Source organism: Lactuca sativa, chromosome 8 (assembly GCF_002870075.4).
Source record: "Lactuca sativa cultivar Salinas chromosome 8, Lsat_Salinas_v11, whole genome shotgun sequence".
Lineage (NCBI taxonomy): Eukaryota > Viridiplantae > Streptophyta > Magnoliopsida > Asterales > Asteraceae > Lactuca > Lactuca sativa.
The window spans coordinates 130,031,312-130,103,400 of NC_056630.2; the positions used below are offsets into that span (position 1 = coordinate 130,031,312).

At 39.6% G+C, this 72,089-nt stretch overlaps 5 protein-coding genes across 6 annotated transcripts; 1 reads left to right on the top strand and 4 right to left on the bottom strand.

Moving 5' to 3' along the window:
* Positions 1-14,563: 14,563 nt before the first annotated feature.
* On the top strand, positions 14,564-15,690 carry LOC111917065 (uncharacterized). The gene is made up of 3 exons (XM_023912723.3): positions 14,564-15,072; positions 15,146-15,293; positions 15,392-15,690. Exons 1-3 carry the CDS (start codon positions 14,659-14,661, stop codon positions 15,610-15,612), a joined length of 783 nt encoding a protein of 260 aa, XP_023768491.1. The 5' UTR covers positions 14,564-14,658; the 3' UTR covers positions 15,613-15,690.
* LOC111917064 (phosphatidylinositol 4-kinase gamma 7) lies at positions 15,666-18,598 on the bottom strand. 2 transcript variants are annotated; one of them, XM_023912722.3, is made up of 4 exons: positions 18,421-18,598; positions 18,139-18,184; positions 17,988-18,053; positions 15,666-17,677 (listed from the first exon to the last, which is right to left on the bottom strand). In XM_023912722.3, the coding sequence occupies exon 4, from the start codon at positions 17,540-17,542 to the stop codon at positions 15,962-15,964; it is 1,581 nt and encodes a 526-aa protein (XP_023768490.1). In that variant the 5' UTR covers positions 17,543-17,677; positions 17,988-18,053; positions 18,139-18,184; positions 18,421-18,598; the 3' UTR covers positions 15,666-15,961. The 2 variants fall into 2 exon arrangements, with proteins under 2 accessions (XP_023768490.1, XP_023768489.1); XM_023912721.3 differs by having other exon boundaries at positions 18,139-18,598.
* Positions 18,599-29,107: 10,509 nt separating this feature from the next.
* LOC111917066 (4-alpha-glucanotransferase DPE2) lies at positions 29,108-35,030 on the bottom strand. The gene is given in 22 exon segments (XM_052766067.1): positions 29,108-29,520; positions 29,609-29,702; positions 29,768-29,965; positions 30,049-30,147; positions 30,222-30,381; positions 30,475-30,572; positions 30,650-30,769; positions 30,843-30,914; positions 30,991-31,065; positions 31,145-31,270; positions 31,362-31,604; positions 31,696-31,779; positions 31,860-31,961; positions 32,054-32,173; positions 32,256-32,294; positions 32,451-32,529; positions 32,737-32,933; positions 33,031-33,381; positions 33,469-33,524; positions 33,653-33,770; positions 33,873-34,237; positions 34,677-35,030. Coding segments are annotated over 21 exon segments (3,003 nt in total). The 5' UTR covers positions 34,227-34,237; positions 34,677-35,030; the 3' UTR covers positions 29,108-29,302.
* Positions 35,031-40,126: 5,096 nt separating this feature from the next.
* On the bottom strand, positions 40,127-44,578 carry LOC111917067 (actin-binding protein wsp1). The gene is made up of 5 exons (XM_023912725.3): positions 44,136-44,578; positions 42,999-43,111; positions 42,553-42,921; positions 40,765-41,437; positions 40,127-40,677 (listed from the first exon to the last, which is right to left on the bottom strand). Exons 1-5 carry the CDS (start codon positions 44,365-44,367, stop codon positions 40,598-40,600), a joined length of 1,467 nt encoding a protein of 488 aa, XP_023768493.2. The 5' UTR covers positions 44,368-44,578; the 3' UTR covers positions 40,127-40,597.
* A 12,819-nt stretch (positions 44,579-57,397) lies between these two features.
* On the bottom strand, positions 57,398-63,941 carry LOC111917069 (transcription elongation factor SPT6 homolog). Its single transcript, XM_023912726.3, has 15 exons — positions 63,730-63,941; positions 63,532-63,618; positions 63,113-63,245; positions 62,946-63,033; positions 62,702-62,855; positions 62,215-62,618; positions 61,941-62,144; positions 61,353-61,859; positions 61,153-61,263; positions 60,282-61,064; positions 60,060-60,198; positions 58,803-59,980; positions 58,514-58,723; positions 57,960-58,437; positions 57,398-57,883 (listed from the first exon to the last, which is right to left on the bottom strand). Exons 1-15 carry the CDS (start codon positions 63,761-63,763, stop codon positions 57,579-57,581), a joined length of 4,815 nt encoding a protein of 1,604 aa, XP_023768494.2. The 5' UTR covers positions 63,764-63,941; the 3' UTR covers positions 57,398-57,578.
* Between the last annotated feature and the right edge of the window lie 8,148 nt (positions 63,942-72,089).

Here is a 72,089-nt window from a genome sequence, read left to right on the forward strand (position 1 = left end):
GCAAGATTGGAAATGAGAACGAGGATTCATCAGCCAGAGTGAAGATTAAGGTCTTCAGTGGTCAGTCTGGGAGATGAATTGAGGTGTCAGAATGGAACAGATTTCAAGAGTACTCTTCAAGATTTCAGAGGATGGGTGATCTTAAGGTTTAATCGGTGATTAAACGCTAGCATTGGTAAGCACATTTTGTCATCGGTGGGATATTAGAAAGCGAGACGGGTTGGGAATCCTTCAATTCTTGCATGCCGCGAAGACTTAGTCAAATCTAAGTAGGGAAGAGACTTTTTATAAGGTTCTCCAAATGTGAGTTCTGGTTGCGCGGGGTGCAATCTCTTGTCCACCTTGTCAACCAGAAGGGTATTCTAGTTCATCCGGCCAAAATAGAGGTTGTGATGCAGTGGGAGATTCTGAGGTCTCCATCTGAGATTCAGAGTCCACTGGGTCTAGCGAGTTATTATCGGAGATTTATATGGGATTTCTACGAGGTTGAGGTTCCTTTGACCCGACTGACCAAGAATTCGGTGACCTTTCGTTGGGGGCCTGAGCAGCAGGCAGCATCGAGACTCTCAGACATCGGTTGTGCGAGACACCGATTCTCACCCTGCCAAAGGGTGTAGATAATTTCGTGGTTTACTGTGACGCTTTGATCACGGGCATGGGTTCAGTACTGATACAGTGGGGTCACGGGATTGCAGGTTTCAGGAACCAGGTTAGAGTTCTGGTTAGGACTCGAGTTCAGTTGAGGGTTAGGTCGAGTGCGTGTTCGACCTGGTTGGGAAAGTGTTGTAAGACTATAGGGGTAGCTGTAGCATTCACTAGCAGCAAATAGTGTGAGGGGTGTTGTAAGTCTGCGGGTGTAGCCGTAGCATTCACCAGGCAGTCAGATAGTGTTAGAGTGTTGTAAGTCTACGGGTATAGCCGTAGCATTCACTAGCAGCTAGATAGTGATAGAGTGTTGTAAGTTTGTGGGTGTAGTCGTAGCATTCACTAGGTTGATAGATGGCATGAGCGTGTTGTTAGAATGCGGAAGGAACAATAGTACCCCCCCCCCCCCCAGTTCGGATGTAGGAGTGAGGATATGGAAATCCACTGATTGGATTTCGGATTTACCCAAATGGATTAGATCTGGTTAAGCCAGTAATGAGACTGTAGGGACGTCACTACAGTTATGAGATCAGAGAAGCAATGGACTGCTTCAGGACGTGTGAGATAAGGCTACCATTGGTCAGGTAGCAATCACTTTTAGTCTTGGATTTGATGATGACAGGATTCGACGCATGGACCTGATCGGTTAGATCAGAAATTAGTAGAGTCACACCAGCATGATAACTAGTGGCAACTAGTTCCAGAGAATGATTTCGTTCAGAAGTCGTGCGAGGCGACTAAGTAGGGAGTCCTTTGGCTCCGCAACCGGGTGGAAACCCAGTATTTCAGAGGATTGGCAAGTGAATTGAGACCCAGGAGGTCTCGATAGCTTTTGGTAAGCAGCTATGTAACAACGTATACTGCTTCAGACAGTTCAGTGTTCGGGCAATTTCAACATTTGGGCAGTGATAGTATGTGTGTTTTTAGTTGCATATGCGCATGGAATAGCTGGTTTATTGGGGAGTGACAAGTCACCCACAGTGGGATTAGCTGAGCCTTAGCCGAGAATAAGTGATCTGCAGAGGTAATTGGGTTTGTGACTTAGGTTAATGAAGAGAACCACATGCTATCAGAAGTTAAGTAGTCAGTTGAGGGATGAACAGACTAGATTCATCAATAATGATTTATTATGAGTGGTTTGTCAGGGATTCAGACCATCTCGAGATAGCAGATTTCGGATAGATTACATGTGGTCTTGTTGCAAGGAATTCGTTCACCTACATATTGTAGGGCTTTGCGAAGATTGGTCACGGATACCCTGGGAAGGCTAGGGTGTGCCCAGGAAGATGACTATGTTACTAGAGTGGCTTGGTATGTAAGTATTGGTAAGGAATGATTTCGAGGACGGAATCTAATTTAAGTGGGGGAGAGTTGTAAAGCCCCGTTTATTTATTAAATAAATAAATGAATTAATGAACGAATTGAATCCCAAAAATAAATAATTATATAGCAAGGTGATGGTCTCGAAGAGCTAACTGTCACAATTTTAGAAGTTGGGGGTTAAAATTGTATGATTCAAAATGGTTTGTAAATATTCATGATGACAGGGACTAATTGGTAATTATTAGGACTTAATATGGAAGGAATTATGGAAGCAAGGGCTGAAAGGTAAAATTCGGACTGCAATTGTAAAGGATTCAGGAATCAGGGTTCAAATGGTAAAATTTGGATCATATTTGAAAAGAATTATATAATGAGGGGTTGTTTCTGCCATTATGGAAATAAGGCTTTATGGCATCAGGTATATAAGCTTAGCATTCCCGATTCTAACCCTAAACCTACTCACGCATGATGCAGTCGCCACTCCCACCTACTCCACCTACGGCGCCGCTCCTACCTCCGACCACCCAACACTGTCAAGCGATCCATGTCGCCGATTCGTGGCCTCCAGCCGCCGCCTTTGCCGGGAACGAGAACCGATATGCGAACCACCGAGATTTGTTGCCTTATTGCACTGAGACAGTGAAGTTATAGCCGCCGCTGTCCGCCATCTCATGCCACCTTTCTTCTCTATTTCTTGTTGTCAGCGCTGCTTCGTTCATGGTGGTCTCCGTTTCGTAGTCGCGACCACTGTCGCTGCATGGCTCGATTCATTTACTCGTGTCGCTGCTTCAGCTATTGCAGACTGCCGTCGTGGAGCCGCTGTCGTCGCAAATCACCACCATCAGCCACCGTCGTTGTGTTTGCTGCCGATGAAGCGAGAGTTCGAGCCCCCGCTGTGGTTGCTAGGGCTGTTACTGCCGTTGTCGTACGCCACCGTGAGGTGGGTGTTCGTTTCCATTTCCGAGAAAAAGGATGTGTATTATGTGCGTGTTTTGGTGTGTGTTCCAGTGTACAAGTTGTGCCTTACATCCATGGGTTGTATGAGTGACTTTGGCCGGAAAACCCACTGCCACCACCGTGAGGTGGTGGCTGCCACCATACACCGCCATGTATGTGTGTTTAAGATAGTTAGGGTGTGTGTGTGAGCTTTTGTATTTCATTGTAAATTTTAAAAGAAAATGGAATAATGAGAAAGAAACCATAACAACCACCGTGAGGTGGTGGCTGCCGCCACCGGCCGCCGTGTCGGGTGGCGGTGCGTTTTGCCTCTTGTGATTGATTCGTTTGGGGTGCTAGAAACCCTAATGGGCTCAAAGGAGCTCTAATGGGCCCAATGAAGCTTAATGGACTCTAATAGACCCAATAAAACCCTAATGGGCTCAATGATATTCTAGTGGGCTTGGTAGGCCCAATAAAGCCCTAAATAACCTAAAAGTCCAACAAATTAATAATGGGCTAGTATTTGTGTTGGAAAAACCCTAATGCCAATAAATCTTAATTTGGGGAATTAAGCGTGTCACACGAGAATTATTTAGTAACTTGGAATATTAATTAATAATCATTGGCGGAAATTAATCTAAGTAATATTGGACTTAATGGATTAAGTCCTTAATAGGTTAAGTGGGAAACTTAACCCTAATCATCATTTTATGTGAAACCCTAATTTCACTTGGGTTTATTGTTGGGCCTTTCTATTGGGCCTTGATGATTTGGGTTATTAAATGGACTATCCAAGATCAAGCAAATGGTCTAGAGTAATTTAATGGGCCTAGCATAAGGCCCATGTAAGGGGCTTGCGCCCAGTTTGGAAAATTCGGCCATAGATGGGCCATGGCTTGGGCCTTAATGAGTATATGATGTTGGGCCTTAGAATGAGACCATGTATAGGCCTGGGCCTAATTTGGAAAATTGGGCCATGTGTTGGGCTTTGATTCCTAGTTGACTTTGGGCCTACGGATTGGGCCTTGGGCTTAAATAAGCCAAGCGAGGGGTAATGTAGTAATTACACAAAGAATGTACGTATGGTTATGTATTGGGACCCAATTATTAATTGGGTGTTATTTTGGTGTTGACAGTTCGGGAATCTGTCCGCCAGCAGCTAGGGGTCGAGTCTGCGGGACTTCAGCAAGTGTAGGATTGTGTCTTCGGGACTTCAGCAGTGTGAGGTGAGTTACCTTCCAATAGCGGTGGGTCTACGGCCACAATGTCGGCCCACCAGTAGGAGTTGTATGATAGATGATTGTCTCTGTGATATTCATCTAGGGTTGCTACTACTTGTGTTATGTTTATGTGCTAGTATGATATGATGCTATGTGATATGTGTTATGTGGTAGCAGTAGGGGTGAAATAGTCCCCAGTATCCGCTCGTGAGGACCAAAAGGGAGGCCAGCACCCAGATATGCTAGGCAGTATCCGTTCGTAAGGACCGAAGGGGAGACCAGCACCCAGATATGCTAGTCAGTATCCGGTCGTGAGGACCGAAGGGGAGGCCAGCACCCAGATATGCTAGGTAGTATCCGACCGTAAGGACCGAAGGGGAGACCAGCACCCAGATATGCTAGTCAGTATCCGGTCGTGAGGACCGAAAGGGAGGTCAGCACCCAGATATGCTAGGCAGTATCCGGTCGAGAGGACCGAAGGGGTAGGTCGGGCACCCAGATATGCCCGGCAATATATGTATGATATGAGACTGTATGGTATGTTGTATGATGGGGGAACTCACTAAGCTTCGTGCTTACGGTTTTCAGTTTTGGTTTCAGGTACTTCGTGCTTAAAGGAAAGGAGCCGGCTTGATCGCAGCGCATCACACTATGGGTTTCCGCACATGAGATCTTTGGGATTACACTCTGATATTGTTTTATGATAACATATTTGATTATTTCAACTTTGGTTTTGACATGACATGATATTACAGATGTTTTATGACACTGTCGGTTTTATAATGATGTATTTAAAAATGAAATTTTTGGCCTGTATTTTTGGGATGTTACATCTATCCCAGGGGAGTCTGTTCCTTTTTTTCTCCCTCTTTATTTTTATGTCTTGCATAGCATGTAATGAGGGCATTACATCAAATTAGTGTGGGGTAAGTGGTATATTGCATTAGGAAAAAAGCATTGGATTTTTCAAAATTGGCATTGCTAGTTTTCACAAATATGCATTCTTATAAACTTGAAATAATAGTTTAATTAGGAAAACCTAGCTAATTAATTTTTTTGCAAATATTGTATGGGATGATTCAATGAGAGCCCAAATGTTTACCCGAGCCAACACATTTTATAGTGTATTTATGGCTTCCCATTATTAGTGAAAAGCCATGAGATATGAAAGATAATATGACAGTTTATATGGAATAATACGTTTTGCAGCGTATACTTGAAATCTATCCAAGACAGCTTATGTAGTCATTGCACTTAGACTAATGACTTTAACCAATAAAGGTTGAAGTAAAGTTCCTTGCTTAAGCATGTAGGACTTGAGTTAAAAATGTGATATATATATATATATATATATATATATATATATATATATATATATATATATATATATAGAGAGAGAGAGAGAGAGAGAGTTAGGTTCAAATGTTTCTACTATCAGACTTTGTCCTCGAAGTCCGTTGCCCCGATCAACTCTGGATAGTGTTCCCTCATCTCCTCCCCAGGCTCCCAAGTGCATTTTGATCCCTTGTGGTGTTGCCATTGCACCTTCACCAGCTCGACTACCTTGTTCCTCAAGGTCATCTTCTTTGGATCCAAAATCACTAAAGATCTCTCAATATAATTCAGGCGGTCATCCACCTGAATATCCTCCAATGGTACCACTGCGGAATCATCCACTAAACACCTCCGCAATTGGGAAACGTGGAATGTACTATGAATCTGACCAAGCTCATCTAGAAGATCCAAGCGATAAGCAACCCGGCCCACCCGAGCCAAAACACCGAATGAACCAATATACATGGGGCCCAGCTTGCCCCGATTCCTGAACCGGATGACACATTTCCAAGGTCACACCTTCAGGAGAACCATATCTCCCACCTGGAACTCCAAGTCTTACCGGCGTCTATTGGCATAACTCTTTTGCCGACTCTGACTTGTCTGAAGCCTGCTCCAAACCTGCTGTATTAGCTCAGTGGTCTTGAGTACCACCTCAGTACTCCCCGTAACTTATTGACCGACCTTGCCCCAAAAAATTGGGGTCCTGAATTTCCTCCCATAGAGCATCTCAAAAGGAGGTCGATCAATGCTAGCGTGATAATTATTGTTATACAAAAATTCTGCTAACGGAAGATGCGTATCCCAACTCCCACTGAAGTTCAACACACAAGCACGCAGCATATCCTCAAGAGTCTGGATAGTCCGCTTACTTTGACCATCGGTATGAGGATGACATGTTGTACTAAAATGGAGAAAAGTGTCCAACTCGTCATGAAACCGCTTCCAACACCTGGAAGTAAAGCGAACATCCCTGTCTGAAACTACTGATACCGGGACCCCATGATGTGCCACTACCTCCCTGATATAAATCTCGGCCAACTTCTCTACAGATATACTCTCCTGGATCGGAATGAAATGCACGCTCTTGGTCAAATGATCCATGGTAACCCAGATAGAATCCACTCCGCACACAGTTCTAGGAAGTTTCGTGATAAAGTCCATAGTGATGTCTTCCAATTTCCATACGAGAATCTCCAACGACTACATCTTGTCGTGAGGTCGCTAATGCTCGGCCTTGACTTGCCTGCAAGTTAACCACCATTCCACGTACCATGCCAGATCCCACTTCATGCATGGCCACCAATAATCAGGACAAAGATCAATATACATCTTCGTCGCCCCAGGATGAATGGAGAACCTCGACTTGTGAGCCTCCTCCATCAGAACTTGGCACACACCGCCCCAATACGGAACCCAGACTCTCCGATGCAGAGTTAACAATCTACATCTATCATAATCGAAGGAAGCCACCTGACCCACAATACACTCGCTCTTCTGGTGCTCTTTCTTCATAGCCTCAACATGTACCTCACGAATCCACTCCAACAACGGAGTCATCACGGTCATCCTCAAACATAGGTCTCTGATCAGAGCCACGACCGCCTTACGGCTAAGAGCATCGGCCACCACATTAGCCTTCCTCGGGTGGTAAAGGATCTCACAATCATAATCCTTCACCACATCCATCCATCAATGTAGCCTCATATTCAGATTCGGCTGGTCCATCAAATACCTCAGGCTCTTTTGATCCGTGTAGATGGTATACCGGACCCCATAAAGGTAATGCCGCCAAATCTTGAGGGCAAACACCACGTCCCCCAATTCCAAATCATGTTTCAGATAGTTCGCCTCATGAGGCTTCAGCTGTCTCGAAACGTAAGAGATCATGCGACCCTATTGCATTAACACTACCCCCAAACCTACAATCAAAGCATCATAGTATACCACAAAATCATCAACACCCACTGGCAGTTGCTTAGGCCCCCAGCAAAATGTCACCGACTTCTTGGTTAGTCGGGTCAAGGGAAAAACGATCTTGGAGAAATCCTAAATGAATCTCCGATAATAACTAGCCAAACTAAGAAAGCTCTGAATCTCAGATGGTGACCTCGGAACCTCCCACTACGTCACGGCCTCGACCTTGGTCGGATCGGCCAGAATACCCTTCTGGTTGACAAGGTGCCCCATAAACTCCACCTCGCGCAACTAGAACTCGCACTTTGAGAACTTTTCGAAAAGTATCTCCCTTCTCAATGTCTCCAGCACTTCCCTCAAGAAGTGCCTTGACTCAACCAAGTTACTTTATACCCAAACAATTCCCCTCGCAAATAAGGCTCCCAGCCCTAGATCTTTTCCTAAGTTTTCCTAGGGTAACCTCCACATCACTCTCTTCCATTAGCTGCAGAAGGAATTCCCATTAACTTCCTCTAACTAGCTCACGAATACAATTACATATTACAAAAACTAGATAATTCTTTGAATGAGAGGTCTCACACTACACCGGTTAGACTCAAACAAGAGTTGTGCAATAGGGTTAAAACCTAACCTTCTAAAATTATCTAGTTCCCATAATATGTAACTTAGCATATTCGCTTACTAGTTAGCTAAAGTTAGTAAGAGCTCCTAAAAGCACAAAGCTAGCAGCATTCGAGCATCAAGTAATCAAAACCAAGCATAACCTAATCAGGCCATCCTATCAATGATTGATCAACACTAGCATGCAAGTCTATAAGCTCATACAGCAGGCATACAAAGGCATATCACCTAGATCCTTAGCCCTAATCAAGCATGTGATTCACAGATTCACAATTCAAAGCATCCATAAAACATGTATGGGCATTTTGGGATAACTTACTTGAGCTCGGCTGATTGCATGCATCACACCTTTTCATATTTTAGAAAACTCTTTCTAAGAATTTATTTTTCTTTTTGAAAACTCTTACCAAATCCTCAGTTTGATTTTAGACACACCCAAGAGTGTGTATGTGTAACATCCTGTTTCAGATTGTCCGTGATTAGTGTTGGTGGGCCACGAGTCGGGCGCGAGAGGGTTTCGGGTTGAGGCGAGTTGCTAGAAATGTAAGGGATCTCATTACCTTTCGATATGTATGAGGATTGTGGAATCAAAGTTTTATCTTTGAAGCTATGAAAGTTTGGAGGGTTGACAAGTTAAGTCCTTAAAGTCAAGAAGTTGGTAGCGAAGTACGCTGGGCGTACGTATGCGTACGCTTAGCGTATAGATGCGCGTGTTTCTTAAGCAAGAGCCACCTAGTACGCTGGGCGTACTAGGCACAGAAGAAAACCCTAATTAAGTGAAGTGTCCCTATAAAAAGAAAGAGATTGTCTCATTTCTGGCCACCTTCCTCAGTTACTAAACCCTCTCAAACCCTAATATCCGTTCTTGAAGCTTGTGGTGGCCATGATGAGCTTGTTTGTGTTCTTGTGGACTTTTGAGAGTTAAGAAGGAGCATGGAAGGGAGTGAAGTCAAAGAGCAAGTTGTGGATCTGAGCTTCCTTGGGGCTAGAGCACCATTTGAAGGTATAAAGCTCCAAGCTTTCCCTCTCTTTTTGTTTTGTGCATTTTAGGGTCCATTTTAGGGTTTTTGGTCCCAAGCTTGAGACTTTATGAGTTGATGCACTCCAAAGCTTAATAACTTGTCCTTTTAAGTGTATCTAGTGATGAAGAACCATAAAAATGAGATCTTGATCGTGTGAATCTACCCATGCATGAGTTATGAGCATTTTGGGTTAAGAAAGTAAGAGTTTTTATGTGTTGTGACCTCATCAGCCATGCAAAGGCTTAAAGTCGATAACTTTATGGAGTAAGAGATGTTAGGAAGTCTAGATCCAAGAGATAAGTTAAGGTCTTAACGGGTTAAGAACCAGAAATTGATTTAAGCAAAACTGAGAGTACGCCCAGCGTAATCATAGTACGCCCCGCGTACTGGGCTGAGGTCCCCGATCAGATTTGTGCATGCTTGAGTACGCTGAGCGTACCAAGAGAGCTACGCCCCGCGTAACCCCTCTGTGGGCTTTTGGGCTAGGTGATCTTTTGGGCCTTAAGTGTTGGGCTGGAATCCTTGGGCCTGCTTAGTGGAGCCTGTGAACAGAGAATTAAATTGATGTCTTGGGCCTCATGCTGGGCTTGTCTTGTAGGGTGAGGAAGGGCCTTAGGGAAAGCCCATTTATTATTGGGCCTTGGTGGGCCCAATAGGTTAGGACCGTAATGAACTGGTAGATGGTCTATCTTTAGACCTGGTAATTGAGAAATTGGACTTGGTTCCTGATTGGGTTAATTGTGGGATTTGACACAGAGTTAGAGGTCGGTGTTTGGCAAGCAGCATGATTGGAGGTTGATTCTTCGTGCTAGGTGAGTCTTCTCACTATACAATACCTTGAGTGGTATTATGAGTTGACCAGAGGGTCTTATGTGCTATGTATGATATTACGTGCTATGTATGAGATTACGTGCTATGTGTTATATGTATCCTGTATGATTGTGTAGACCGGACCAGAGGGTCCAACGATATAGACCAGACCGGAGGGTCCAACGATTCAGACCGGGCCAGAGGGCCCAATGAGCTATGACTGGATCGGAGGGTCCGGCGAGCTACGAGACTGGAAGGTCCCGCTGATACGTCTTGACCATAGGGTCGAGTTTAGCCTTGAGTGGCGTATTTGTGGTATGTGGTATTTTGGGGAACTCACTAAGCATTTATGCTTACAGTTGTTGTGTTGATGTCTCATGTACTAGCGAGGACCGTGGGAAGGCGACGGCGTGACACGTACACACACCGATGGAGTTTATTATGTGTAGAGATCTTGGGATTTGTTTTGAAAACACTATTGATTATGGATTTGAAATTGTGATGTGATACATTATGTGTTTTTGAAAATGAAAAATTATTTTGAAATTTTACGGTGTTACAAGTTGGTATCAGAGCCTTGGTTTGAGGATTCGGATGCACCTTCGGGCGTATTTGAACTCAAACCGAGGATTTGAGAAATTTTCAAATAAAACTAAAATTTTCTAAAAAGAAAAAGAGGTTTTGGAAGCAAACAGAGTGGAAGGTGTGTACGGTCAGCCAGCACCCGAACGGTGAATCCCCAAAATACTCTTACATTATGTGTTATGAGTTATGATATGATATAAAATGCATGTTAGAGTAGGCTAGGTAATCATATTAGGACTAGAGTGGCCTGATTTGTGATGCCTTAGCCTAGGAGATTTTTGCTGCTATGAGATGCTTGAGAGTGAGTGGGTAGCAGTGAGGAGCTTATGAGAGGCCTACGGGATATTAGACTATGCATAGCGAGATCAGAGTGCTTGTGATCTGGGATCCTAGGAGGAGGACTTGGGGTGAATACTGATGCGGTGTGAGCGGTAGTATAGGGCTCGTACTACCGAAGACACCGATCAGTGAGCAATCCAAGTAAGAATCCTTAGGGTACTGAGGAAACAAGTGGGGATGAGAGATCAAGGAGTAGTGTCATGGTTCGAGTACCATGTGTCGTAGCAGATGGAGGAGTGATGTTGTGGTTCGAGTACCATACATTGGAGCAGATTGAGGAGTGATGTCATGGTTCGGGTACCATGCATCGCAGCAGATTGAGGGGATGTCATGGTTCGAATACCATGCGTCGTAGCAGATTGAGAATAGACGTCATGGGCTGAGTACCATGGTTCGTAGTGAATGACGCTTGTGGTTCTCCGGTTATCCGGTCATGATTGAGTATGCGGAGATTGGGCGCGATGAGGTTTTAGGCCTGAGGGCCATGATTGAGTCAGAAGAGGCATCCCTTGAGAGGGAGGTCGAGAGCATTTCAAATATTTTTGGTAAAATGTCAGATGTAGTCGCAAGACTCAAGGATGAGTAGAGATGGTTTTTATGGAGGATTACGACTTGAGAGGAGCAATCAGTCGAGAAAAAGAGGACACTTTCTGTGACTTGAGTGGTGCTATTTCCGTTTCCTGTGGGAAACATAAGAGGTGTGAGACTTCGGTTTTGGGGTTAGGAGTAAACTCTGCGGTTTGACATTGATGGCGATGTTCCACCAGAGTTTTTGGCAGCGTGTCTGCCGCGAGAAATGATATACCATGAGCAGGTTGTTAGTTGGGACTGAGATGGTCAGGGACCAGGATGCACCCTACTTGAGTATAGTAGGACGTATGCTAACTGTAGCAATGGGTGATCCAGAAGAGTATATCGGGGCGGTGACCCTTATGTCTATGTTGGGTATTGAGTATGGGAGTGGAGTCCCTGTTCTTGTGATGATTCACACGTTGGTTGGGAGTACGAGGATGAGGAGTATGATGATTCAGAATTTCCAGTTTGATGGTCAGGATTATTACTGGACAATTGAGATGTTCGGTAGTGGATGGTATGAGATTTTGGAGGGACTAGAGACAGTCGTGACGAGAAGTTCTTGAGGACTTCATCGGAGATTCAGGGAATTTTGCGGTTGCTTGATCCCTATGTGGGGAGATCATGGGGCGTCGCGTAGCGCCTTCCAAGAGTAGGTGCGATGTTCTGGTAGAAACTGTCTGTGGGATAGTTGTTAGTGCGTCAATTGGTGATGGTTCGAACCCTAAGTGGGGGAGAACCGGACTTTATGGAGGGGATCAGAGATTTGCTCAAGGGCGGTTAGAAATCTGGATATAGAGACCTGCGGTTCGGAATCATGAGACCAGGGTTATTAGTGGTCAAGGCGAAGTGCAGAGCGACATTATGCATGAGGTACGTTATGAGAACGGACGTGTGTCTCCACGGCAGGTGGCCATTGGTCAGGAATCTGGTGGTGGTTAGGGATGTTAAAGGTGGTAAGCTCGTAGGGAGGGTATTGACAACTGAGGACTTATGGTTTGATGTATGGATTGTTATATGCCCTTTTAAGGTATTTAGGAGATAATCGGGCGGCCAACTCCCGGGTCGGTATGTGTATTCTTGTATGGGTTTTGAGCAGTAAAGGAAAGAACTTCGGATGGTCATCAACGCGTACAACAACGACATTCTTTGTTCTGCATGTGAGTGTGGCAAACAATCCAAATCAAGCCATTCTATAGTGATTGATTCTTCAATTTCTGAACCACTGGAACTTTTGCATTTTGATCTCTACAGTCCATCTACCGTAGTCAGTCTCCATCACAAGAAATACATACTAGTTGTAGTTGATGATTTCACTCGTTTCTCATGGGTCTTTTTCTTGAGACTTAAGTAGATGTTAGATCTACTGCTTCTCCCTTTACTCCAAATGGATGCCAAAACCAAGTCGATGTTAGATCTACTGCTTCTCCCTTTACTCCAACCTCTTCAAACTTCAAAACCATTCCAAAGGAGCACAAAAATGACCTTCTAACCTCACACACACAAGGAAGTAGTAAAGCACGGCTAGGGTTTCCTTCTCTGGGCAATGAGGTGATAAGGGAGGCCAAAGAATGCGGGTTAAGTCTTTTAAATAGGGTGAAAACCCTAAAAATTAGGGTTTTCCCATTAAGCTCCAACTCGCCGAGTTGGGGTCCTCCAACTTGTTGAGTAGGTTCCAAAATCCATGCGGCTTTATTAGTTTCTACACGACGAGTTGGGGCCTCCAACTCGTCGAGTAGGTCTTATGTAATGAGCAAAAATCCTTAAAATTTCATATGTGGGAGTCGGGATATTACAACGTTGCATGGCTTGTACGCTGCACATACGATCTTATACGCCCAGCGTACTCACCCATTAAGTCATTTCTCCATTAAGCTCTTAACTACTTAAGTCCAAGGGTCCTAATCACAGATCTGAGTCATATGCAACATCTTAAACCATAAAGTCATTCACTTGGTGGCTTTGCATGCCCCCAAATGAACCCAAACCCGAGATATAACACTCTACTTCCATTAAATGAACTCAAACTCATGCATGGATGGTTCTAAGCTTTAAAGATGACAACTTTATGACTCTAGGACCAAAAGAACACCAAGAGTAGCAACTCTAAGCTTCATAAATGATAATAATCCACAGGATCTCATCTATAGGACCAAAAGGGTCCAAAAACTCAAACAAAGGAGATCTAAGCTATAACACAACAAGTTCAGAGCTTTATACCTCAAATGAGTGCCAAATGATGATGATAATTCGGATCTTCAAGCTCAAGCTCCAACAACTCTTCTTTACCAACTTCTTCTTCCTTCCAAGGCCCCAAACTACCACAAATAGACTCCATAAGGTGAACACACCAAGATGCTATAGGGCTCGATATTAGGGTTTCTGGACAATAGGGGCTGATAGGGAGGCTAACACTTGGGACTTAATGACATTATATATGGCTTGAACCCTAGAAATTAGGGTTTTTAAGTCTGATCGTGTACGTTGCGCGTACCACCTTGTACGTAGCACGTACGTGCATGCCTTCGCACTCCTTATGATCCATCTACGCCCCGCGTACACCAGGCTTACACCCATCATATGGCCTTGACTAAGCCCACGGCCTAATCCACTAAGCCCAATACAACTTAACTGATTTAGACAATTAAATAAATAATTAAATAAATAGTACCTTAGAGCCATATGGTGTTACACTTTTATCAGGTATGGGGATACTCTAAGGATTTTATTATTTATGTATCAACGTTCCGATAAAAATACTTGTATGCATCAAAAACCTCAGGTTCAGCAGGTAAATGCATTAAAAACTGACAAGTTTTAACGTATGGTGTTGCTACTGTTGGTGGGGCATGCTCCTCTTGTTCGAACCGGGGTTACCAAACTTCTCCTCGGGAGCATAGATGGAACGATCGCTTTGGGGAAAAACAACTAATAACAGCAAATCTTCGGTGTAAATGAGATCGTCTAAGAATGCCATAACTATCTTTTTCAAAGATCCAAATTTGGGTACTATTAAAAGTGGATGTACACAATCAAAATTGACCGTTTATCTTTATTTTCAGAAACTGCGTAAATGCCACAAACACACAGAACGACTTAAATACTAGTTTTATGTATTAAAAATAGTTAATAGTTAATTGGCCGGTGTTTAACCCTTTACAAACTTCTGTACCAGGTTGCATAGAAGGATTTTTTTTCTTTTTAAGGCCAAATATTATGGTTGGAAAAAGTCGATGACTCGGACTCTGAAAACCCCACAACCACAAAACCGTAAATCCAAGCAAATAAGCTAAAACAGAAAAGAAATCGAAGCGAATAGAAAACAAATCATGGCTGTTTGCTCACTCCCACTCATCAAAATCCCCCTCCTATTACCTTCTCTTCTTCTAGGAGTAGGAACTCTACCATCAAATTCAATCTCCCGCCATTTCCCATCTTCCTATTACAAGAATCAATTATCATCATCATCATCATCATCCAACTACAATTACAAGCCATCAGCATCGTATCGTTTTCCTCCTGGTAGACGTTCCATCGAAGAAGACGAAGATGACGATGATGAAGACGATTTGGTCGGTGGCGGGGCTAAGTTCACAGAGGCGGTGGCGCTATTTAACAGCAGAGATTACCACGGATGCCATGACTTTCTAGAATCAATTTGGAACGATTCCGAAGATCCTATCAGATCCCTCGTTCACGGAATCCTACAGTGCGCAGTCGGCTTCCACCATCTCTTCAATCAGGTAGGTCACTTTCTCATCCAATTCCAACAATTAAGTAATTAACTTTCATCTCATATGTTTTTTATTTTAACAGAATCATAAAGGCGCGATGATGGAGATCGGAGAGGGAGTCTGCAAGCTACGAAAATTAAATTTCGACTCCGGACCTTTTCATCAATTCGAAAGAGACATGTCTGCAGTTCTGGATTTCATTTATCACACCCAGATAGAGTTCGCCGCCTGTAAGTTATTTTTTTTTTTATATTTTACACAAAAATTATCCAGTGAGTTTTGCATAAGATTAATTAATAGTCTTAGTTGTATATTATTAATTAATCAGGTAACGAAGACATGTGTGTTGCTATGGATCAATCGGAAACCTCATACAAACTTCTGGGTGGTTATGGCGCCGGAAAACATCTATACTGGTTAGAAATGGATGGATCTGCAAGCTTATATATAGTTTTTTGCCCTGATAGATCTAATACTTCTGATAACCAGCCAAGGGTTAGACTTCCAATTCTTTACGCTTCTCAAGAACATCTTATGGACTTGATATGATTTGATGGACGATTATTGTTTAAGATTTGTTAGATTTCAATCGCAAAGGGAAATCATGAAAAACTATATTTAGATAGACAGATATGTGCATACATTCCAGTAATTACAAATAAAAGTTGATAAAAATAAGACAACCTAAAGGGCAGATGGAAAGGATGGCAAGATTAGCCCTTCGCTTTTCCGACACATACAAATTATCTACAACCTACGACATGAGTGGTAGTTTTTTTTGGCTATGTTTATAATGTACAGTTACTTGTTGAAGAAGATGATGATGATGATGATCAATAACAAAGCGAAAATCAGTTTAGTACCTGTTTTTGTTCACGAAATCTCAATCGTTTCTCTTTCAGAATTCACAAGAACTTCCTAACCTCTGTTTAAACAAGCTCGTGCTCTTTTTCTCCTCAAAAGCCTCTGGCAAAAGCTCCTCAAAACACTCCAAGAACAATAACCATTCGTCTTCCTTAATTTCCTCAAACGAAACACACACCCCATTCTCATGATTGTTGTTGTGACCCGCAAAACTTACACTTCTTAGTATCATCGGATTCGGACCACACCCACCCTCTTTTATATCACATTCTTGTACTAATCTTGCCAAACGCGCATCAATCGCTGAATATTTCATTGTTTTTTGTGGTTTTACGGATGCCGGATGCATTGAAACGTCATCGTTTGTGTTCAAATTCTCATCAAACGCAAACATTTCATCATCTTTGACTTCATTACTTGTGTTTGTTGTTAATTCCGCCTCCAATTTAGCTTTCGCGTTCATGCAAATATTTTCCAAAATACTCCAATTCTCTTCACCTCCGATGAACTCTCTAGTCATCATTTGACCAATATCAGCAAGAGAAAGTCCAGCACACGTCGCCCTTTTCAAGAAAATTGTACAAAGTATGAAAACACGTACGGAACATTCTCGGATTAAAGGAAGTTCGGTTCTTAAAAGTTCAGCATCTTTAAACGGGTCAAGATTTGAGATATACTCGGCTTCTGTTTCTGAAAAGGGCATTGAACTTTGGGGCCAATGGAGCCATTCGAAATACGGGTCGTCTAATGATTCGGGTAAACAAAACCCGTGATCAATTGGGATAAGTTCAGCCATCCCAGCAGCATAACTTCCATGGAAATTCTTCACAAGCATGTTTCCCGCGTGTCTGTCCAGATTAAGAAGCCGAATGTCAAGGATCCCGATACGGTGAACTGAACTGATTGAGAATCCGGAAGGTCCCAAATCTCCTGCATCTGTTTCGTGTTCTACATATCGTTGTATTGATGTGATTTTGAAGGGTGGAGATGAAGTTGAAGTTGAAGTTGAATTGTTAATATTGAACGTGACATGACAGATTTTGACAAGTGCTGAAGGAGGGACACCTGCAAAACCATCATGGTCAAGCAAATAAGCAGCGAGTTCCCGGAGCCCTGTTTCGCCAACTCGGATGGAGCGTTTCATCCCGGGTTGACCCAGCATCCGACCCGCAAACCCTTTAGGATTGTTGAATGCTAGTGGTTCTTCATCGGCTGGCTTAACGACTGCAATAGTGTTGCCTTTTCTTGATTGTAGATAGTAGGCCCCACCAAGACCACTGGAGACGGGTTTGGGTTTGACCCCGGATGCTAATGCGATTGCAACCTCGGCTACAAGGGCGTGAACCATTGGAGCCTTACGACCACTGATGATTTCGATTCGTGGATTTGGGGATTCAAACTCTTCCTTTGCTTTTGTGGCTAAGGAAAGACATGGGGTGGAATAGCTTCTGTGAAAATTAGGGGTGAGATTGGAGGGATGTGTGATGTTATGGGTGAATTCAAGCATGGTAGGATCGAAGTGAGAGTAAGATTGGAGTCTGCATCTTGGGAGTCGAGCAAGTGGCCTAAATCCATGAGCATGATCAACAACTACAGCCATCCTGGTGTATATCATCAAGGTATGAATGGCTGCAACACATGCTAAAAGAGCAGGTTCTAAGAAAATATTTCAGAGGGTTCGTCTTTCCCTAGGAGATTAGCCATCACATGTCTGCCAAAAAAATCAAAATAACAAGTAGCTACAATTGACCTGCAGATACATTAACCATAATTAGCACAATCGATCATCTATACTATACTTCCCCTACTTTACCAAAAACATTACGGCTAACAATGTTCGTTATTAATCGCAGAATTCATGATCTATCCAAAATTTCAGGCGAAAATTACAATTTGCTGATTATGTTATTTATTTCAAATCAAATTTATGGTATGGATTTATCATTATTACGATTTACATTAGCAGTGGAGTGAATTGCTGCAACTTTTCATGACCTAATAATTATAGGAATCCGAAGATAGAAACGTAAATTCATAGGGAGAGGGATATATGTTCTCACTTGACATTGGCATATTCAATTATTCATATGTCAACTGCAAGATCCAGGTCGCTAATCTCCGACCACCTGTGGAATTAAAACGGAAATTAGAACAATACACGCTTCAGATCTTCGATCTATTGAAATGTCTAATCAATATTGGAGTCGATACCATCGTTAATTCCCTCGCTCCTCCGGTGATAGATTGCCACAATTAACTGCAAGAGGAAATAAAAAAGAAATCGCATGTTAATGTTAATGTTAATGCGTGTGATCTGGAAATTGGAACCTTGGCCTTGAAATGAATGTAATACTACTCCTCCATTCCAAAATCCACGAGCACTTGGTCTTTGTGAATAACAAAAACAAAGTGTTGTAAAATTGACGAACGGAGGATAGGATTAGGATTGGATTAAAAGAGAAAAAGGAGGATGAGAAGAGAAGAGAAAGAGACCCTGAACACTGGTGAGGCATTCAGGGAGAGCGGAATCGGCAATTTGGAGAGCGCGAGAGAGAAAGATGAATTCCGTCACGAAAAAAGCCTTTGTAATATAAAATGTAGAACGACGAAGAAGAAAGAAAGAAAAAACGAATCCCCCACCCCTTTCCTCTCTCTCTCTCTCCTTCCTTCATCTGCCTTTAAACAAAATGCATTTCACCTACAAAATAGGGCGGGTGTATGTCTTTAAAATATTATAAATAAATAACAAAAAATTACTCAACCGGTTCGCTATTCCCTTACAACGGTTCACTCCCAACCCAATTTTCGAACGGCTTATGTAATTCACACAACAATATAACAATTTAAAAAAAAATAATGCAATATGCTTATTAACCAAGATGCAGCTGAACTAGGGATGAGCAAAGATCCAAATCCGACAAGAACTAGACCGGGAACCGATTGAAAGGGAAAAATAGAATCGGGAACCGGACCACCATAGCCTAAACAACGTGGTTATCGGTTCCAAAACATAATTTTTGTCCAAAGTCATTTTTAGACCTACGCTATAGCACTTTTTAACCCTTTTATACTCGAAATCACTTTCTGACTTCAACAACTTTCAAATGTCACCAGCCTCATGTTCATAAAAAATATATATATATGATCTTATAGGATTTTTACAACACAACTACCGGATTTCTGCCCAAAGTCATTTTCTAGCTCTTTGTTGTAGCACTTTTTAAACCATTTTACAATCGAAATTACTTTATGACTTGTAAATAAGAACTAAAGTAGACTCTTACAGCTTTCAGATGGCGAAAACTTATGCTCATTAGATTTTCAATAATTTTATACGATTTTCATAACACATCATATTACACAATTTTGTGTCCAATTCTAAACCTGGGTCCGATTCTTTCATCTGAACCGTACCGATGGAACAGGAAACCCCAAAATCTAATAAACCGGGAACCATAAAAACCGGTATGGGTCAGTTCGGAATAGTCCAAGCACTCCAAATGCTCATGCCTTAGCGAAACTCTTGAAAGAATTTAATTGAAAATATAGCAACATACTTCTTTAATTGTTTACCATAACATCCTACTTTCATTTGTTTTTAATACTTCAAAAAGTCTACCCAAAACTTCATTCAAACACAAAGCAATATTTTGGTAGAGTTTTGAAAGTATCATGCGCTAAGGGAAAAAAAAATTAAGTACAATGATTTGATGGAAAGATTTTTTAAAGTATAATGGTTTAATAAGAGAAGAATTGAAAAAATAATGTTGTATAGAAAGTAATGAAATTAAGATGCTATTATTTACAATCGGATAGAGTTTTGAAAGTATTATGTAAGGAAAAAATGATAAGTACAATGCTTTGATGGAAAGATTTTTAGACTATAATGATCTGATAAGAAAATAATTGAAAAAATAATGTTGTAATAGAAAGTAATGAAAGTAAGAATCTATTTTTTATAATCAGATAGACTTTTGAAAGTATTATATCCTAATAAGGAAAAAATAATAAGTACCAACGCTTTGATGGGAAGATTTTTAGACTATAATGACCTAATAAGAAAATAATTGAAAGAATAATGTTGTAATAGAAAGTAATAAAAGTAAGATGTGATATCTTTATAACGCATCAATAATAATAATAATAATAATAATAATAATAATAATAATAATAATAATAATAATAAAATAAAAAATAAAAATAAAATAAAAAAACTACTACTACTATATTTGTTACCTCCAAGCCATAAAGGCTTTGTGCAAGTGTCATTGTTGTTATCAAAGAAGATAAAGGCTTTGTGTAAATACTCAGCGTATGTTGTTCCGTGAAGTTCATGGGTCACCGTCTCTATCAACATCAACCTACAAAATCATGATTGGAACATCACATTATAGATTCTTTTTTCCGAATGTGCTAAAAATGACCAAAATGTATGATCTCGTATAAAAAATTGAGTCTAACAATCCTCACCTAGGTAGTTTGAAAACGCACATTTAAAACCATTTTAGTTTTAAAAAAAATATATGAGTTTTAAAAGTTTTGTGGAATAACAAACGGTCCCAAAGGTGTTCAAAAGGTTTGATTGTTTCATAATGTGAGGTGTTAATAGGTATCATAAACAAGGTTCAAGTTCCCCACAAGTCGGGGTCTTTTAAAATGTTATGCACCTCTAGTCTCTTAAATTCTTCATCTGAACATACATAAAAATAAGTTAAGCAATGGATTTTCCTAGTAAGTTACTCGAGATTGGTTCATTTAGAGAGTGAGGATGTAAACCTAACTAACTCAAACCAAACCTCCAAAAAGAAGTTCAAATACTAGAACACTTGGGTTTTAATAACCCAAATCAAGTTGAAGGGTCTTATATGCCTAAAGGATTGACATCAAACCATGATATTCCAAAAGAACTCATAAGTCCCACAATTTGAATAAAAGGGATAAACCATGATTATATCATAAAATGAGATGCAATACATGCAACTATTCACACCCTTTGTCAATCTCATACGTTCAACTCACAAATTTGGCAGCTTAAATTTTCCAAACTCGTGGTTAGTGTCATCAAGGAATCGCTAACAGCTTTTGTCCCATATTTTCAACGTTAGGAAATTAGGGGAGCCACCACCCTATGCCACAAAAGAGGTAGCCAGACCACATGTTCACGTGAGGATAAATCCCTTAACCCCAATCGTCTGACTAGATGTAACACCCGTTTTCCAGGATGAATCGAATTAGGGTTTCAAGGAGTCAAAAGGTTGGATTTTAGAGGAAAATGAGCCTCACGGCGTGAGACATAGAGGCTCACGATGTGAGATGGCCAAGATGAGAACTTTTGTTTAGGGATGGTCGCTGTGACAACCCGAAATTTCCATTTGTACGAACAATATCTATTCAATAGAAGCCAGTCCAATTTCAGTGATTTTCAGACTTTTCCGAACAAGTTTGTGTACATTAGGGTTTACACTTCAGGAAATATCAGGAGAGTGGATGCTCCTGGGTTTGTGAAATTTGAACATTTCAAGTTTCATAATGTTTCAGTCCAAGTTCGAGAATAGAAATATTTTCTGTCAAAATAATTCAGGACTATAAATAGTTTTCTGAATTAAATTAATTCATTATTCACAAATCCAACTAGAGAAAAGCCATTTTCTCTCTGACGGATCTTCGGGTTTTTATCCCAGATTATGAGTACCCTTTTCTAGTAGTATTAGAATGCTTATTAGATGCTTATAACATGATTTAGATGGCTAAATCATTAGATCTAGGAGTTTACTCCCCAAGGTGTTCTTGGGCGGTAAACTCCCAAAACGAAGCCAAAAACCGACACTTGTGTTATGATAAAGCATTAGACTATTATGTATGCAAGTTAGGGACAAGAAAACATGCACAAATCCACCCAAGATTGGGAGTTTACGGCCCAGAACTCTCTTAGGCCGTAAACTCCATTTCCTAACACTAAAATGGTGTTTTGAGGACACTAGGACTTTAAGGCTTGCATCTAGACTATTTTCCCAAGTGGTATAAGGTCTTAAACACATCAAATGACACAAATAAAAGTGAGTTTACGGCCCAGAACACTCTTAGGCCGTAAACTCCATATAAATGGACATAAAGGGTGTTTTCATTTCACCTAAAGCCCTAGACCTTTACAAGAAATTGTTCCACTTAAAATGAAGGACCAAAACTCATCAAAATCACTCAACCAAGTGAGTTTACGGCCAAGACATAGTTCTTGGGCCGTAAACTCCTAAAAAGGGCACTAAGGTGTGCCTAATGCCTTCATATGCTAGGAATAAAAGTCTAGAACATATCCCACAAGTGCAAGAGGCTTGAAAGCAACAAAAACAACACCCCAAGGGAGTTTACGGCCGTAAACTCCAAGGGGAAATGGCCTTGAGGCCGTAAACTCCTATTTGGAGTACTTCTAGACCTTAAACCCTTCCAAGGACTTAGCCACTAAGTTAGGATAATTCAAGAAAGCAATTGGGACTTCAAAACACACCAAACACACATGTTTGGGAGTTTACGGCCGTAAACTCCATGTGTGATGGTTTATGGAGAGTAAACTCTCATATAGGGTCCTTTGGAAACCCTAAACACAAATACCCTATCCCACAGTAACTTAGATGAAATCCTTAAGGCTTAAAACACTTATATAAAGTGTTTATTATGTCTAGGATGTCTTAACATTATCAATTAGTCATTTGAGTCTAACTGAGTGCATATATGTGTGATTATATGTTAATTAGGATCATAGTGTGTGCACAAGTCCTCGCTTGACACCTAGCCATCCTATCCCGTTCAGTTCATTCCAATCACCAACTACAGGTGAGTTCATACCCCTTAATCAATGTTTTAAAGGATTTTAAATGCTTTAATGGGGGGGAATACAAGTAGAGAACAATATGTTATTAAATCAATCTTATGTATTTTATAACTGTGTTTTCACTCAGTAGATTTCACATATTTCAAAAGGTGTCACATGATATGGTTTTCTATCTTAAAATACTTGGATAACAGAAGTATTAGTTTTGAAATGTTTAATGACTTCAATTCACTCTAAATTATTGTTCAAAACTCCTAGATATCTTGCAAAACCATTGTTTTACCTTTGTAAATCAAACTATACTTATGCATATATGTTCATTTATATGATAGAGATTATAGTTTTCATCCTTAGTTCAGTTTCCCGCACCCTAGTGTATCAAGGCTGTATAAATCTACTTGAACAACCACATACTTTCCAGTTAATTATCATAGGGATAGTTAGAAAGAACAAAACATTATTCCTATTACAAGGAATCACACAAGAGTCAGTTCATTCATGAGTCCATACCAGTACATTACCTGATACATGAGTACAATTACCGTTGATTACATGATACCTGAGTACGTTTACATATACTTACTTGATACATGATTTCGCTTACATGAACACATTACATGAATACCATACAGGAACACTGTTACTTAGGTGCATTATCCTGTATTTACTTACCTGGATACTTGTACTTAGAATTACGAGGATGATTTATTAGTATTTACTGTGTAAATTATCTTTCCTATCCCGGTTCAATGGGATGTTTCGGCGGGACTTACCATTCCGAATCCCACTGATTTGCACCAGTGGTCGATGAACGTCTACGGATGTCTAAGGTTGTCACTTATTTAGTAGTCAGTGACGGGACTAACCATCCCACTGTCCAATGTTGCAACAGTGGATGAGATGTGAATCTTCGGAGGATCATTAGGTTGACGATCTGCATTAAGAGATCGATACAGGAACTAACCCTCCCTCCACCCTGCTGCCGCTACAGAGGATGAGGGGACACTCTTCGGATGTTCCATAGGGTCTATCTTTCGCTTCAGCGATGTCGTGTTTGTCCTGGTAACCCAAGACAATAACACTTACATGATTATATTTTCCCTGTTTACTTTATTTTGTGATTACTTTCACATAAACGAGGAGTTAGACTAAGTGCTCTAGTACTAGTCAATAGAAAGGAAAAACTATCATTATACACACAGAACATTCGAGTCTTGGTAGAAGACTACACTTCATACATACAAAACATTCGAGTCTTGGTAGAAGACTACACTTCATACATACAAAACATTCGAGTCTTGGTAGAAGACTACACTTCATACATACAAAACATTCGTGTCTTGGTAGAAGACTACACTTCATACATACAGAACATTCGGGTCTTGGTAGAAGACTACATTTCATACTTACAGAAAATAAGGGTTTTTCTAGGGATTTCATACTTACTTCAACATTTTCATTTAAAGGTTTACATGGCATTCATAGCAGATTTTCACAAACAAAGCAATGACACTTATATACTTATGAACTCACCAGCTTTAAAGCTGATACTCGCTTTCAAAATAACTTGTATTCTCAAGTCGTCAGTAGACAGGTACGGAGGCCAAGTTTTGAGAAGACGGAGCAGACAAGTCTCGTCTTTTATTTTGATTGTATATTTTTGGTGTCTTATTACAATGAAAGAACACACATGTATTAAACTTTACTTATAATGCAATGGATGATGTTGTTGCTTGTTTATTATATTACACTGTTGTGATACTGTACATGACGTCCTCCACCCCTGAACGTTTCCGCCGTTCATGGTTTTGGGGTGTGACAGTCGCACGACGTGAGACATAGAGGCTCACGACGTGAGAGCTGTTGCAGCCCAAGCCCATGATCTATTAGGGTTTCCTTCGTATTTAAGCACATCTAAACCTATTTTAGGGTTTCTTATCAGCCTCAAAACCCTCTTTCACCTCAGAAAACCCTAGCCTTCATCCCTTGCTTGATTCTTGGTCATTTTGGAGCCTTTCTTGGTTTGAAGAAGAAGAAAAGAAGAAGGAAAATGAGATCTTTTGTAGAGGCTTGCAAGTAATCATCACCATCATCACTTTACATGGTTTTAGGACCATTTTAAGTGTCAAGTCTTCCACATTTATTGTTATATGAGGCTAGATCTAAGTTTTGTCCCGCTTTCCTCCTTGGTTGAGCAAGTTTGAGTGGATGGAAACCATAAAGCTGGCAACTTTATGGGTTATAATGGACTTAAGATTGTTTTGGAGTTCAGATCTAGTAGATGGTTGGGTTTTGGAACCTTGCATGAAAGTTGGATGTCTTTTTCTTCAACTTTTGACCCAAATGAGATCTAGACATGTATTGGACATATATGTCTTAAAATCATCGACTTTCAAGTGTATTAAGGAGTTATAAGATCTTCTGGAAAGTTAGAGTTCAAGGCTCAATGGATTAAGGACTTAAATGTAATGTCGTGTTCCGAATCGATTATTCAAGGTTGTGGCCAGAAGATCGGTTATCATAAGGATTAGGGCCTTTGAAAAGGTGAGATCTATGCCCATTTGGGTTCCAAGCTTCAAATCAAACTTGTCATTCAGCTTGCTAGGGATGATAACTTAATATTTATTATTCTTAGTCCATAGATTCTATAGATATTTATTACACTTTGACTTAGTAAATAACTTACTTGCACGTGGGTCCTATAGTTAAGTAATTTGTTACTATTATTGTCATATATTTCACTATAATGTTTACCAAAAGTTAATACACAAGATACAATCCTTCCAACTCTTTCTCGTTCTATCTCATTTTATATTCACATGCATAAACATTAGGATTACTACTAGCTTCATCCTTCTTAATCTTCACAAGTTTACCTTGCATGATCATTAGAAACTTACTAAATATGCCAACTTATAATCTTCAAAAGTCGGTCATCAAGGTTCTATGGGCCAATTTGATATTTTCAAAATTTAAAATATATAAAACAAGGATTAATGCTGGAAATGGTAACACAAATTTTATTTATCTATTTTAGCATTGTGCTTTCCTTTCTTTATAGGAATATCAACCTAAGTCCTAATAAAATGCAATTCTTGTTATAAAATTGTAAAATACATTCTCTTAATAAAAATAAAGGTAGAAGTATAATGATATAATCGGGTTCCTTTGTCTCACCTGTTTTATGCAGACGATGTTATCTTCTTTGGCCAGTGTTCTCAAGAAAATGGTGTGACCATCGTTAAATTGCTTCATTGTTTTTGCCTAATCTCAGGTCTTAAAATTAATATTCATAAAAGTCATATTATGGGTATTGGTGTCAATCAATTAGTGGTGGATGAGATGGCAACTTTAATTGGGTGTGTGGCTAGCAAGTTCTCGTTTACTTATTTGGGTCTTCTTATGGGAAAAAATGTCTCGGGTGGAAGCTTGGATTGATGTTATTCGTAAAGTTACTTGTAAGTTGTCAAATTGGAAAGTTAAAACGCTTTCAGTGGGTGGTAGATTGACTTTGTTAAAATCAGTCTTGGGTGCTCTTCCCACTTATTTTATGTCTCCTTTTAAGGCTCCGGGAGGTATGCTTAACATCCTTGAATCTATGAGGAGTTCTTTATTTTTGGGGGCTGATTTTGAAAAAAGGAAAATGAATTGGGTGAGTTGGACGAAGGTGATAGCGTAGAAGGTTTATGGTGGTCTTGGGGTGAACAACCTTTTTGCTTTAAATTGTGCTCATATTTTCAAATGGGTCTAGCGTTTTCTTTCTTCTCCCACTGCTCTATGGCGTTTTCTCAGCTTTTCTAAACATAGTGCTTCTTTCCCCTATTATGTAACATCCAAAAATATGGTCCCAAAAATTTCATTTTTATTAATAGACAAAATAGTATTTTCCAATATCATCCAAACATTCAAATAAAAACCCTTGTATCAATTGCCATAAAATTAGAGTAAAACATCATATGCGGAATCTCAATGGTGTGTGCGATGCAGTCATCCCGAGTTCTTCCATTTACAACCGGAAGTACCTGAATCATAAATTGAAAACCATAAGCACAAAGCTTAGTGAGTTCCCCCCCCCCCCCCCCCCCCCCAATTACCACATATCGTACATATCATGCAAAAATGAGATATGGGCCCCACCCACACTCAGATAATAGTGAGATACGGGCCCCGCCCACACTCGGATAATAATGAGATATAGGCCCTGCCCACACTCAGATAGGAATGAGATACAGGCCCCGCCTACACTCATATAACGGGCCCCTCCCAATAGACATACATATACAAGCACATACAAGTATCACACAGACAGCAAGTAGAATAACATAACCAAACGAGGGTCGGCCTTGGTGCCTTAGACCCGATGAACCCGGTGAGGAAACTCAACTCGAATATAGAATGATAGTTGAACAGGTCTCGACTCCGAATATCGGCTCTACTCAACCCCTAAACAGAAACAATTCCTTAAATACAACTCAAAATGCCCCAAAGCCCCCTATAGGTCAAACTTGATCAAAGACTAAAGTCAAAAGTCAAAATCAACGGCCCGAGTTGACCCAACACACCGATTTGTCCTTTAACTCGCCGTGTTTCTCCATTAAGTGTAAGGTCGGGAAGAAACCTATCCAACTCGCCGAGTTTATCAATAAACTTGGCGAGTTCGCCAGAAACCCACATCTTAATTCATTAAGCCGACATTATCGAATCTAAGAGCTTTACAGCTCAGATCTCAACTAAAATGGCATCTAGAAGGGTAAAGTTTCCAACTTTACCCCTAGGAACGACTAAGATGGATTCAAAACCCCAAACCCTAGGCTTAAAAGGGTGAGGGCTTAATCATTAAGCACATAATCACCAAAGACATCGCCCCAAAATGTAGATCTGATCCTTTAAAGCTGAATGGCCACGTAAAGTTTCCAACTTTACGCTAAGAGAGACTCAAATGCTTAAAAGAGGCCAAAAGAAGGACTTGATGAATGCATGAAGCCCTTAAGATAAAGTTGGCACCTTTATGCCAATAGAGCTCATGTAGATCTTAGATATGAAAGAATAAACATTTAGTACGTCCTAATTCCCCATCATCCACCCAACCATGGCTAAAAGCATACAATATAACCCAAGAAGAGATCTAAGCAACTAATAAGCAAGGTGGGAACTTGATATCTTAAAAACTTGGCAAATGAGCTAGTGATTCTGGATCCAAGACTTCTTCGTCAAGCCAAGTAACTCCTAATTCCTTAGCTCCTTCAATATGCACCAAAAATGAACACTCAAGGCTCTCCCCAAGCTCACACACTCAACAATGGAAGGCAATGCTCGATTTTAGGGTTTCTAGATAGAGGAGGCTGGTAAGGGGGCCAACCAAGGGATTTAAGGCCTTTAAATATGGTGCAACACCCTAAAAATTAGGGTTTCCTTCCCAGCTGCCAACTCGCCGAGTTGAGGCACCTCGACTCGTCGAGTTGATCATTAAACTTCACGACCAAAAACAACTCGACACGTCGTGTTGAGGTTTCTAACACGCCGAGTCCTCCAAGAAAATATTAAATAATTGAAAGAAAAAAAAATAATAAGATCATACCGGAAACCAGGCGTTACATATTCCTAATAGATTAAGTTGGTCGTTAGTTGGTTTGGGTTCGTTTCGGTTAGCTCTGCTCGGTTGGCGATTGATAAGAAAATTTTGATTTGTTCTAATATTGTGACTAGATGGTATTCTCTTGTTCCTATAAAAAATTTATGTTTTTGGTTGGTGGTTGCATTTGGATAAGCTCCCTACTATGGCAAATTTGACTAGTAGAGGTCTTGTTTTGTCTTCTATTATGTGGAGTTGGAATCGGTTAACCATCTTTTTTTTGGTGCCCCATGGCCGATGATTTATTGATTCTTTTGGGTAGATGGTGGAATTTTGTGAAGCCTACTTTGACTCCTATGCGGGATTGGTTTATTTGGTTTTGTTCTCTTAGGATGTCTAAGGTTCATAAAGAGTTTTTGAAAGCCTCATTTCTTACCTTATGGTGGTTTTGTAATGGCTGTATTTTTTATAGAAAATTTCCTAAAAAGAGTTTGTTTTTGACCAGATTGTTACTCAGTCTTTTCTTTTGGCTAATTTTAGGTGTCGTAGTCTAAACTTGAATTGGGTTGCCTGATTATATGATCCAACTATCACTATCTCTTGCATGTAATTTTTTGGGTTTTTGTCTGGCTTCTTGCTAGCTTAATAATATATTTGCCACTCAGGAAAAAACAAATAATAATAATAATAATAATAATAATAATAATAATAAAATTCGAATACACTACATGAACAAATAAATGAAAATCCGTTTTTACTTCTAACACGAGACAAGTTAGGTGTGAGCTAAAAATAGGAATTTTTTTTTATTGCAGCATTTGCTTTTAAAGTGTCGGAATCCCAGATTGATATGCATCTTATAAACACAAAACCATAAATGCATCGATTTACATGCACTTATGGCAACAATGATCCACACCAAAAGTCAACAAAGTGAAACAACTCCTGGAATCATACGTAACTTGTAAAATAAAACCTTACAGAACCGCAATGCTTGTGATTTTTGGATCTTGATTTGTGACACGAATCTTCTCCTTCTCCTCCTCGTTTTTAATTTGTTGCTTCTCAGAAATAACCACAAGATTCGCCTCCTCTTCTTGACCAGGATATGATCTTGCACTCCCGCGAACAAGTTCTTTAATCGCTGTTGTAAGTTGTTTGTCTTTCAACAGGGATTCCATTGTCACATGAACACCTGACAGATTTTTTTAATTTATAAAAAAAAAAAAAAAATAGAATATGATTTAGTTATGTTGAGAAAAAAGAAACCGGGTAACACTTACGGAATCGCCAGTAATGTTTAGGATTTGTGGGATCATTGATCGTCTCCTCTGTTGCAGGGCGTGCTGTGTATGCTTCTTTTAGGGCTAACAAATCCTGACAAATGAAATGGATTATTTGAGGATTTAAAACTGATGAAATGACTGAATACATATATATACCTGTAGAGGGAAAATTGCCCACATGGATGGAGATTCAACATGCTGACGCAGCACAAAATATACTATTTCTGGAACACATTGCTTAGGTGGCAAACTGTTGGACCCCACCATGGTTTTGAAAAAAGAACGTCTTCTATCTTCATCTTCTTCCCACCATGCACGTAAGGTAGAACAATCATGGCATGATGGAGCACATACCTTCAACAGATTCAACCAATATTATGATTTATGATTCAAAAAACACATACAAATGTGTGTGTGTGTGTGTTTGAAGAACATACCGTCATATACCCATATTGAGAAGGAATACCAAACTCCAAATCAGATTCACTTGGCATACGTTGAATACGTAATCCGATTAATCCAAGTTCTTGCATAACCTGCAACACAAATCCATTGGTGTTTTAAAAGCATTAAAGGATTTAGGGAAAAAAGGCGAAAGATGGATGCATACAGGATGAACACAAGAAGGAATTAGGCCTAGATCTTCTCCACATGCGAGCATATCAGATGAGTTTAGAAGAGCAGGCAAAGTCTTCATAGCATTTTGGCGCCAAAGAGTCTCTTGTCGATTAAAATAGTAATCATAATACAATCTTCTAAAAACGTTTTTGCTACATCAATATCAATTCAACAACCATGAAACCAAATTCAGATTTCATTAGCCAAAAAAAATTGAAGATATAGAAGGTATGTATATAGCTTACCTGTGTTCATCCAAATCCTTGAAACTTGATGTATCTTCTAGGTTAAAACGAGGATAAAAACTTGTAGCGTCCTCGGGGTCTCTAATAAGCACCACATTCTGCCACAATAATAAAACATTTATTAAAATTTAGTAAATTAGAACGTTGATAAATCTTGATTATCTATTTATCTTACCTGCAGAAGATCAAAAAGATCACGGCGTAACTTGTCTTCACTTTCCAACAACAATGATTTCTCAATTAGTGATTTAAGCTTCGCCACAATCTTTTTCTCTGTGTTGCAATCGTCCTTAAACTGTAATACCAGAGAATGTTATTTATATATTGTTATGAAAATTATAGTATTATATTATTATTATTACTAGTACCTCATAACGGTTTTTCTGATATTCATTCATGAAATGAGAGGCTAAAACTATCCAAGATGGTCCAAATTTTTCCTGAAAAAAGAAAAAACATATAACTTTGATAAATATCACACTTGTAGATTCAATTAAAATATGTCAAATTTAATACCTGTAAAAAGTCCTGAAGGATGTAGGGTTTGCATAAGCGGTCGAAGTCCCATATTCCCTCTTTTTCAAGCTCTTCCTATATTTGAAAATGTTCATTATTTATATCAAAACAGAAACAATTTTGTTTGTATAAAAATCAAATCTTGAAAATTTACCTGGCTAAGAGGTATAGAAGGTCGGAATTTTCCAACTAGACCTGTAGTTGCATGTTCCGGAAGCTCCCATATTCTAAAGAAACCCAAAATGTGATCTATCCTGTAGGCCGTGAAATAATTTGCCATCTGTCATCCCAAATTATCATTCAGTTTCAGTAGAAATTTTTACAAATCAAATTTAATGATTAACTGTAAAATATGAAAGTGAAAAATTAACCTGTGATAAACGAGCACGCCACCAAGCATAGTTGTCTTTAGACATTTCCTCCCAATTGTAAGTTGGAAACCCCCAATTTTGTCCGTTTTTATCAAAATAATCCGGTGGGGCCCCTGTGGAGGTGTTCATACGGAATAAATTTGGATTCACCCAAGTGTCTACACTGTTTCTATCAACCCCAATTGGGAGATCTCCTTTTAAGACCACTCCTTTCTCTTTTGCATATTCTGCTGCTTCTGATAACTGTGGAGAAAAAGAAAGTAATATCAACTTTCTTTCGTTTATTATAATGTGGAAATTCAATAAATCATATTAGATGTATTAATGAACTTACTTGTAAGTGCAAATGGTACTGTATGTAATAATGGAAGGATATGATGTCATAATGGAAGCTATCCTCCGACACGAGTTTTTCAAGCTGATGAATTTATAAAGTTAGAAGATCGGGAAAATTGGCATTTTATTAACTGTCTGTATTTAATTAGATTCTGTTATAACCTTATTTTTTGAAAACTGACTAAATGTGCCCCATTGGCTGTGGTCTGAAGTTTCAAAGAAATCACGTAAGAAACAAAAGGCTGCATACGGTTTCAACCATTCCTGTCACATGCAAAAACAGATAAACAGAAGAAAGTTGACCAAGAACAAGAAGTCAAGAAATGATGTGTTATTTTTTTTTTTTCAAAAGATACCTCGTTCTCTGACAAGAATTTCTTGAAGGAAGTAGAATTTAGTATTGAATCTTTTTCCAAATCGAAAAGCTTTTTAGCAATTGAAAGCTTTGTAGTCATGGTAGCCTCATAATCTACATGCTGCAATATATTAAGTTATCATAAATTACTATTATAAAAGATTATTACAACTCAAGTAGCTTGATGAAGGAAGAACTACTACCTTCCCATCAAGCTCTTTCATGGCTGTTTGTATCTCTTGCTGCAAAAAAAAATGACACATAGGCAGAGTATAAGGAAAATAATAATACATCATTTTTACACTAATATTATGTTAGATCATATAAAAGAGTGAGACAAAAAAGAATATAACAAACAAATATCCTGGAGATTATATGAAAAAGGTAGTAACACCTACATTGATGTCATCTGGCATATTTTTTGAAAGAGCCTGGAGTCTGAGGTATAACGGGTGCAATGCAAATACAGACAGAGAGCTGCACAACAAGGAAAACGTATATTCCAAGATAGTGAATTCGACAAGATATAGCAATGTACTTTAATTTACTTTTTCAGCATAGAATTCTACCATCATTCCTTCCTATTACAGTATTGTACTTTGAAAAATAAATAAATAAATGAAAGTACATTGCTATTTATTGCATTAAGCCCATTACAGGTTTCAGCTAACAAAAGATTCTTACCTGTATGGATATGAATCCCACCACATCTTGTGCACTGAAGTATCATTTATGGGCAAAAGCTGGAGTAAATGGAAGCCAGAGTCAACAGCCCAGTCAACAACTAGTTTTAGATCAAGAAACTCTCCAACTCCCACATCATCTTCTGATCTCACTGAAAACATTGGGATTGCCACACCAGCACCACGCCATGGCATTTCCTTAGTAAAAAAAACATACCAGATTTATTTAGTACAACAGATTTCATACATATGATTGAGATTAATAAAAATATAAAACATATCTTAAACATCTTACTCGCATCATGCCATCTGATAGGATAATATAATTTGGTCCACTGGCTGAGATGTCAACTATGAGCTCCCTATTCGAACCATATTCTAGAGAGAAGTTCCCATTCTTCCCGTATTTACAGTATTTGTATGTGAAAAAGGTGTTAAGGAAGATACATGAACTGAAAGATTATATAATTTGAGATTTTATACTGAAGCTTTAAAAATCTCTCATATGGAAAGGATATTTTAGAGGGAAAGCGCCCTTTGGTATGACACAGTCTCCTTCCCAAATAGATTCACCAACATAATTGAGTTTAAGTCCATCATTAACCTTCCATTTACCCAGCTCCACAAAGCTGCCAATTACATATACCTGCAACAAAAAGGATCATATTTCCTGTGAAAATTGTGTGAATCTATAAATTAATGAAGTAGTTGTATTGAGCAAGAAGACAATTACTGATGTTCCTTCGGCTATATTCGGACAGCATATCTTGAATTGGACAATCACTAAATCTGAAAACAGTCAACATTTTCAACATTGGATCAAGCTCAAGTTTAGGATCCAAATTCATATAGAATTAGTATCAAAGACTGATAACATGATAATAATCAGTGTGAATCAATTCTTGAAAACATATTACCTTCTTGATCCAGTTTATTCTTGATTGTACCAAGTGGTTTCTCAATAGCCAATTTGCTACTGGTGCGAAAGATGACATTCTTGAATGCACTTTTAGAAGGAAGACTATCGCTACCATTCTGCATTTTTGGCATAACACCAAACTAAGGTCATGAATCTTTAAATTTGATTAGTGAATAAGTTGTGCACAAAATGAAAAGAGTCAGAGAGAAGAGATGAACCTGCCAAAGATCATGAAGCTCCACTGCTTTTCCATTTTCAACTCCATCAGGAAGCAACAATTTCCTCTTATTTCCAGCTTCCCATCTCAACACATTCCTCTCATCATCCACTACATAATAGTTGTACTCACTTTGAAACCCAGCTGGAACTGATAAACTCCCACCCCATATCAGTGCATCACCTTCATGGAAAGGGGTCAACAGAAGCCCCTTCTTCACATTTCCAGAACCAAGAACTGGTTCAGAGCCACACACAACCAAACTCTGACCCCATTGAGTGTAATAGGGTATCCTGAATCTCACATTCACTGATGCTAGAGGCTTGATCTCAGAAAACAACCCTAAATTCACCATTATCCTCTAATCTGAAACAAAACCCCCAGGTGAATTTCTCAAACTATAGCAGAAAGCAAATGAAGTCTGATTAATTGTGTTACCAAATATGGAATTGGGGCAGTTTCTTACCAACCATAAAAGTTGATAAAACTTGAATACTTTGACTTGTACACGAAATAAAATCTAACACACATTGTAATCAGTTCACAATTTCACAATACTAATATACTATACAACCTATTCAACCTTCACGATACTGTATCCAGAAATACACAAATTCAATCACATGGAGACGCAAATGGGATTTTACACGGATGAAATCTTACGAAGCTCGAGTGCAGTTCGAGAAATGGAGCAGAAAAACCTTATACAATGTTCACTATATCGAATCTCGCCATGGCCATACCATAAGGAGTTGGGATATACACAAATTCAATCAGAAAGTAATCAATATTGATGGTAACTTACTCTAAGAGATGAACACGTCAATGAATGATGCACCTTTGCTTGAAATGAGTGTCACTTGGTATGCAAGTCGGTGTGAGTGAATATCTGGAAGCCCAATTTCCGGAAGCAATTGAATATTGACCAAACAAACAAATGAAAAGAGAGATTGCACGCTCAAGTGGAATTTTTTTTAAAACAAAGATATAAAAAAAAATGGCAGCCACAACGTGTGTGGGTTGCGAATTGTGAAGAAGATATTATGGCAAAAAGGAGAAAATGTCTTGTGGCTAAATGCAATAAAGGTGCTTTCACGGGAGAGTGACTGGGAATGGGATCTGCATATTCATGACTCATGTGGGAGTTTGCGCTCCTTTGAGACGTGGCTTGTTGAAAATAGGAGAGTGCATATCTTTTTGATGAGTAATGTTATAATATTTTCTCCCGATACTACTAAAACATTTAATAAAATTGTGTACTATCTAAATTCATGTGTATAAGTTACGTGAGACCCGTGTATTACACGGGTTTATAAAAAAATTAATATAATATTATAAGCATTACATATTTTTTAAAGTAATAATTTTACATAAATACAAAAAATATAATAAATAAAGTAAATAATAAAGGTTGTAGAGCATTTATTATTAAATTTAATAGAATGATCTACTTTACATATATAAATCTCATAAAAATGTAGATTTTAAATTTAAAAAAAATTAAAAATTTAAGAAAATGACAAGTGGAAAATAAATAATTCAAAAACTCTTAGAAAATGACTTGTGTCAAATTTAATGAGAGCATGACATTTGGAAAAATTGATTTTCATTTACTAGATGTAAGACCCGTGTACTACACGGGTTTATTAAAAATACAAATTTAATATCAATATTTAAACATTAAATTTAATATCAATATCAATTTTAGAGCTCTCATTAATTATGACATTTATTTCATTATAAATATATCAATTTTTTTTAAGGAAGCATTTATTTCTCTCAATATTATAACCGAAATAAGTTATGATATGTGAACAAATCAGAAAATTACATGTGGAAATAAGTAAATTCTAAAAATCTATTAAAATGTCATGTGTCCAAATCAATGAGGACATGACATGTAGCAGAAAATGAGTTTTATTTATTAGTATAGATAAGATAATTTAAATTTATATCAAATATATTTTCCAGTTAAATCTTCTTATCTTCTTCTTAATCCCTATTCTAATAAAAGAATAGGTTTAATCTCCTATTGACAAGTGTCATATAATTAGAGTTCTTCATTAATGTTATATATCACCAATTATGTCATTTGTCAACCTAATAATTATCTAATTTAAATTTCAAAATTTAAATTTCCACTATAATTACACTAATTAATAATTGCTTATCTATTTTAAATTTTAAATTTTAAATTTTTCACTCTAATTATATTAAATTCATAACATTAGATTGAAAAATAAAATAAAATTAATACAAATTATAAGGTGATATAACTTCAATTATTTATTTAAAGAGAAAATTACGCGAATGGTCCCTATGGTTTGTGGTTACTTGCACGTTTGATCCCTAGAAAGTTTTTTTAACTCGGACCGTCCCCGAAACTTTAATTTGTTACCCGCCCAGTCCCTCTCTTAACTTTTCCGTCTGTTTAGGTGTTAGTAACTCCCATACCGGGGGCATTTTTGTCCTTTCGCCATTGCAAGACCTCTAAAACCCACCCCTTCATTATTTGTGGTCATGTAGCCCTTTGTGCCTTCAGAATTTGGAAAGGTGGGTCGGGTTGCTTGATTATTTCATGGTTGCAGATCGAGATCACGATTAAGATGGAAGTGAAATTACTTATTCGGGTTGCTTAGAAGACAATGATGATGATTTAATCAGGAATTCTTACTCGCTTACACCCGTGACGATGGTGGCTAATCTCATCGACAACTATCTTGCTGAGGTGGCATCCGATGTTAACTTAAAGCTCAAAAAGTTTCAATCTTTGGTTGCTACTGTCACTGATTTTGCAAGGTCAATCGATGAAGGAATATATCGAGCAATAGATATATATCTCAAGGTACAGTTGACTTTTAAAGTCAAAATTGAGACCGAAATTGTTAGAAATTCAGGATAAAGATTTTCTTATACGTAATATTTGCAATCATATAAAGAGGGACAAAATCCTTTTCAATTTATTCATAGAAATTTCTAAAATGTTGAAGCAGAAGTTCGAACTCAAATGGCGAAACCTTGTAATCGTAATTTTACAGGCACATCCATGGCTGATAGATTCCAATTGGGAGCTGCTCTGTCGATTGATGGCCTATCAGAAACTGTCACTAGAAGCCAGCACACACGCCGCACAGAATGAGAGACTGCTGCTCCGTTTCATAGTTCAGGGTTCTCTTCTTTGAGAAGCTCCGGCTGCAGACATTTGTTGTCGGCTGCTTTTATGTCTCTTAAAATTACAACTCACAGACATACCTGAGCAGCATGTGCTGCCGGAAAGTGGGAACGTGCACCTTTTTCCCTTCGTTTGGATTGCAAGCCCAAGAGAAGAACACGAAAGGAAGAAGTGAGAAGAAGAAATTGAGAAAAAGAATGAACGAGGTGCGTTTTAGAGGCCTTGCAATGGCGAAAGGACAAAAATGCCCCTGGTATGGGAGTTACTAACACCTAAACAGACGGAAAAGTTAAAAGAAGGACTGGGCGGGTAACAAATTAAAGTTTTGGGGACGGTCCGAGTTAAAAAATCTTTCTAGGGACCAAGCGTGCAAGTGACCACAAACCATAGGGACCATTCGTGTAATTTTCTCTTATTTAAATCAACAATAATAATTTTATCACTCTAATTACATTAAATCAATAACATTAGAATAAAATTTAAAATAAAATTAATAAAATTATAAGGTGATATAATTTCACATATTTATTTAAATTAATGATTATAATTTTATATAACTAAAAAAAATATTTCTTAATTAATAATTTATTTAAAATAATTGATTAATAATCTTGAGTTCTTACTATTAAAGTTTAATTAATTTTATAACCATGGTTTTCACAGGTTATAAACTAGTTTAAAAATAAAAAGGATATGATGTAACAGTTTTGGGATGATTCCAATTTTAGCAAGTGATCAACCAAAATATAAAGACTTCAAAGGTTAATCTTGTTGAGTATCAGTGTTCAAAGTAAGGTTGTTTGATAATCGCAATGTTTTAAAAATCGGTTCGAACTAATTGGACTGGAAACCAAAAAAAAAACAGTTTAACTAGCATCGATTTTATGTCTATTTCTGGAACGGAAGGAATCGGTTGGTTTTTACAAAAAAATCGATTGAACCAGTTAAATTAAATAAAAACACATGAAAATGAAACATTTACATTACAAACTTTGATGGTCATTTCACATATATTTTTATTTCTTTAAAATTGAATAAAACTTATGGTTTTTTTATGTAATCTAAAACAATATTTTGTCTTGGTATTATATTATATTTTTTTTATGTATATAGATTGATATAAAATTTATGGTTATGTATTTTTTTAATATAGTTTGAGTGACCTACAACTTGTTTTTATGTGTATTTTTAGTGTTTAAACTTGTTTTTATATGTATTTTTAATATTTGAACTGATGTGTACATGAAAATAAGAAAAAGAACATGAAAATTCAAAAAATCGGGTTGAACCGGAAAATCGATCACCATACCGGTTCAACTAAAAAAACTGGTTTTTAAAACATTGGATAACATTTAAATGAAAATATTTGAACCATTCTCATGTTATCTCTAAATGGTTACATTTAGCGTATTTTATATTTTTATTTAGCCTCTTGAATAATTATGAAACCCTACATTTTTTTTAATATTAAGATGTAAGAATTATTTAATACTAAATGGTTTATCAGACAACAAAGAGATAATATGCATATATCAGGTTGATCGAACAACATATAATTGTCCTTCGAAAATTTATTATAAAAAATTTACTTATTTTTATAGAATGTTTTATGAAACTGAAAGTTTCTAAATACATATTTTTTATTGATTCTATAAGGGTTAATGTCATAAATACAATTAATAATGCTAAGTCATTTACTTTTTATTATATTTAATAAAAACTTCATCTTTTTGGGATCTTATTGCACTATTGGAACAGATTTCAACTTATAAAACTGATATTGAATCATACGTGACTTCAACTAGGCATTTAATATGAGAGATTTTGTTCATTTAAAGTTATTTGATACATGGTATAATAACCTAAAATATAAATAGTGACCAAGAGCCTTAAATGACCCAAAAAAACAAACAAACAAAATCTATTGATGGTTATTTTATGTCATTAACCCTTCTATTTATATTCTTTTTAATTTATGGTGTTAACTTTATATCTTTATTTACTATTACGTGTAAGGTTGTCAAAAAAAACACATGGGTTGACCTATCAACTCATTTAGAATTTTAATAAAAAAAATTATATATTTTTTAAATATATTAAGCATTATTCGTAGAAATGTAGGATACTAGGATATGATATCATTGTCTTCCATAAGATTATTGTACCATTTGACCCGTGACCTTACGCTTGGTGAATTATTCAAATGATATTTATATGTTTTTATGTATGTGTGTTTTACCTTTGCATATTGTTTTTATTTGAAGGTTGAAACTCATCATAAAAAAGAAAACTGTGTTGGAAAATTGACTTTGTTTTTTGGAAAAAAAATGAAAATTATATCTATTATATTAACACTTGAATTTATCTATGTTTGTATTAATATTTTAGTTTGAACATGGAAATTCCATGAATGTTAAATTTATTCATGTTTAATTATCTATTTTATTTATGAAATCTAACCCAAACAAACTCAAATCTAACCCACAAACCCGTCAACATGTAAACTCGTATAAATATGTTGGTTGTAGGGTTGTATATGGGTTTATATTCCAAACACGCCAACCCGAACACGACACGATTACCAAGCCTATACAAAATGATCATATTACGATCCGACAAGGTTTTCATAGGTAGAATGACGATCCCGATCTTGACAACCCTAGACTAAGAGGGTGTTTGAATTGACTTTTAAAATGACTTTTTATCTTTTTCTTTTTGAAAAAGTCAAAAAGTTTAAAAAGATGTTTGGAAACTTTAAAAGGTCTTTTAGAATAGCTTTTGGTCAAAAAGAAAATACTCCTTCTCTAAAAGTCATGAAATGCTAACTTTTGGTGACTTTTGAGGTTTTAAAAGGTAAAAAGCTAAAAAGTTATACCAAACATATTTTTAAAACTTCTTTTGGCAAAAGTTAAAATTCAATAAGATCTACTGTGAAAAGGACTTTTAAAAATAAAAAGCTCACCCAAACACCCCCTAAGTGTGCTAGTAGTGTTCCAATATTGGGTTGACCAAGCCTTTAACCGATTATGAGCAGGTCGTGGCGAAAGCCCAATTTATATAATCGGGCCATAGGGTACACTAGATTAGACGAATAGTAATACTTTGAACACACACCATACGCATACACGTGGCCTTAGAATATAGATTAGCAACAAAAGGGAAAAAAAGAAAAAGATAAAACGTGACGTGACGTGATGTGGTACATCTGTTTGTTCAATTTCCCTTCCAACTTAGCGAAGAGAAAATCATACACAAAACAGGGACCAATGAGAAATGTAATCAAGGGCCCGTCACCTCCGTGACTTTGACCTGAAAACACCATCGACCATCAGCCCTCTCTTCAACTTATATTTACAAAACAACCACAAATTATATATCCACTTGGAACCGTGAGGGCACGCTCGTCTTTTTGCATTGCTCCTCCACTCGTACAGGTACAGGTACAGGTACATCTCCAGTTCCAGTTGGAAGGAATTATACAAAACACATTTTTGTTTGTTTGTTTTTTATGTCAAGTGCCCAAAAGTTTGATTATAGAATAGAATGCCTCCCTCTCATTTTTGCAACAACACGTGTAATGTCACAGTAACTACAAATGTCGTGATTGCCCTCAAATCAACACCTGCACATGCCGCTGTTTGCTCCCAAACATAAAACATATATCAAAGATTCAAACCCATGATTTATTTTAAAAAATAAAAAATAAAAAAGTAAAACTTACATGATGGTTGCGAATATGGGCCTGGTGATGGTGCATCGGAAGGGTATGTATCGGTGGGGGGATGACTTCGCGCAAAGACTACGTTTGGCAGCGGGCTTGATGCAGGGATTGTTTCCGTTACAGGTGGTGGTGGTGGTGGTGATCGTGGCGGTGGCGGTGGCGGTGGCAGTGGTGGAGGAGGAATATGCGGTGAAGGAGCTGGCTGAGAGACGGGAGGAAAGAGAGGAGGATGCTTCTTCTTGTGGTAACCAGGACGACAAGGTGGATGCTTTGGATGAGGTGAAGGGGCGGGGGTCGGTGGTAGAGCAGTGGGGGAAGGTGGTTTTGCAGGCGGCAATGGCTTATCATGGTGGTGGTGGTGGTGGTGGTGGTGATGGTGGTGGGGTTGAGGAGGTAGATTCGGTAGGGGGGAAGGAGAAGGTACCGGAACAACAGCAGCACCACTAGAAGAAGAAGAATTAAGGGAGATAGAGGAAAGACTAATTTGCTTGACCTTCCCGAATTGAGTGTTATTGAGTCCAAGATTTTGAGTTGGTGAGCCCTTAATGGTCTGAGCCAACTGTTTTGACCTGGCCATGGATGGTGTCCCAATGGCTAGAACCACTGATGACTGTACAGTTGTATATGGAGCCACTGTTGACCCTTGTGGATTCGTCAAACTAACATGCAAGTTCTGCATTGCATTTTATAACAATTTTCAAATTAATGCCATCATCTTCATAAATAAAAGAAAAAGGCTCCCGCAACTTTTTAGTTTTTATACATAACCTATATCTTTTGCGTCATAAGGGTATAATCAGTGCAACAACAAAAAAAAAGTTTAGGGGCCCGAATTGCTAATTATTTACGATGCTCTCGACTAGATTTGGTAAACATTTATCTTATGTTTGGATATTTACGTTAAAATTCTTAGTTTGTTATTCATATGAGAAATTGAGATCTTACACTATATAATAAGCCAATATTATCATTTTTGGAATAGAAAACATGACACAGCGATAATTTATAAATAACTAAGTAGTTTATGATACTAGATGTATTTTTAACATCAATACTGGATATTAATAAACCGATATCTTAATCTTATTATTTCAAAATGACATGTAAATAACCAGGTAATTTATAACACTTGGTATTTTCAATAACAAACTAAAACAATTATTTTGAAAAGCAACTGACTTTAATAGATATAAAGTTACTATGAATATTAATTTTTTCTTGATTTCATTAATATAAAAATACCTCTTTTTTGTTGTGAACATAAGTTGAGTATTTTTGTAAAATACATAAAATGATTGATTTTTCTAGTATTGTTCAACGAAACAGTATTCTTAAGTTGATAATAAAAAAAATACAATCATGGCTAACTGGTGTTTAAATGATCATAAATGGATAATTGGAACTACAAGTTAATGATAAATTGGTATAAAAACTACAACTGGATGTTAAAACCAATATTGCCAATTAAACTATGAAATACATACATATAAATGATAAAATTATATACTAATGACCAACTATTTGTTGTTCACATTAATCGCTCTGTATTTCTTTTTTATCCATCAAAGATCCCTAAACTCTTTTTGTTGTGCTAATTACACCATTATAACCGAAAATTTACAGGCTATAGCCAGTCATAATTGTGTGTTCGACACAAATATAAAAAGTTTAGGGGCTCTAGATGTACAAAAAAATCCAGATTGACCAAATGTGGACATGGTGAATAGTTTGATGGTGGATTTCAATATAAACCCTAAATAATATAAGGAAAAAAGATTAGATTAGTACCTCATATTGAGCAAGATGCAGGCCTGATCTGAGCTGGATTGTGAGTTCATCAAAGTGGTCAAGAATTTGTTCAATAGAAAAGTTCAATGTGAAGTTGAACCGTATTTGGACCTTTTGCAATGGGTAAGCACTCTGGTCAGGGGTGACTGTAATTCCTCCAACAAATTTCAGGACCTCAAAAGAAGATGGCTGCCCGAATAAAGATTCGGTCAAACGCAGGGGTGATTGACCAAGAACAATAGATACAAACGAATCTCTTACTACACTTTTAGCGTATGATGGAATCTTTGAATTGTGTTCATCAGGATCAACACCAAAAATGATCTTGGTTGTATTTGATCCCGAGCTTTCTGCTGTTATGATTACAACCTGAACAACAAACAAGTTCAATAAATAATATTACAGAGAGAGAGAGAGAGAGAGAGAGAGAGAGAGAGAAAGCATGCCTTCGTTGTGGGAATTCTTATTTCATCAAATATATCACCCCCAAGCTGTGGAAAATCATCTTCCAGCAAAGACAATGGCTTATCAACCATAAAAGTTGCTACTATGTCATGACCTACAAAGTGGAATCAAAAAAACATAAACATATGAGTCTTTGAGCAGCATATAGGCTACAGCAACTAATGAGTCTTTCCACCATTATCTTAAAGCATCAAAACTTTAAGGGATTGCTATAGAAGGTGCTAGTTTTATCAAAAATCTGTAAGTGCTTTGACAATTGGTTACATATGTAATATGCCCCTCAATAGGGAAATATTGTGCACCAAAATCAACATCACCAATATTTAGTAAAGATTTAGAAATGAACAAACAGATCCTGGCCATAAGAAAGAAAGGTTGCATATATTTGGGAAGAGGCTGGTCCCATTATGTCAAAGTTACACAACAATTGAGCATGAAAAAAAAAAACTATTAGAATGTTAATGTCTTCATAGGTACATGCAGCAATTTGAAGTTTGGAATCATCACATCAGATTCTCCAGCTTGTTTATCTTCTTCCTATATCCTCAGCTCCCAACAGTCTATAACAATCTAATTCGTATGAATAGTCTAAGCAAGAAAAGAAAGAATGCAGAAGACGTCCAATAAAACCTTCATAGCTATAAACTACTTACCAAGAGCAGCACAGCTGGTGTACATAAATTACCATTTAGAGTTTTAGACAAATTATCACAACCTCCAATTTTCAATCAACAACTGAACAGTAAACGATTCATTACCTAAGTTGAACTCGAGTATTTATATGATATAAAGGTGAAAAAAAAAACAAAACAATCTATGTAATTATCCGTTGATCACATAATCTGAGAAGAATCGCAGTTAATACGGCACTGTAGACCTAAGCGCCGACAAATCTAAATAAATTAAACCAACTAAAACTTCAAAAAGTAAGAAACATCAAATCCACAGAGCATAACTGCATCAATTCAACCCTAAACTACACAATTCAGTGCGAAATAATCGAAACTAGACTAAAAGCGGATGGGGATCTGTATGTTAAGAGCAATGCCGCGATGCTCGGATTAAGATATAAACAAGCTACAAGAAAAATTAAAAAAGGACAATATCTCCTTACTAACCTTTATAATGAGAATCGAGATCTAGATCCCCCTTATCTCCGTGGCGAAAAAACGGGGGCAGCCAGAAAACAGCAGAGAGCAAGACCGAGAGTCCAAGGATCAAAATAAACACACATCGAAACCGGAATAAATGAGCAATCCTACAACAGCAGGAACAATTGTCTGCATTACGAGGAGTTGATTGTGAATGAGCGATGGTAGAGGGTAAGGGCTCTTCTTCCCCCTTTCCCATATTGGGGAATGTGGGTTGTTTCTAATTGAATCAATCTTCTTCCCCATTGCTGGTGTGAGTTGTTGGAGAGTCCATGGCTGCAGAGATAGAGAGAGAAGAGGGCTGGATTTTGATATAGGGTTTGGGGATGTTGGGAGAGAGTAAAGAGTAGAGTTTTATTAACTTTGTGTTTAGTGTTAGTGTGAAGGAAAGTGATGGATTTTTGCTTCGAGAATGTGATGTTTAAGATTTACTTTAAATTCTTGCATTTAACGGTTTTCCAATTTTATTAATAGACAAATTTACATAAATGGTCTTTGTGTTTGGCGAAATATATCGTATTTGGTCCTTAGGAAAAATTTTCTTTCATAGATCGTCCTTATGTTTGAAAACTCTTACAATAATGGTCTTTAACTAACATTGTTAAAAATAAAGGGTTAAGTTTTTTGTGAAATGTCAAAATTACCAGTTTTGGTACTTTTTCCCATAAATGGTTAATAATTAAAGAAAATGGATCTCACCACATTTATCTTTCTCAGCGCTTTCATCCTTCCGAAACCACCATAAAAATTATCCTCTTTTTGAACTCTCATTCTCTTTATTTCCCGTTCCCTTCATTTTTCTCTCACATCATCTTGATGAGAAACCTTCACCAACTTCATATGTTTACTATAACGTCCACATTCCCTCACACGTTACATATTTTCACTATCATCTTACTAGTAAACCTAAACCACCACCATCATCGAGCTTCTTTAACATCACCAGAGATCGAGATCGCGAAACAAATAATATACTTTGTATGAAGCACATATAACCATCCATATATAAACAACATAATTAACACCCACACTGATTTTAAAGTTGTCTGTTTACTAAAAAATGCAATCGTCACCATTCCCTTCCTTGTTTCTAACTCACCAACATTGCCCTAAATTCCTAGTCATTAAATGAATAACCCTATTATCTATAAGCACCTCGACAAATTCTGAATCTTTAAAAGATCAAGCACATTATTGAACTTAAAGCTTGATTGGTTGATGTTACTTTAATTTAGGGGTTTAGGAAGTCTAAATCGGTTGAGTCAAACCGGATTAATCTCAAGTACTACGCTTTTTTAATATTTCATATGGACTTAATTTCCTTTCTATAATTATAAATCTCTATAAAGAAACTCGAGGGGTTTCAACATTTGATTATATCTCTAAAAAACATACTATATTTATTTTCCTTCCAAAATAATGCATGTGAAATTGAAGTAAATTAATCAGTTTGTTGTTCTTTTATGTTCAATTCATATCATATATGGTGTGTCTGGTTTGGATATGATTTGCTTGATTTGTATTCTTTCTATGTTATTTTTACAGTAAGAGATCATGTGTTTTTCATTTCGTTCATATGGATTTATTCATTACTTCATTGAAATTTCATGTGGGTTTTGTTTTAGTTGTCTGTATTACTTTATTTGATAGTTTTTAAGAAAAAATAAAGGATCAAAAAGTTGTCGGTTTGTTGATTGATTTGGTTATATTGTTTCTTTATGTTTTATGGATTGTAAATTAATGGAGGTTAATTATGTTAATTTATTTCGACTTAGATTTGTGTTTGTAAATATGGTGCAAGGTTTCTCGAGGAAAAAATAAACAATATTTTATGAAGTGTAAACCAGATTTTAAGGATGTTATAGTTAGCAATCACAATAATCATGCATCTTTTACCATCTTCTAGCTTTCCTTTAAAAGCTCTCGAATTTACCCTATATAATTTGGGGAAAAATAATCGGGTGGTCAACCGTTGAAACAACTCATTTTATGTCGTTGATCCCATTTTACACCATGTTACATGACTTGTGTAACATCTGGTCCAGGTATGAATCATCTTTCTTATATTTATTTTAAAAGGAGTGACCACAACGTGGTGGAACATCACCACGACATGGCGTATCAGTTTGGATCGCATGATTTTTATGACTCACCATGGCGTGGTCCTCATGCACCACAATGTGGCGGGTGTTTTTTTAGTGAAAACCCCTAATCTTCGAGTCTTGGACCCTATTTAAGGAACATTTGTAACGCCCAGATCTTGAGGTACATCTTTCATAATCAAATTATCATTTTGAGGATTACCATGGCGTGGTGGAGGCACAACCACGACGTGGCAAGGCGAAAATGGGTCTCGTGTTCCTTCAGTCACCAAGACATGGAAGTATTGGCCACGGCGTGGTGGCGGCTGGCATGCAAACCCTATTTTTCCGAATTTGCTCCCTATTTAAAGGAATGAGGAAGTTGGGGTTTGCTCATCCTTGGTCTCCATCAGTTCCCTCATGTAACATCTTGTTCTTCCAGGTATTTACCATTTATCTACCCTTTATCCCCTTAGTATCTGATTATTGTACAATGTGGCCCTTTATGGCATTTTCGTAAACTGGGTGCAGCATGGGTAAGTTGGGCGTACACTTTGGTATGCAAGGCGTACCTGGTCTCATGCGTGTACTTTGATCATATACAGATTGGACCAAACCCTAATATTTAGGGTTTGTGCACTATATAAGCACCATTATAGCATCAAAACTCTTCCTCTTATCAACATTCATCCCTAAAATGGCCCTCCTTGCAAACCTTGACCTATTTTGAGCATTTTGAGCTTTTTAGTGAGTTGTGGGCATTCTTGTTTGTGAAGGAAGATCATCAAAGAAGTGGCTTTGCTCTCAAGACCTTGGATCCAACATTTTCTCTTCATTGTGCACCATTTGGAGGTATAAAGCCTCAACCTTGACTCATGTTTCTCTAGATCTTGATTAAGCTTAGATTTTCATCCCTTTTGTCCCAAAACCTAGGTCTTTGTGAGTATGAGGTACTCCAAAGCCTTTAAGTTGTCCTTTCAGACATTTTAGGGTATTTTAAGTCATAAAAATGCAATATGACATCTTGGTTTGTCCCCATGCAAGAGTTATGGTGTAGAAAATGATTAAGCAAGTTAGGTTTTTAGTGTTGGGCTCCTTGTAGCCATGCAAAGGCATAAAGTTTGAAGCTTTATGGCCTTAGAGGTTTTATTAAGCTCATATCTAAAGTTTGGACGTAAGGTCTTAAGGCATTAAGACCTTAATGGGAGTTTTAGCTTTAGGGTGCGTACGCTGGGTGTAAAATCCAATACGCTGCGCATACTGCACCTCGACCCTGATTCCCTCTCGCATCAAATGTTGTACGCGGGGCGTGCAAGGTGGTACGTTGGACATTCGGCCCAATTCCAACGTTTGGGACATTCTTTTGGGCTTTGGATCACTAGGTGTTGGGCTTTTCAGGATTGGACCGAATGGGAAGGGAAAAATGACCTTTTGACCTTATTTAGGTTATGGGGTTGATTGGAACGAATGGTTGAGTGAACATGGGATCCTGAAGAAGAGATGAAGGAGCATTACCCAGGGTTATTTGCTACAGCGGACTTTAAGGACGAAGTCTGATTCAAGTGGGGGAGAATTGTAACGCCGAAATCGCCAGGTAAAACTCTTAGCAATCTTTTTCCTTCATGTGGACATTTGGGGCTCGAGTACGCGGGGAGTACATGTGGTATGTCTGGCATACTCCGTCGTTTGCATGAGGCGGGGATGTCCCATACGTACTTTGGGCGTACCCATGCGTACGCAGGGTGTACGCAAGTCAAGGGCAAACCCTAATTTTTAGGGTTTTCATCCTATTTAAGCTCATTAAATCCTTCAAACCCCTCTCCTTATCAACCTTCATTGCCTTTTTTGAACTAACCTCGAAACACTAATCCATCTTCCAAAGAGATTGACATTGTATGTGTATGTTTTGTTTGTTTGTGGTGTGCCTTGAAGAAGGAGAAGTCTAGTGGAGAAACATTGGAAAAGAGGAAGCTTGTAGATCCGGAGGTTATTCAACCTTTGTAGCTTCTTGAAGGTATGAAGTTCTTACCTTGATGGTTCCTTCCTTATATCTCTTTTAATGGGTAGATTTAGAAGTTTTGGTCCCATAACTTTGGTCTTATGGAGTACGGAATACTACAGACCATTTGAGTTGTCCTTTTGAACACCTAAAAGTGCATGGAGTCATAAAAATCGGATCTTGGAGGTTAGAACTCAACCATGCATGATTTGGTGACCACTTAAGGGAGATAGAAGGCTAAAATCCATGGTTTGAGTCCCATTAAGACATGCAAAAGCATAAAATTTGCAACTTTATGGCTTAATACGTTTCAATAAGCTCGGATCTAAAATTAGACGTTAGGTCTTAACTGATTAAGACATTAAAAGAAGGAATTGGTCAGTTACAATGTACGTCGGGCATACCTAGATGTACGTTGCGCATACGCGCCTGAGGTCTCGTCGATAGGAGGATCTTGAGTACGCTAGGCGTACTTATGGTATGCTAAGCGTACTCACCAGAGGGGATTTTGGGCTTTTTAGCCTCGGGTCATCATTGACTTAGGGATTTAGGCCTTTGTTGGGCAACAAGTTTTTCAGTGGTGGGCCTTCTTAATCTTGGGCCCATTTTGGATATGAAATATCTTCTGAGCTTTGGGGTTACTTGTATTTAGGCCTTGGTGGGTTAGGCCGTTAGGCCCAAAAAGGCAAGGGTTAAGCAGCCTTTTCAGGGTTTGGACAATCGATTTGGGTTATTGACCTAATCTTAATTAGGGTTTTTATTACTTGTGAGTTAGTGAGAGGATTTCACGAGTCCGCAACTCGAGTATGATTTGATACCTTCAGTCTGAAGTGAGTTTCCTTCACTGTATCCGTGGGTCGAAGGCACCAATGTTGTCCCACTAGATTATGTTTGTAGGATGATGATTATCTTCGTGACAATTACCTGTTATGCTTGTATCTACTTGATGTCTCTATGACTCTTATTGTTATGATTATATGTGTTAGCTTTAGGGGTGAAATAGACCCGATGCCAGTTGAAAGATACCGAAGGGAGTGAAATAGACCCAGTACTGGTTGAAAGATATCGAATGGGGTGAAATAGAGCCAGTACCGATTGAAATATACCGACAGGGGTGAAATAGACCCAATATGTTTTTGACTGTTATATATGTATGGTATGGGTATTTTGGGGAACTCACTGAACTTTATGTTTACGGTTTTCAGTTTATGTTTCAGGTACTTTCAGCTCAAAAGGGAAGGGTCTGGCTTGATCGTACCGCATCCGCCCATGTTTTCTGCACTTTGAAATTTTGGGATTTATACTCTGATATTATTATTCACTATGATACACTTTCGGTTGTTTTGATATGATTATTGGATGTTTGAAATGATTTTAAAGTAACATTTTGCCTGATATTTTTGGGATGTTACAAGAGTGGCGGCTGAGCCACTGGGGGAAAGTCCCTGAGTGGCGGCTGAGCCACTCCGGAAAGTCCCTCTCCATGGAGGAGGTAATGTTCACTTTATAGGGGACAATTAGGTCAGTCCTTGGGCCAGCCCAATTCAGGCTTAGCTAGCAAGGAGCTAGGAAAGGCCACTTGGGAGCGCCAGGCGCACTCCAGGCGAGGTTAGCAGGAGGGTGGCCGACAGGGCTGTCAAGGGAGCGTCAGTGTAGCACCTGGTTCCTGGTACGTAAATATTAATTGAGTATTTTCCATTTTTAGCCTTGGACTCGGCGAGTCATAGGTCCGACTTGCCGAGTAAAGACGGGACCCGGGACATGTTTAAGTTGGCGACTCGGCGAGTCCATATCCTGTACTCGGTGAGTCACCGCTGTTTGATGAAACCCTAAGTTTCAGGGGTTTACACCCTATTTAATCTCTCATTTCCGCCCCAAGCCAGCCCCCATTCACCCTCAGAGCCCTATACCTTGTTCTAAGCCTTGATTCTTGTGGATTTGAAGCCTTTGGTGTTCTCTTGAAGCTTTGGAGTGAGAAGGAGAGGAGATCAAGAAGGAGAAGAGGAGGTCAAGCATCTTTGAGCTATCTCAGAGTGTTCACTAAGGTATGGCTCGTTTTCCCCCATGTTTTCATGCTTATGGCCCCGTTAAAGTCCTTCTTGAACCATTTCCAAGCTTGTGTTTACTTGAGGACTCGTAATAAGCAGAGTAGCTCATAGATCTAAGTGGAATCGAGCTCTAGGAGCCTGGATCTACCACCTTTATGGACCCATGTTGCTTGTTCACCCTAGATCTACCTTTTTGAGGCATTTTGAGCCCTAAATCCCTCATCGGTGAGTATCTACACGTAAAGTTGGAAACTTTACGTGTTATTCATGCTCTAGGAACCCAGATCTGTGAATGGCATGGACTGGAATCGAGCAAAATCGCATATATAGTGATTGCATGGCGACGACTCGGCGAGTCGTTCATCTGACTCGGCGAGTCTGCTCGCGAGTCTCCGAGTTGTCCCCTTTTCGTTGTGACGAGTGTGAGTAGTGAGTCACGGGGTGTGACTCGGTGATTTGGAAGCCGAACTCATCCATGAAGGAACTCGGCGAGTCATTGCCCTGACTCGGCGAGTTCAAGGCAATCTCCTTAGATCAAGAACAGACTCGCCGAGTTGTTCATACAACTCGGCGAGTCGCAGCATAAGTGTTCATCGGATGAAGATGAACTCGGCGAGTTGTTCATACAACTCGGCGAGTCTCGGCATAAGTGTTCAACGGATGAAGATGAACTCGGCGAGTTGTTCATACAACTCGGCGAGTAGGATGAAGGACTTGAACCTCAGTTTAGAAGGAGAACTCGTCGAGTCAACGCCTAACTCGACGAGTAGGGACGAGATCTAGGACAATCGATTGGATAAGGACTCGGCGAGTTGGAGAGCCAACTCGGCAAGTCGGGTCAACTGAAAGTTGACTCTAACTTTGACTTATGACATGATCAGGGGTAAAATGGTCATTTTACCCAAAGGACAGTTAGCAGTGATTGATTCAGTATGCTGTGGGAATTACAGTCGGAGGATTTCCGGAGTAGCAGCAACAGCAGTAGACAGTCAGTTCCCGATCAGACCAGCAGCTACTTCGAGGTGAGTTACCTTCCAGTAGCGGTGGGTCTACGGCCACAATGTCGGCCCACCAGTAGGAGTTGTATGTGGATGATTGTCTCCGTGATATTCATCTAGGGTTACCACTACCTGTTCCATGCTTATGTGCTAGTATGATGTGATGCTATGTGTTAGTGGTAGTAGGGGAGATAGTCCTCAAGATATCCGGTCGATAGGGCCGAAGGGGTAGTTATACCCAGTCATGCTAGATAGATTCTGATACTGTGGTACAGGTTATGTGGTAGTAGTAGAGGGGAGAAGTAGTCTCCAGTACCCGGTCGAGAGGATCGAAGGGGAGGCCAGCACCCAGATATGCTAGGCAGTATCCGGTCGAGAGGACCGAAGGGGAGGCCAGCACCCAGGTATGCTAGGCAATATCCGGTCGAGAGGACCGAAGGGGTAGGTCGGGCACCCAGATATGCCTGACGATAGATGTATGTTATGTGATTATTATGGTATGTGGTACAGTGGGGGAACTCACTAAGCTTTGTGCCCACGTTTTTCAGTTGTTGTTTCAGGTACCTCTTCAGCCAAGGGGAAGGAGCAGGCTCGGTAGCAGCATATCACACACACTTTTGTTTCCGCAGTTATGAGTTTATTCTGGGATTGACACTCTGATATTTTGGTTGTTTAAATGTTGTGGATTTCAATTTGGTTTTCAATGTGAAATGGTTTAATTATACAATGTTTTAATTATTAATCATTTCCAAGTAATGATTTATAAACAAAATTTTTGGGCGTGAAAGTTGGGTCGTTACAAGTTGGTATCAGAGCCCTGGTTTGAGGGATTCGGACACACCTCCGGGGGTGTCTGAACTCAAATCGAGGGATTAAAAGATTTTCTAAAAGAAAATGTTTTCTAAAAATTGAGAAAAGAGTTTTGAGAAAGAACGAAATGTGTGATGTGCGCGACCGGATGAGCTCAAGTAAGTATTCCCCAAAGTACCCATACAAGTTTATGTTATGTTTATTAGCTTTTTTAGAACAGCATGCTAGAATAGGGCTAAGGATCTAGGAGTGATGCCTTATGTGCCTGCTTTATGTGTTTCAGCTGTATGAGAATTGCATGCTAGTATTGAGTAGACAACAAGTAGGATAGCCTGATTAGGTTATGCCTGATGGTATGAGCTTAGCATTGTATGCTAGTATAGTTCCTGTAAGCAGATAGAGTTGATTGAGATTGTTCCCTTAGTTCGAATGTTGCTTGCTTTGTGCTTTGTGGGACTCTGAGTGGTGGGAGTTAGCCATTAGGTGAATACGTCACGTCACATGTGATCAAGGTTGAATAATCTTAGAGTGCTGGATTTGGCCCTATTGCGCAGCTCTCGTTTGAGTCTAACCGTTGTAGGGATGAGCCTGTTACTCGAAGGATTATCCGAGCCTCACCGCATGTGATGGTATTCAGGTAATGGTTAATTGGCACTACTAAGAGGCCTTCAGCAGCTGAGGACCTGGTAGGGTGGAGCCTGAAATTTCCCTAGGGCAAGCCTAGGATGAGTATAGTAGTGATCAGCCGTAGTGGAAGGGATCTGGTGGAGTTGAGGCAGTCCTTAGAGAAGGTACGGATAGATGTGGAAGGTAGTATGGGCCCGTACTACTGAAATCAGAGGATCCGTACCCGAGCCAAGGGAGGCCAAGATGAGACCAGGGAACTTGTGGTAGATGTGATCCCTCAAGAAGTATTAGTATCACTAACAGTTATTATTCCTCTATCGCAGAATGGTGGTACTACGTTCGAGGCCGATAGATGGTGGTTCAGGAGAGGGGTCAGGTTCGGGATCAGGTTCCGAGCCAGTCGATGAGGGACTACGCGAGTTCATCGCGTCAGAGATTACCAGAGGCATCCTTGAGTCGACCCCCATCATCTTTGGGTCGATCAAGGAGGGGATCATCGAGTTGATGGAGGATCGCCTTGGGGCGTTCAGGAGCGACATGGCATCTGGCCAGTCGGGGCCTCGCACGCTGTCCTTTAAGGACTTCAGGGGCAGTGGTGCGCCAGATTTCCACGGGGTGAAAGACCTCATTGCTGCCAGGCGATGGATTGCAGACATCGAGTCTACACAGTTGACTAGCTTCTGCCCCGAGGGGTCGAAGGTGAGGTATGCAGCAGGGTGTTTACGGGACCGAGCTCGAGATTGGTGGGAGTCAGTGGGTGACTCGTTGGGAGCCTCAGCTATCGAGGCTATGACCAGGTCGGACTTTGTGACCAGGTTCAGGGCGGAGTTTGCGCCGGCTGTCAAGCTTCAACAGTTGGCCAGGGAGTTTTTGGACATGAGACAGACGACGGAGACTGTGGCGGAGATCACCGCCAAGTTCCGAGAGAGGGCACTGCTTGTGCCCCAGTATGCGGGCGATGAGGACATGAGGAGGACCCGCTATCACGACATGCTCCGAGCTGATATCCGGGAGCACGTTAGTTTTTCAGCTTGCCCCACCTTGGACTCCATGATTGTCAGGGCAAGGGAGAGGTAGATAGACTTGGAGCACATTCGGAAACGGAAAGCAGAAGAGGGTCAGTCAGGAGGGGCTTCGGGGAAGAAGCCCAAGGGATCAGATGTGGGGCCGAAAGGCCAACAGGGACGGGGACGCTGCAGGAATGCAGCAAGACGCACGAGGGGGCGTGCAGGTTGGGATCATTAGGCTGCTACAAGTGCGGCAAGCCTGGACACTATAGCATGGATTGCACTGCTCTGGCAGCAGTTATTCAAACGTCTGAGTTGTTGTGTTTCCACTGCAACCAGAGGGGCCATAAGAAGGCCAATTGCCCCCAGTTGACAGTTTCAGCACTAGTGAAGGTGCCAGCTCCAGCGACCTTGCGGATCACTGATGGCCGACAGGGCAAGGCAGAGGCTCCGGTGGTGACGAGCCGGGCAATTCAGCTGACTACCGAGGAGGCACGTGCCGCACCCGATGTGGTGACGGGATCGTTCCATGTGAACGGCATCCCAGTTCAGGTGTTGTTCGATTCGGGTGCATCCCGATTATTTATTTCCCTTGCGCTTAGCAAGAAGTTTCCTGAGTCTTCGGGCGAGTTAGATTGCCCTTTGGAGGTAGAGATTGTTGATGATCGATCGGTGCGAGCATCGATGGTGTTTCGGGATTGCGTATTGCGTTTGTTTGAGGAGCGTTATTTGGTAGACTTGATTCCCATTCTGTTGCGTGGGAACAAGGTGATTATAGGCATGGATTGGTTGAGCCCCAATGGGGCGGTGATAGATTGCGTGCAGCAGCTAGTGCGAGTCAGGACCCCAAGTGGTGGAGAGTTAGTGATTCATGGAGAGAGGCCACAGTGTGGACCCACAGTCTGTTCGGCAGCGAGGGCTAGACGATACCTTCAGTAGGGATGCAGGATATGTCACGTACGTGATGGATACCCGAGAGGCGGGTAAGGCGACGGTGAGCGAGGTTCCGGTGGTGCGAGATTTCGCAGATGTTTTTCCAGAGGAGCTTCCTGGGATACCTCCGGAGCGACAGGTTGAGTTTAGGATTGACCTCGTTCCTGGTGCGGCTCCGATAGCCAAGGCACCATATGGGTTGGCTCCTCCTGAGATGCAGGAGTTGTCTACACAGCTGCAGGAACTGTTAGACAAGGGATTCATTCGACCGAGTAGTTCACCCTGGGGAGCCCCGATTCTGTTTGTGAAAAACAAGGACGAGTCGCATCGGATGTGTATAGATTACCGGGAGCTGAACAAGGTAACGGTGAAGAACCGTTACCCACTCCCGAGGATTGATGATCTCTTTGACCAGCTTCAGGGGGCATCTTGGTTCTCCAAGATTGATTTGCGTTCGGGTTATCATCGGATGAGGGTCAGGGAGGAGGATATGCAGAAGACCGCGTTTCGGACGCGCTATGGCCATTATGAGTTCGTGGTGATGCCGTTTGGGCTCACCAATGCTCCTGCCGCATTCATGGACCTCATGAACCACGTATGCAGACCGATGCTGGATCGGTTTGTGATAGTTTTCATCGATGACATCTTGGTTTATTCCAAGACACAGGAAGAGCATGAGGAGCATCTGCGAGAGGTATTGGAGACCCTGAGGAGGGAGAGCTTGTATGTCAAGTTCTCCAAGTGTGAGTTTTGGCTGCGCGAGGTGCAATTTCTCGGACACCTTGTCAACTAGAACGAGATTCTGGTCGATCCGGCCAAGGCCGAGGCCGTGATGAGATGGGAGGTTCCGAAGTCTCCATCTGAGATTCGGAGTTTCCTAAGATTGGCAGGCTATTATCGGAGATTCATTCAGGACTTCTCCAAGATAGTCGTACCCCTGACGCGGCTGACGAAGAAAGTCGTAGTCTTTCGATAGGGACTCTGATATTTTGGTTGTTTAAATGTTGTGGATTTCAATTTGGTTTTCAATGTGAAATGGTTTAATTATACAATGTTTTAATTATTAATGATTTCCAAGTAATGATTTATAAACAAAATTTTTGGACGTGAAAATTGGGTCGTTACAGTCAGGCAGGGTTGGCAAGGGAACGCCAGGCAGGTCTATCAGGAGAGCGTCAAGCAAGGTTGGCAAGGGAACGTCAGGCAGGTCTGGCTGGAGAGCGCCAGGCTGGGATGACACACCAAGGTTATCTAGGCCATGCTAGTAGACCTATCATTATCAATTACCATCACCATCAAAGTGCCCTTAATCAACACATTGCCCTTCTCCTGACAGACCTTCTCTATTATACTTGACATACTCAATAATTTATTTGAGATTCTAAAACTTGCGATTAACGTGTCCTCCTTTGTAGTCAACAATGGTGTAGGATTTGTCATCCTCTTCCTCAATTTATACACCTTCATAGACCACAATGGCAAGGGAATTATCATCCAGTGGGCCATCATTAAGATAGTGTTCATAATTAACTATTGGCAAGAAAATGTCATGTTATATGTACACATGGGTTTCCTTGTGTGAAAAAAGTGAGACATAAAGATGATGTTTCATCATCTTCTAGGGATATTAGCCTATTGTCCAATTCAGTTAGGGCATCAAGAAATGGTGACAAATGTGGAGAGCTTCATCATCCTTTAGTTCCCTCATCATGATATGAAGATCAAGCATGATAAATCCTCGATGAATGATCACATGGAAATAGTCAACTTCATCATTAATATACATTCTTTCCGGGAATGGAGATAGGATCCCACCATGATGCATCTTCATGGTGAAGATGTTGTCATAGCCTCCTATGGAAAGCCAACTGCATCGTAAAGATCTTGGACTAACAGAAAACCATACACAAGTAATGGCACTCAAACAAAACAACATACAATGAAATCTAAGAACTAAGAATCAAAGGCAAAAAAAATGCAATAAAGCTTAAGGACTGGGAAACATATACAATCAAAGCTTAAGAACTAAGAATCAATAGACAAGAATATAGTTAATACCTCGTACCATATATTCACTTCGCATCAACATGATAACATTTACTTGTCTTACTCTACATTCTGCATTAAATGTGTGTACTTGATTCTACTTTATTATAGTTTAGGGTGGTTTACGCACTTGATTCTACTTGATTATAACTTGGGATTCAATGGTGACAACGATCGAGAGTGTTTAAGCTACTTATGACAATGCCACTGAACTGCAAACGAAACGACAATGGAGGAAATAGACTCAATGGCAAAAGAATCAAAATACCCTCGAAGACATGGCACACAAGGGTTATTAACAGTAGCAAACTGGCAGGGTTAGTTTTGTAGAACTAACCTTGCTATATTAGTTTGTAATAGAAGCAATCTTGCAACAATCCAGAAAGTTTTTTTTTTTGAAAGAGAACAATCCAGAAAGTTGGAGCAAGGATGTGATGAAACCTAAACACAAGGGACCAACATGTAATTTACGTTAAAATTAATAAAGTCCAAAATAACAAATTTAAACATCAATGTTCAATTGGCCATCAAAACTGATTTTTTACCTACTAGATTCTAGAACAGGTCATAACAGGTAAGTTAACTTTGGCAAGCCTACTGAGTAAGGAGATAAAATCGACAATTTTATGGTCAAATAAGACATTTTTTTTTAAATCTAACAAGATCAGTATCAGTATGACTTGCCTAAAAAGTAAAAACCAAGCAACTTTCGTACTTGGCATTCTGTATTTCATCATAAAACAGAACAGCACCTACAAACTGAAACTAAAACCAAAATTTTTAAATCTAACAATAAACAATACATCTGTAGATACAAAGTTCCAGTTTATGTAAAACAATAGATGGTTGAACCCTGCCATGCTACCACCCGCTCGACCACCCTGCACCGCTATCCGATTGCACAGAGCTTCTCTTGCCGCCGCCACCACCACTACCACCACCATCAGCCCAACCGCCATTAAAAGCCTCTCCTCCTGGAGAGTTCTGAGTTTTTCCACCTGGGAAACCCCCCCACCCTTCTTCCCAATCCTTAGACCTATCGTCTCCACCACGGTTGTTAAATGACCCCCGCCCTCGGCCCCGCCCACGTCCACCACCGCCACCACCGTAAGGTCTCGGCACACCGCTTTCGTGACCACCCCCGCCACTCCTGAAATCACCTCTACCTGTAACACGTGTAAGTCAAAAAAATAAATAAATAAACTGAATCCAATTATCCACGAGGCTGAGGCTGAGGCTCACCTGGTCTAGAACTCGGAGTTGATGTTCTTTCTCGATCTCCGGATGAACCTCTCCAGTCGCTGCTATTATTAGAGCCGCCGCCGCCGCCGCCCCATCCACCACCTGCAGGGCTGCGCATGGGCACCATGGCAGCAACGGACCGAATGGAGGGTCCCGCATCATGTGGATCATCAATGTGTCTTTGAAAATAGGCGACAAGTCTGTCGATTTCCTCAAACATTTTCTTTCTGAATTTAAAGCCCTTGGGATACAATCCAATATACTCATGATGCGGATTGGAGCTTCGTATGTATGTCAATATAAACGTGCCTGGGTGTTCATGGGATATACCAAATGAGTAAACAATCCTTGATGGATTCTCAAGTTTTTCTTTCCTTAAACTCTCATCCACTTCCGCTTTCTCCCCATCTTTAAACTTCCTATAACCCAACATCGTCTTTAAATATGTCACTAAAGGATCAACATACCGATCCATCACCTGCAACACCCCACAATAAGCAAGCAACTTAAGAATAATCTAATGCCATGAAATAAGATATTCGTTCATATCATACCTCATCTAGATCTTCAAATACATCCTCTCCTATTTTTAGTGTTTTTCCAAGCCTTAACATGCTTGTAATGTCCTTATTCTCCTTTCCACCTTCTATAATGTCTTTGTGAGCATAAACACCATCATAGATTTTGAGTGTCAGTGTTAGGTATGAGGGCCCACGTGAGCTAGGACGAACAATGCTCTCACCAGGCTCCTTATCAGACAGCATCTGGTGTAACAAAAATATATATATATATATATGAGACCTTTATTAAATAAACTTCACCAATAACATACATTACATATACCTCCATTGCTTCATCGGCTGTGATATTCTGGAAGCGAGGATGAACAATCATTCTTGATTTGAAATGCTTCTTTGCTAGCGCTTTTGCTTTATTTGCTTTTTCTTTTTCAATTTCTGAATTGTCACGGTCTTCATAATAATACGGATCCATGGTTTTATACTTTTGAGTGTCGACGCTACTCCTTAAATCACTGTCTTTACAGCTTAAGAAAACCATGTACCTCTTTTTCTCAATTGATTTTATCTTTGCCGTGATGATGTCCCCTTCATTCAGACTTTCAGTCAAATCAATATTATCCCTCCGCTCATCACTGTAATCTTCCTTGTTGAGCATACCAGTGAGCCCCGAATCGAGAGAGCATATGGCCTTTTGAGGTTGAACCCTACGAACAGTGGCCTGGACGATTTTACCCTCGCACAGCGTATCCTCACTTTCCCCACATATCATATAAAAGGCTTGGTCATCATTCGGTTCCACATACGGTCTCCGCCAGTCTTGAAAACCTTGAATCAGCTCCGATCTCATATCATTCAGAGTCACCTTTTTGTTCTCCTGTTTCTTGGATCTTGCATAGTTATCCACCTTAAGACTCCTCAACTGATTAGGGTGTTCTCTCACATGCTCGATCGCCATTTCCAGCATATCCTCGTCATCGTTTCCATCATCTCCTCCTGAATGTTTTCTGAACACCTCTTTAGCCAATTCCTGTGCAAGACCATACGATTCCGGGTGGATTCTCGTGTCATCCAACAAATCAATGAACTGGCTGCTGCTAGCGGCGTTTCCACTCCGCCGAACACGTAAAAACCCAACAGCATTTACAAACACCTTCTTGTCCAGACCGTGGTTCAACAGGTCCTTTCTCGTGTATATCGACCCAGCCCTCACTAACGACCGCTGTAAAGAAGCCGCTTTACGGGGTCCCAGCCCCGAAATGAACTGCAAAGGACCAAAAAGCCATTCGTGACTTATGGCTAAGTTGATGTCAAGACCCACCTGATTCGTGGCATCCACCATGATCTGTTCAACCATCCCGTATTTCTCATCCGGAGTTAGAAAGCTTTCTAAAGGACTCAGTTTCCATGATAATATCTCCTTTGCGGGCCCACACAGGGTAGCGACCATTGCCAATGGGTTTTGAAGGTATCGTCCTAGGCCCACCGCTCGCCTTACAATTCCTGAAAATTCATAACAAAAATTAATGAATATTACTAGATTTCAAGTAAAAATACCATGGCATCAAATATATTTAATTACCTGGTTGCGGTTGAAGCTGTTCGGATGATATACGAGAATTTTCATACAGGTGTGGGAGAGACTCGTCACCATATACAACACCACCTTCCATGTCATGTCCAAGATCTCTAGGGTTTTCTTCTACCATCTTGAAAATGATCTGATCATAAACAAAACAATGCAATGCAATTCATAATATGATTCGATTTTATATGTGGAAACGAAAGTAACAATGTGTTTTACCTCAAAAATATTATCTTTTAAGCTTCTGCAAGACAAATTGACAGCTCCAAGAACAACAACATAAGGTTGGTGATCTGTCATGAATTTAACAAGACGTTGTTGATCGTTCTTTTTACGTTGTTGGTCGTTAGCATTTTGACCACGGATGCTTATGGAAGATGCATACAGAACATCAACAACTTCTCCATATGAATCCAACATCACAAATGTTGTTGCAGGTTTCCCTGGGCCCCAGCAGCACGCCATAACCCTCGGTGCACCATCATAATCATCTGAATTAACATCGTGTTCTTTTTTCTGATAAGGTGCCACAGACACTTTATCCCATAATAACCTTCCGTATTCCATGAGTAACCAGTTTTTGGCTCTACTTGCCAAAATGCCTCTCGCTTCTTTTCCCATTGAAGGTAAAAGCAAACCATCAAACGCGTCTTTTATGATCAGTTTCCTTTGTTCATTCCATAACTGGGCAGATTTACTCACGCCGTCACTAAGGTAGTAGTCATGAGCATCACTGATCAACTTATCATGAACAGAAGCTGGAAGCTTTACAGATACTTGTACAAGCTTCTCCTCTTCTGCTTTTTGAATAAGAAGCCACTGTGCATCATTAAATCTTGTCAAAGGTTTGTTATTCAACCACTTTATCCCTGCAAATTCATGATCAGAATCTATGGCCTTGTTGCCATCAGATGTGGGAGTAGTGGACACCACTGCATTGTCCATGAAGATGCTGCGCACATGTTTCCTCACACATGGCTCACAACTAATTTCAACTGCAGCCTATAAAAAACAAGATAACTTAGTCATTACATAATGAAGTACACCATAACTTTAAAAAAAAAAAATGAGGAAAAAAATACAATAATACCATATGCCTAGCGCCTCTGAGAACAGCCTGCGGATTTTCAAACATTGCACAAGTAAATCTTGAGGCCACCTCTTCTGGTGTTTCCTTTGCATCTTCCAATTCTTCCATCCTCTATATAAAGAAAGCATTATAGTTAGTTAAAGGTGGTTCATTTTGTGAAAGTGGGATGTCAAATTGTGGAGCTTAGTCAACTTACTGACCATTTGTTCAAGAGAAATCAATAATCCAAATTCCTCAGAGCTGTAGCCAAACTTGGTAGCAACCTCCCATAGTCCAGCTTTGCTGCAAACACTATATTGTGATTTTCTCTTTGGTCTTTTGAACTGTCCTTCATCCATGCCAGCATCACCAGGGGGGAAATGTAGGTTAAATTTTGAGTCCACGTCATCAATTTCCCTTTCTGACTCAGCAACTTTGAGGGACTTGGTGATTGAATCAAACAGTTTCTGGTTCAAATGAAGACGTGCCTCATCATACACGCTTCGTTCTTCTTCAAACCGCTTGTTGTAGTATGACTGTAACGCGCTTTTTCGTTTTTGAAGCATCAACCATTTTCTGTCTAGCTCCAAGATAGCCCAAAGAACCTTGTGCCACCTCAGCGTGGGTTTTTTCTCAGATTTGTTTTCACTTTCCTTGTCATCTTGTGGCTCTGGATCCTTAAAAAGGCTCATGCACTCCTCTTTCCTATACATAGCAATAAACGGTACCTGATAACAAAGATGTTACAAGTTACACGGATCCCAACAAGATTTGGTCCTTTTAAAATAGGGATCAGATTGAATACTTACATCTAATTTCTGGACATGCATAAATTCTAAAAACCGCATGATGTCATCCTTAACTATTGCCAGGTCATGCCCTTCTTCGGTTGTTCTATCGCCTCCTCTGCTAAACAATACCACACCCGTTTGAAGTTGATGAAGAATCCAAGTACTCTCCTCTTCTATACTCATTTCATCTGTTGGTGGAGGACCAGTGCTTTCCTCAGATATCTACAAAGACAAACAATCAATACATAATAGATGGATGAAATATATAGTATGTAAATGTGAATATGGTGACCTGCATTCTTTCTGGAATATCTATCTCACGAATGTACTCATCTTTTTCGGTTTTGTATTTATTGGAAAGAATGGTGGGCTCAAATTCATCTTCAAGCCTCCTTTCCTTCCCTTCACCACTATCATCATATCTACTGATTCTTTCTAGTCCCAACTTGCGTTGCCTCAACAGCTCATCCACATCACCAAATATATCATGAGCTTCCTGTATTGCACTAGAGGAAACCCCTGGGGCCTGTCTTGACTTTTTCTTGTTGACCTTCCTCCTCCTTGTTGGTTCACCATGTTCATCAACCTCTTCCTCATCAACAATGAAGTCAGCCATTTCATCTTCTTCCTCACCAATGTCACCATCCTCTTCCTCTTCAGGTTGATCCTCTTCAGCAATGTCCTCAAGGGGTGGACCTAAAAGTTATGGGCAAAATGCTAATCATGATTATACACGATAATGATTACTAAAATGTGTTTTAAAGAAATCGAGAAAATACCTTCATCATCCCCGAATAAACTATGCTCGATTTTCTGCTCTGCACTTCGCCCACTCTTTCCACTTCTATTATAATCATCTTCATCAGAAAATCCTGATTGCCCTTCATCAGCATCAGACCTTGCTTTCTTTAGTCGCTTAAACTTTTTACTCTCCTGACAGATTCACATGGAAAGTTTTTAAAAAGTAAATAGAATGAAAGATAACTGCTGAAGAACCATCTGAATGTGGAGCAAGAGACTCACGGCTTTTGGTCGTCGAAATCCAGTGATGTTGTTATCTTGAAGAAGCTCATAGTCATCTTCATCAAGAACATAGTTCTTTTCCGATTCCCTTAAGATTCGTGCAGCATAAATTAGAAAAGGAAGTCGTGCATTCACAAAAAAAGGTAAGCTTGCCAAATTGATTTTACCTTTTCTTTCTTTTCTTCTTCTTTTGTCTCTCATCATCACTATCCGCCCTATCCTCTTCCTCAGCATCCTGTTCATCTTCATCAATATCATCCACTATGAAACCATCTTTCTCATACTCATCTTCTCCTTCCTCTAATCAAGGTCATAAGCAAAAGCACGTTAGAAGATAAATCATAAACTGAAAAACGACAGAATGAATTGAATTGATTAGCATAAAGTGTAAAGGATGCAGAAGTTTGAATTGTTCTGCAGTTTAGTGGGCAACAAATTTCAGAAACACATAGGACATATAATGATTTTTTGCAATTGGGGGAAAGCACAGGGACATCAAAGAAACCCTAAAGAGCCTTTCGGGAGAGCAATAGCATTCCCAACATTCATTATTGATATAGTAATCCAAATTTTAGAAAATTCATACCATCTTCCTCGTCATCCTCTTCGTCGCGATCTTCAACTGCATCCCCATCAGGCTCTTCCCTCTCATCCTCTTCAACTTCAATCTCATCTATACGTGCATAGAATTAACCAGCGGGCAAAAAAAACAAAAACCTAGTAAATAAACGCATAAATCAAAGACAGTGTTTGTTAATTGAAAACTTCGGGTAGGTAAAAACACCTTCTTCGTCTGATAATACAGTTTTTCCAGCCATTGATGAATAAAACCAAGGATGCAAGCAAAAACCCTAAGAACCCACAGTCAAAAATTTTGGCTTTCGACGAAACCCTAAGCACAAAGACGCTAAATAAACAAATATCAGTGAATCGGAGTCTCCGCAGCTTCGTTGTGCATAGACGAGCGATGAAACGAAGCGGGTAGAAATTATTGTGAATCGAAATGGCCTTATATATCATAATGTTTGATGTCGGTAAATTTTGGCATATTGTTTGACGGTTTTTATTATTACTTTCTTTTTTTTTACTTTTATTTGCAACATACCCTAATTTTCGCATATTTACGCTATTCGGAATTATAATATTCATAACTTCACCCCAGAGTGATCCTCTCACTAAGGGACATGGTTAGAGGTTTTCAAAAATATCCGCATCGAAATATCCGATCTGAAAATCCGAAAATCCGATCCGAAATTATCTGAAATTTCGGATATCCGGATCTTCGGATATCCGAATTTCGGATATCCGGTTTTTCAGATTAGGATACGGATAGTGAATTTATAAAGTTTCGGATATTTCGGATATCCAATATCCGAAAAAAATATTTTTTTTTATTTTTTAATATTTTAAAATGAGAAATTAGAAACATTGACATGCTTAATGGACTAATGTTCCCCACCATTTTCAACTTTTTCGTGACCATTCTTTCCAAACTTTTATTGCAAATCTTTCCATTTACAATCGTTATATATTTGTTTGTTATAATCCTGGTTCGTTGGCTTATAATCAAAAACTATTAAGTAAATGCTACATATATTTATTTGTTGTTATCGATATCCATCTATGTCGCAAGATTTAACATAGTTGCTATTATTAGTTGTAAGAGTTTAGGTGATTTTACGGATCGGATGTTCAGATGTGGATATTTATTTAAAATTAATGAAACTCGGATATCCGGTTTAATATCCGAATCCATATCCGAAATTTCGGATACGGATTCGGATATCAAAAATCAACTATTCGAATTTTCGGATATCCGGTTTTGAACACCCCTAGACATGGTGTGTCCGATACCCTTAGATTTTGTCTCTTCTTCCATGTACTTATTTACATGCTTTTCATGACTAAAAAATGGCTTAATGTTGTGAAACATATATATATATATATATATATATATATATATATAAACTAGCCGTTTACCCGCGCCAAGCATCGGGTGCAAAGGTGGTGGTGATGATGCTTAATGGTGATTCTAGTGGTTATTGTTTGCTCTTTTCAATGGGTTTGTTATTGGGTGAAAGCAGGAATACAATGGTGTAAAAGACAGTGCAACCATTTAATTAAAATTAAAACTTTATTGTTGATTTTGCTTGTCCTTTGATTTTTTTTTTCTATTTTGTAGATTATTGAAAAGCGTATAACAAACATTTTCTGACATCCTCAAATTCATGGCCAGAAAAGACCGATTTGTTTATGTTTTGTTTTATAAAATCAGAGTAATCCTTTGATTAAAAGAGTTGCGGAACTCATTCCCAAAAACAAAATATGATAAAATTTATCAAAACATTTCTCAAAGAGAATGTATTTTCATTAAATAATAAAAACATCGGGATGTCATGTTCTGATACAGACCAAAAGCATAAACAGTATAATTCGACATTACAACAGTTATTTACAACTACTGGTCTGTTATCCAAAATCTTTCATCAAGTCCACCAACTTATACTCTTGTGCCATTACCTGTAATGCAAAGAAAACTGAGTGGGTCAAACTTGGGAGCCTGTTAAACATATAGGGTTTTCAACCCACAATAATACAATTATTATATTTAATCATCCAACAATCAACCCAATTACCCATCCCTATTATCTCTTTTATTTCTTACGGATTTACCCTAAGAATCAATTACCCTTTATTCATTTATTCCTAAGGATTTACCTAAGGTATTGACACAAGGTCCACCACTGCCAAGGTCCTCAAATTACAACAGGTAAACACTTAGTTCAACATACTTAACGAACACCTAGTTCTAACACTCCTAGTGAACACTTAATTCAAAACATCTGGTGAATACTTAGTTCTAAAACACTTAGTGAACATACTCAGTTCAACAACACCAAGTGAACACCTCTAGTTCAAAAATACTTAATGAACACCTTAAGTTCAAAATACCAAGTGAACACATAAAGTTCAAATACCTAATGAACACGTTGAGTTCAAACACCAAGTGAACACATAGAGTTCAAAAATACCTAACGAACACATAGAGTTCAAATACACCAAGCGAACACATAGAGTTCAAAATACCTAATGAACACGTTGAGTTCAAAAACACTTATTATTTCGTCTCACATCAACTATTTCATCTACCCATGTTCTACAACATTTATCTTGTAGATATAACATACACATACAGTTTTAATCATTTAAAACATGTATAAAACATCAAATCCATACCCATCTCAAATAAACAAACAATATATAACACATAGCATGTATTTCATAGCAAACACTTCATATTTATGTGTTGGAAGAAAGTAACTACACACTCACTCATAACATAGATGTAATACATTCAACTAATACTTGTATTAAAATCGGGTTTATGAAAGGGACTATACACTCACTCATAACATAGATGTAATACATTCAACCAATACTTGTATTAAAATCGTGTTTATGAAAGGGATTATACACTCACTTGATAATATTATGATCGGACAGCACTACGGCTCTAAATGTAGTATTCTTCGGTGAAACCGAGATGCTTCCTTGAAAACTAGGCCTCTCGCAGGCAGAACTTCGGCTCGGAAACTCTTTTATTCTCAGGCTCTTCGGAGCTTCGGGACTCGCTTCGGATCTCGGGATGATAACGGAGCTTTGGGGGTACTTTTTTACACATAAAACGATGTAATACGAGAGAGAGAGAGAGAGAGAGAGAAAGGAACAACCAAACCCGGCTGCCCATTTGATTTATATTTATAGGACAAAAATGCTATGTTCACGTCGTGAGCTCGGTCATCATCCAGTGCGTCATTGCAACTTGCCTGCTCACGTCGTGAGGACCCTGCTAATAAAATTGAAATTAATTAGCTTACCTTGACATATGCCTTATGTAGATAAGTAAATTGCCACGATCCAGATTATCCAACTTGAAGAACCCAAAGATCATTGTCATCAAACCCGTAACAACAAAATGTCATTTACAAATTTGGAACATTATTTCAAACATAAATTTTTTAACACCAATAATTAAATATTATTCAAAGTTTCACAAACTCAAATGTCAAAATGGTAAATTTACCTCTTTTGTGTTGACGTTGATGATATGAGGCATTAAGTTAACCAAACCTATTTCACCATGGAAAAAACAAAGAACAATGTAAGGAAACTAAAAATCTTTATTCATCTACACATTATTACTTCAAGAAAACAGAAAAAAAAACCTATCACACCATCACCACAAGAAAAAAAATATAAAAAAAATACATTATAATGTAACAACGTAATTTTCAAAACAAATTTTTCATTTTTCAACAACCAAATTCATATAAAAATATTCTCAAAAAGTATCCAACAATAGTTATCAAATCATAGTATATCCCAAGATCACCAAAATCAAATCCTCTCTCTAGTGTGTACGGGTCATGCCGGTGCCTTTCCACGGTCCTCGCTAGTACCTGAAACACATAACACAACAACTGTAAGCATAAATGTTTAGTGAGTTCCCCAAAATACCGCATACAACACATACACCACTCAAGGATATAATACGACCCTCCGGTCGATGTGTCTCAGCGGGACCCTCCAGTCCCGTAGCTCGTTGGACCCTCTGGTCCGGTCATAGCTCATTGGACCCTCCAGCCCGGTCTGTATCGTTGGACCCTCCGGTCCGGTCTATAACATCATACAACATACATATAACACATAGCACATAATCTCATACATAACACATAAGACCCTCTGGTTAACACATAATACCACTCTAGGTAACGTATAGTGAGAAGACTCACCTCGTGTAACTCGGTAACTCGGAAATCTCGAACTCAGAGGAATAAGACCTAGCCTCCGCCTAATCATATGAAATAATCACTTGTCATCGACATAATTCCCAAGGCTAGACCATTTCCTCTAATCACTCTCAGGAGAGGTAAAAGACCATTTTACCCCTTACATGGCTCAATTACACTAAAGTTGACCAAACCCTAAAAGTCAACAAAAGTCAACCCTCCTGGTTACGCTGCGCGTACCAAACGTGTATGTTGGGCGTACCCGGAGCCTTCACGGAATCGGGGTACGCGGCCCCTTACGCCGCGCGTACTGGGATTACGCCCAGCGTAATACCCAGTTTCCTCATCCATCTCATTCAGGTCTTAAACGGTTAAGACTTTCATCGAAAATTCAGATCTGACCCTTCTAACATGACTTAAAGTTGAATCCTTTAAGCCTTTGCATGGCTGTAAAGGTCACTTTGTCCTCAAAACACCTTTCATCTTTCCATAAAGAGACTATAACTCATGCATGACACAAGATCCACGTCCAAGACTGGATTTTTATGAATCCTTAACACAATATACATTAGAAAAGGTCAGATCTAAACTCATGGAGACTCTTTGCACATAAAGTCTCCAACTTTGAACTAAAAACCCTAAAAATGGTCCAAAAAGCAAAACTCATGAAGAACAAGGAAAGCTTTGAGCTTTTTACCTCAGAAGTGACATCCAACCACTGTAGAACTCGGATCTACACTTGTTCTTCAACTTCTAGCTCCAACAATGGCTCCTTCTTTACCTTTAAAAGGTAACTTCAAGCTCAAAAACACACTCACAAACTAAAGCACGGATCTCAGCTCTCTAAGGACTCGCTCAAGGGGGTATGGTGGCTAGGGCAAAGGACTACATGTTTCTTTTATAGTGTACAAGCCCGAAATTTTGGGTTTGCATCTGGGCTCACTACGCCCAGCGTAGCCGGGTGAGTCTGCGTTCAAATTAAGCGCGCGAGTACGCGTGGCGTACATCTCAGTACGCCCAGCGTACTCACTAATTTCACATTCAACTTTAAGGGCCTAATTTGACAACTCTCCAAAATAGAAGGATCATAAAGCTTACATGGATTTCGGGCTGTTACAATTCTCCCCCACTAGAACCAGACTTCGCCCTCGAAGTCTCATGCTGCGAACAACTCCGGATGCTGCTCCCGCATCTTCGACTCTGGCTCCCAGGTCCGCTCAGACCCTCTCCGATGCTGCCACTGGACCTGAACCAGGGGCACTTCCTTGTTGGTGGGTTTTGGTCATAAGAACATCCTATGTGCTCATACAAACCCTAATGCTTGGATCTAGGTTTCTCTATTGTACATGCAAGTTATCCAAGACTATAAACCCTAATTCTAGCATACAAGTAATCATATTAACATGAGAATGGGTTTAAGATATTACCTTGATTGTTATGTAGCAATAACAATCCAATTCCTCCTTGTATTGACTTTAGAAAGCTTAGAGTCACAAATATCACTCCTCTAATGGTTCACAAACACCAAAAGCAAGAGAATGAAGAGGAGAGAGGATGGAGGTTGCCCTAAAACGTGTGAAACCCTAGAAGGAAGCTTAGCCACGTTTTTGGGTCATAAGGGATCTATATATATAGGAGGCTATTAGGGTTATCTAACAAGGAAACCCTAAATTGGATGCTTAAGCCCTAAGCAACCCATAAATTCCTTTCCTTAAGGCCTTGGACGATTTCCTCATGGGCTTTCCCATAGAATTCGTCCAGTCCTTAATATAAGGCAATCCATGGCCCAAATTGCAATTATCTTATAATTACAATTCCAGTCCCTTAAGTTTAATTAATCTCTTTTAGTCACAAAACTAATTACCAATTAATTCTTGACTAATATTAATTTAAACAATATGATTTCTCCTTTAATATATTATTCTCATAATATATTAATAAATCATATTTAATCCTTTCTCTCCATAATTCATCCTATCAAGTTGCTTTGGTGAAGGCAACCCAAAAGGACCATGCACCATCGGGTCAAGTACATACCAAAATAGTTATGGACTTAGACACTAATCCAACACTTGTTTCTCAGAACCTTGATCCTTTGATCCAAGATTGCGATCGGTTTATCAGCATAATTCAGACTCGCATCCACCTGGATATCTTCTAATGGTACCACCTCCGACTTATCGCCAATACACTTCCTCAGCTGCGACACGTGGAAGGTATCATGAATCTGATCCAACTCCGCAGGTAGCTCCAAGCGATACGCTACTTTACCCACCCTCGCGATCACTCTAAACGGCCCAATATATCGGGGTCCCAGCTTGCCCTTCTTCCTGAATCGGATCACTCCTTTCCAAGGAGACACCTTCAGGAGCACAAAATCACCGACCTGGAACTCAAGCTCAGATCGTCGCCTATCCGCATAACTCTTATGGTGACTCTGAGCGGTCAACAACCTCTGTCGGACTTGTTGTATCTGCTCTGTCGTCTGGAGCACAATCTCCGTACTACCCATCACGCGTTGCCCTACTTCTCCCCGGCATATGGGGGTCCGACACCTCCTCCCATACAACAGCTCAAAAGGTGGCATACCAATGCTCGAGTGATGGAAGTTGTTGTAGGAAAACTCAGCCAAGGGCAAATACGTGTCCCAACTTCTGCCGAAATCCAAAACACACACCCAAAGCATGTCCTCGAGCGTTTGAATCGTCTGCTCACTCTGTCCGTCCGTCTGTGGGTGGTATGCGGTACTGAAATGGAGCCTCGTACCCAACTCCTCGTGAAACTTCTTCCAAAATGTGGAAGTAAATCGCACATCTCAATCTGAAACAATCGAGATCGGAACTCCATGCCGCGATACCACCTCCCTCACATACAGCTATGCCAACCTCTCAGCAAAAGAGCTCTCACTGATAGCAAGAAAGTGAGCGCTCTTCGTCAACCTGTCCACAATCACCCAAATTGCATCGACACCTCTAGCAGTCCTTGGCAATTTGGTGATAAAATCCATGGTAATCTGCTCCCACTTCCACTCGGAAATCTCTAACGGCTGCAGCTTACCATGCGGACGCTGGTGCTCGGTCTTAACCTTGCGACAGGTCAAGCACCTCTCTACGAACCATGCAACATCCCTCTTCATGCAGGGCCACCAATACTCCTTCTTTAGATCCAAAAACATCTTAGTGGCTCCGGGATGGATCGAGAACTTCGACCTATGGGCCTCCTCCATCAAGATGGTACGCGCTCCGCCCACAAACGTTACCCAAATCCGGCCCTGAAAAGTCATAAGTCCTCGACTATCAGTAACGAACTCCGATACCTGCCCGATCACTCGCTCCCTTTTGCGGTTCTCCGGTCTCACGGCCTTCGCCTGGTCCCCTCGAATGGTGTCCAACATCGGAGTCATCACTTTCAACCTCATACAAACGTCTCGAATCGGGCGCTCTCCGCCCTACGGCTCAAAGCATCGGCTACAACATTAGCCTTGCCCGGTTGGTACAGGATCTCACAATCATAATCCTTTACCACATCCAACCATCTCCTCTGGCGCATATTCAGGTTGGGCTGATCCATCAAGTACTTCAGACTCTTGTGGTCCGTGTATATGGTACACCGAAACCCATACAGATAGTGACACCAGATCTTGAGGGCGAACACCACAGCCCCCAGCTCCAGATTGTGGGTGGGATACCTCGACACATGAGGCTTCAGCTGCCTCGAAGCATATGCTATCACATGCCCCTCTGCATAAGCACTGCTCCCAAACCGGATATCGATGCATCGCAGTACACCACAAAATCCTCCATCCCTTCCCAAAGTGCGAGCACCGGGGCTTCGCACAACTTCTGGCGAAGTGTCTCAAATGAGGTCTGCTGCTCCGGACCCCAGGAAAAAGCGACACCCTTCCAGGTCATCTTGGTAAGTGGCACGACGATCTTGGAGAAATCCTTAATAAATCTCCGATAATAGCCGGCCAATCCCAAAAAGCTCCTGATCTCGGTGGGTGATCTTGGCACCTCCCACCTCATGACCGCCTCAATCTTGGCCGGATCGACCAATATCCCATTCTGGTTAACGAGATGTCCCAAGAACTGAACCTCTCGTAACCAGAACTCACATTTGGAGAATTTGGCATAAAGCCTCTCCGATCTCAGAACTCCAAGGATCTCCCTCAAATGCTCCTCGTGTTGTTCTCTAGACCTCGAATACACCAAAATATCATTAATGAATACGATCACCGACCGATCCAGCATCGGCCTGCACACCGTGTTCATGAGATCCATGAATGCAGCTGGTGCATTGGTGAGCCCAAAAGGCATCACCACGAACTCGTAATGCCCATAACAAGTTCTGAACG

Bases quoted from the DNA above. Each gene is read 5' to 3' on its own strand.
- LOC111917065 (XM_023912723.3), top strand. From the start codon at position 14,659: ATGGCTGTTTGCTCACTCCCACTCATCAAAATCCCCCTCCTATTACCT. The intron at 15,073-15,145 runs GTAGGTCACTTT...TTATTTTAACAG, and splicing joins TCCACCATCTCTTCAATCAG to AATCATAAAGGCGCGATGAT. The intron at 15,294-15,391 runs GTAAGTTATTTT...TTAATTAATCAG, and splicing joins CCAGATAGAGTTCGCCGCCT to GTAACGAAGACATGTGTGTT.
- LOC111917064 (XM_023912722.3), bottom strand. From the start codon at position 17,542: ATGATATACACCAGGATGGCTGTAGTTGTTGATCATGCTCATGGATTT.
- LOC111917067 (XM_023912725.3), bottom strand. From the start codon at position 44,367: ATGGGAAAGGGGGAAGAAGAGCCCTTACCCTCTACCATCGCTCATTCA. The intron at 43,112-44,135 runs GTTAGTAAGGAG...TCCACTTTGTAG, and splicing joins TCTCGATTCTCATTATAAAG to GTCATGACATAGTAGCAACT. The intron at 40,678-40,764 runs GTAAGTTTTACT...GGGAGCAAACAG, and splicing joins CCCATATTCGCAACCATCAT to CGGCATGTGCAGGTGTTGAT.
- LOC111917069 (XM_023912726.3), bottom strand. From the start codon at position 63,763: ATGGCTGGAAAAACTGTATTATCAGACGAAGAAG. The intron at 61,264-61,352 runs GTCAGTAAGTTG...TTCTTTATATAG, and splicing joins TGATTTCTCTTGAACAAATG to AGGATGGAAGAATTGGAAGA. The intron at 61,065-61,152 runs GTATTATTGTAT...TGTTTTTTATAG, and splicing joins TCAGAGGCGCTAGGCATATG to GCTGCAGTTGAAATTAGTTG.